General features: G+C 43.4%; 5 protein-coding genes across 7 annotated transcripts; 4 read left to right on the top strand and 1 right to left on the bottom strand.

The window, feature by feature from the left end:
• The first annotated feature begins 12,409 nt into the window (after positions 1–12,409).
• Positions 12,410–25,723, top strand: nr1d4a (nuclear receptor subfamily 1, group D, member 4a). Its single transcript, XM_012841727.3, has 8 exons — positions 12,410–13,087; positions 18,467–18,769; positions 19,009–19,097; positions 19,274–19,418; positions 22,019–22,602; positions 22,721–22,906; positions 23,059–23,269; positions 23,466–25,723. Exons 1-8 carry the CDS (start codon positions 13,072–13,074, stop codon positions 23,660–23,662), a joined length of 1,731 nt encoding a protein of 576 aa, XP_012697181.2. The 5' UTR covers positions 12,410–13,071; the 3' UTR covers positions 23,663–25,723.
• Positions 25,724–28,021: 2,298 nt separating this feature from the next.
• mfsd5 (major facilitator superfamily domain containing 5) lies at positions 28,022–30,362 on the top strand. The gene is made up of 2 exons (XM_012841735.3): positions 28,022–28,199; positions 28,653–30,362. Exon 2 carries the CDS (start codon positions 28,770–28,772, stop codon positions 30,234–30,236), a length of 1,467 nt encoding a protein of 488 aa, XP_012697189.2. The 5' UTR covers positions 28,022–28,199; positions 28,653–28,769; the 3' UTR covers positions 30,237–30,362.
• Positions 30,363–31,887: 1,525 nt separating this feature from the next.
• On the top strand, positions 31,888–38,279 carry LOC105912688 (protein lifeguard 2). Of its 2 annotated transcripts, none has more exons than XM_031565811.2 (12): positions 31,888–32,197; positions 33,678–33,762; positions 34,141–34,241; positions 34,403–34,467; positions 34,666–34,719; positions 34,805–34,855; positions 34,976–35,015; positions 35,336–35,373; positions 35,589–35,676; positions 35,897–35,992; positions 36,098–36,151; positions 36,652–38,279. In XM_031565811.2, the coding sequence occupies exons 1-12, from the start codon at positions 32,183–32,185 to the stop codon at positions 36,799–36,801; spliced, it is 837 nt and encodes a 278-aa protein (XP_031421671.1). In that variant the 5' UTR covers positions 31,888–32,182; the 3' UTR covers positions 36,802–38,279. The 2 variants fall into 2 exon arrangements, with proteins under 2 accessions (XP_031421671.1, XP_012697126.1); XM_012841672.3 differs by lacking the exon at positions 35,336–35,373 and adding an exon at positions 35,207–35,244 and having other exon boundaries at positions 31,891–32,197.
• Positions 38,280–38,524: 245 nt separating this feature from the next.
• Positions 38,525–46,135, top strand: senp1 (SUMO specific peptidase 1). Its single transcript, XM_012841726.3, has 18 exons — positions 38,525–39,215; positions 40,050–40,105; positions 40,198–40,376; positions 40,509–40,587; positions 40,941–41,136; positions 41,274–41,418; positions 41,546–41,664; positions 41,911–42,173; positions 42,347–42,410; positions 42,497–42,535; positions 42,668–42,752; positions 42,862–43,005; positions 43,243–43,374; positions 43,882–44,085; positions 44,883–44,962; positions 45,113–45,197; positions 45,319–45,414; positions 45,534–46,135. Exons 1-18 carry the CDS (start codon positions 39,082–39,084, stop codon positions 45,594–45,596), a joined length of 2,163 nt encoding a protein of 720 aa, XP_012697180.2. The 5' UTR covers positions 38,525–39,081; the 3' UTR covers positions 45,597–46,135.
• Positions 46,136–48,032: 1,897 nt separating this feature from the next.
• LOC105912697 (RNA-binding motif, single-stranded-interacting protein 2-like) lies at positions 48,033–68,791 on the bottom strand. Of its 2 annotated transcripts, XM_012841682.3 has the most exons (14): positions 68,635–68,786; positions 61,803–61,987; positions 56,716–56,774; positions 56,145–56,236; positions 52,937–53,094; positions 52,313–52,392; positions 52,099–52,208; positions 51,616–51,662; positions 51,401–51,494; positions 50,992–51,042; positions 50,547–50,654; positions 49,709–49,789; positions 49,534–49,621; positions 48,033–49,263 (listed from the first exon to the last, which is right to left on the bottom strand). In XM_012841682.3, the coding sequence occupies exons 1-13, from the start codon at positions 68,704–68,706 to the stop codon at positions 49,541–49,543; spliced, it is 1,218 nt and encodes a 405-aa protein (XP_012697136.2). In that variant the 5' UTR covers positions 68,707–68,786; the 3' UTR covers positions 48,033–49,263; positions 49,534–49,540. The 2 variants fall into 2 exon arrangements, with proteins under 2 accessions (XP_012697136.2, XP_031421670.1); XM_031565810.2 differs by having other exon boundaries at positions 49,534–49,789; positions 68,635–68,791.
• Positions 68,792–70,598: the final 1,807 nt, after the last annotated feature.

The raw sequence follows: 70,598 nt of genomic DNA, 5'->3' as shown, positions 1-70,598 counted from the left end.
ATGCTTCCATCTACATGTCCACATAGATCCCTATCACTATTCTAACCCACACCCTATAACCCCATCATTCACAGCCACAGGCAAGGAACATTGTGCAACCATGAAACATTAATGCAATCAGGAAGTATTCTATGACATGTCATTTACACAGTTCAAGTCAAATGCCATTCTACCTGTCCTATATCAGAAAGTAGCGGTGAATTTAATGTCTGTTTTATCATTTATAAATATGGAATATCTTGAGAACAACATTCAGAAATCACACAAAGGAGGTAGAATTATGACATGTAAATGTCATCAGAGTCTGATTTGTAAAGCAGCAGTAAGGAGTTTTGGTCAAAACCTAACAATTTAACTACCAAAAAACCTTACAAACACCAGGAACAGCACAGTTTGCTCTGGCTTGTTAGCAAGCTCATTCTTATAGTTGCCAACGTGGACAACAGAACTGCATATTGCTGGATAGGCCAGTAGTTAGAACGAGAGGTGTTTTTGATCTGTCCTTGACCATATACCATGAACATGTATATGAAGATCATACCAGTACTATTTGCTAATAACAAACATGCTTCAAAAAGTGGCAAGTTGTTGAATACTGTCTCTTTAAGGTACTATAAGATTCCAGGCAAACAAAGACATAACTGCCAGTACAGGGCTGGCATCCACTAGGTGCTACTATTTTGTCAACAGGAAGTGGTTTTCAAACCAACAATTCAGTTGTGGCGAGTTTATCTTTTCAAAGCCCAATGTGCATGTACAAGGTAAAACATTGTTTTCTTACAACAGGGCTATTCAGCTCTTAAATGCAGTGATTTACATACAAAACAACACAAAAGAAACTTTAGTCATTTACAGTTAAAATTTGCAACTAAAAATAGTTTTGCCCAAATATGGAAATGGTTATATATCTTTGGACTTGATGCCTTATTGGCCAAACTTGGTTAGAATTTCTCCATTAAGACAGAGGGCCATAATTTCATTGACTGGCAATGAGCAAAGCAACAAGTAAAGTCTTTCGCGTGTGAACTAAAGCTATCGTGTGACGTGTGGGAGCATTGCGCTGACCCACAAATGTTTGTGCTTAGGATCTTGCTCATGGTATTAAATTAGCTTTAGTTCATGCGCAGTGGACTTTTCTCGTTGCCCATTGCTTTGCTTGTTGACAGTCGCCTGTCAATGAAATTAGAGCCCAGACACACTATGTGTGGATGGGGATATGAGTGTGAAAAGTGTCTGTGTCTGTGCCTGTGTGTCTGTGTCTGTGTCTGTGTCTGTGTCTGTGTGTGTGTCTGTGCCTGTGCGTCTGTGTCTGTGCCTGTGTGTCTGTGTCTGTGTGTGTGTCTGTGTCTGTGTCTGTGTCTGTGTCTGTGTCTGTGTCTGTGTCTGTGTGTATGTGTGTGTGTGTGTGTCTGTGTGTGTGTCCGTGTCTGTGTCTGTGTCTGTGTCTGTGTCCGTGTCCGTGTCCGTGTCCGTGTCCGTGTCCGTGTCTGTGCAGTGCCTAAGAGTGTGGATCTGTCTGAGACATCAGCTGACTCTGGTCCAGACCTATTCCTCATTCAGCTGCTCTCTAATGTATGTGTGTGTGTGTGTGTGTGTGTGTGTGTGTGTGTGTGTGTGTGTGTGTGTGTGTGTGTGTGTGTGTGTCTGTGTCTGTGTGTCTGTGTGTGTGTGTGTGTGTCTGTGTGTGTGTGTGTGTGTGTGTGTGTGTGTGTGCCAGTAGCAGCAGGAAGGTCAAAGGTTACCTGTGTTTGTCTTTCTGTGTCAGTGGAGTGTGCTGAGGGCTGAGATTTATGAAGTTTGTGTCTGTGCAACTGCAGAGTGCCGGATAATGAAGATAGAGCAGAGTGCTATCTCCCTGACCATTTCTCTCTCTTTTATTCTTTCTCTCTCTCTCTCTCTCTCTCTCTCCATTTCCCCTCTCTCTACCCTCTCTCCTTACCCCTCCCCTTCCCCTCTCTCTACTATGTATCATTAGAATAATTTTTTCAGTGGCAGTGACATCAGGGTTGCCTTTAAGGCCGTATATGACATCCATCACCTCTCTGTTTTGGTTAAAGGGTCCTATTCAGAAGCACTGGCTGGCTGCTCATCTGGATCTTTCCACTGGGCTCAATGTGCAGAATTATCCTTGAATAAATTAGTTCAATTTAAAAATTAGTACAGAGAAAGGAAAGAATTTTTTTTTTTTCCCCCATAAAGTAGTTATATTTATTTGCTTCAGAGGAATTAAAAGCTGGACAGGGCCTGAGTGGAAAAGGAAGAAAATCCGGAGACAGGGAGAGGGAGGGAGGGAGGGAGGGAGGGAGGGAGGGAGGGAGGAGGAGAGGGAGGGAGGGAGGGAGGGAGGGAGGGGAAGAGCAGTGGCCGCGGCAGGTTTTAATCAGGAACAAGATGCCTGTAATGAGATCACTATTTCCCTGCCTTCAGATTGATGTCATGTGAAGTTTTGTGCCGCACTGAGACATGCAGAGGATGCAGGGCAGGCACACACGTGCACACACTTTCTCTCTCTCTCACACACACACACACACACACACACACACACACACACACACACACACACACACACACACACACACACACACACACGTGCACACACTTTCTCTCTCACACACACAGAAACAAGAACACTCAGATGCAGAAGCCTGGCTTTTCCATGAAAAATACACACACACACACACACACACACGCACACACACACACACACGCACACACGCACGCACACACACACACACACACACACACACTCTCTCACACACACACACACACACACACCTACACACACACACGCACACACACACACACACACACACACACACACACACACACACACACACACACACACACACACACACACACACACACACACACACACACGCACACACACACTTTTTACAGAGTGTCAGTTTTCGGTTACAAAGTGCAATGCACATCCTGAGCTATGAAGGGGCTCATTCATTCTGCTTGGCAAAATGTACACATTTTAATTCCAGCTGCCATGAAGTAAAAACATACACAGAGGAATACAACACAGAGGTAGAGGGAGAGCAAAAGGCCCCAGTGTTGGTGCGTGCCACACTCGCAGAGCCTCACAGCCGTCTGCAATCCAACAAAAAGCCCATTTGTAGTTTAGCATCTGTCTCTGCGCCTACACCACCACATGTGTGCGCCTGCTTGCGCATACGCCCCTGTGTTTTCATGTGAATCAGAAAGAGAAAGAGAAAGAGGGAGAAAGAGAGAGAGAGGAGAGAGAGAGAGAGAGAGAGAGAGAGAGAGAGAGCATAGTCTGGAATGAGCCTGTCCACAAATTTATCAGAGTGCCAGTATACTTTTGAAAATGAACACATTGCCTGTTCCAAAACATGTGTGTCCAATGAAAGGTGAATGGCTCTCCTGTCTATACTTTCCTCAAAAATCAGCCATGATGTCACTATGAACCCTCTCTGAACCCACCTCTGTCAAAAAACATTTTGCTCGCGCTCCTTCACTCTCTCGCTCCTTCTCTCTCTCTCGCTCCTTCACTCTCTCGCTCCTTCTCTCTCTCGCTCCTTTACTCTCTTGCTCCTTCATTCTCTTGCTCCTCCACTCTCTTGCTCCTTCACTCTCTCGCTCCTTCATTCTCTTGCTCCTTCACTCTCTCGCTCCTTCTCTCTCTCTCGCTCCTTTACTCTCTTGCTCCTTCACACTCTTGCTCCTTTACTCTCTCGCTTCTTCACTCTTTCGCTCCTTCTCTCTCTCGCTCCTTCATTCTCTTGCTCCTCCACTCTCTTGCTCCTTCACTCTCTCGCTTCTTCACTCTCACGCTCCTTCTCTCTCTCTCGCTCCTTCACTCTCTCGCTCCTTCTCTCTTTCGCTCCTTCTTTCTTTCCCCCGCCTCATTTTCTTTTCCACTTCTCCCTCTTCCACGCAGCCTCCCTCTTCCCTGAATTCTTTCGGTAAAACCACATTCTTTCGCTTCTTTTCATTTGCTTCTTTTTCTCCCTCTTACCCCCACCTCTCTCTCTCTTTTTCTCTCTCTCTCTCTCCTTCTCTCTCTGGCTTTCAATCTAATTGAATCACCACAAGTACAGGCCACTGCCAAATGTGCCAGGATGTTCTGATTAAGATAGACTTTGTTTAAGCAGTGGCTTTTAAAAATTGCTTGCAGTGCTGAAGATGGTGAGGGCAGGGGAGGGGAAAAAAAGAACAAACAAGTCATGAAGAGCAAACAGCTAAAAGAAGTAGAAAAAGGAGAAAGGAAAGAACGCTAGCAGAGAGGAGATGGTGGGTGCAGCAAGAGAAAGCATCTAAATTCACATGTGGAAGTGATTCCATAATTACGGCAAATCTGTGAGCTCAAGAGGGGAAACGTTCCCTTCTCCATGCCTCGTCTTTAGCAAGAAGAATGGCCCTTCTCTGAAGGCCTGGGTAGGGTACTTTCATGAAACCCAATCGAGCTACATTGCGCACTCATCATAAAAATGTATTTACAGAGCTTTACTTTCGTTGACGTGCTGGCAGCTAGTTTTACAAGAGAACTTTGAAACAACTGTGCAGATCTTAGTCATTACACAATTGGTTTAAAGAATAGGGTTGTGCGACATTTCCCTCAAATGTAGCCTCAGCTACCTGCAAGTTGTGACACATTTGTTGCCTCTCCATGCTTTTTGCACAACCTTTACTGGATGACTCTTGTACTTAATTTCCTCTATGATCTGGCAAACCTATCTAAACAAATCGAGAGGCCTGGCCTGGTATAAACTTGTTAAGATTGCTCATCACCTACAGCAAAACTGGCATCACTTCATATAAAGTGCTCTTTCAACAAAAGAGCATGTGAGCGTGTGCGTGAATAAGTTTGGAGGGTGCGAGACATGGGAGGGATGACAGACAGTGATGGCTGTCTTACTAGCCTCAGGCAGAAGGTGTTTTTTGCAGGTGTGTCTGTTGGCAGCAACTTCTGTTCAGTTCCCAAACACTGTGCGCACTCTGTAATTATCAGCATGCTTTGCCATAACATGTTTGCCAAAGCTTGAGTCGCCCAGAGTTATAGACCCATAGCTGAACGAATCTTAAATTTAACACACCCAATTAACCCTGGCAACTGCCAAAACACTACGCCAGCATTTATGTAAGCCGTTTCATATGGAATGGCCACTAAAGGCAACGTGTTGAAGCAGAGGTTTGGTCTACTCAACAACAACAAGAATGTTGCATCCAAGGCGCCTGTAGTATTTGCTTGGCAAGGTAGTCTATAATGTAATCTAAAGCGTGTGGCAAAGTTTCGCGCTCTGTGCATTTTGTTCTGTTTAATTTGATAGATGACGTTTAGAGGAAAAACGTGAACCCGTTTTTGTTGTTTTAATTTACGTTTGGTTTAGCCTACATTTCCTTGCCTACTAGCGTAATTTAACTACAGCTCATAGTTCTGAGCCACTGCTATTAACGAGGAAAAGAGAGGTTGTTACACAATAGCGCAATATAAACACTGCTACCGGAGATTTGTATGACACTACTGTAGCCTAGGCACCCCCCAAAAGAACGTTTTGCACATCACCTCAGCAATCAGATTGTTGAACCTAAAACTTGAGACCATTTTCATCAGATGGTTTGAACCTGGAAGGTAAAGAAAAGCCATTTTTGACGTTATGCTAACCTCTAGCGACGGACTTAAGAAATGTTTTCAAACACCTTACAGCCCTTAGCGCGTTTACTCAGCTTTGTATCTAACAGGGTTGACATAATCAGAACGTTTATCCAAACATGCCAATACAAATGCTCACTTTCTCAATTGGTAGTTATTAGTTTCAAAAGATCGACTTGGCCTGGCATAGCCTAGTTCTTGTGGAGATGATCATAACCAGAGGGTTCTTAACCAAATAAAGAAACACGTTATGGGACTGAAAGACTGACAGACATTTAGTGAATACATATTATTATTATTATTATTATTATTATTATTGTTGTTGTTGTTGATGATCATGTTCTTGTTGTTGTTACTAGTATTATTATCATTGTCCGAGAACACTAATGAGCACCATGTTTTGTATAATGATGCAACTTCACACTGTCTAGCTGAAAATGCATGGAATGCCAGGTTCTAGTGGATGTTTATGAGTCCATCAACAAGGTTACATGGGTAAATAAGAAATACAACTGTTTTAAAACCATATAAAGAATTTAAGATCATTTGAATGGCCCATCTCCGGTGTTTAGCTCTCTTACTATACCCTGTAAGACCCCTTGTTGTAATATTACAACGTCACTTTTATCTCTCCAAAAAAACACATTTGCAAAAACGTTTTTTGGGGAAAGACTACATTTACATCAATGGGTCCTATTGTCTTGCCTTGCAATGCCATTGGATTGTAAATGTGTATAGGTCTGGCCATAAGGCCATGAACTCACTCTACCTGCAAACTTTCCTGGAAGCGCATCTCCTTGTTTCATTCAACTGGGTTACTGGATATATCAACATTGAAGTAAGTAAATTCCATGAAATATTTTTTGGGGTGATTGTTAGAATATGTAGTTCATGTAAATACTAAGTTATTGTGGAATTAATGCATCACATTAGATTTTCACCAGTGATTAGAGTGATGAGGAGGTGGTTCAAAATCTGGAGGAAGTGGAAAAAGATAATAAGTGACCCACTGATTGTCCAACTGAGGATGATGACAATAAGGACATCGAGCGAACCAACACAAGCCAACCAACTATACTGACTATGCGCCGGGACCGGTATCGCTGGCTGAAAAAGGATTTCATCAGTCCTGATACTGAATTATCTGGCTGAAAAAGGATTTCATCAGTCTTAATACTGAATTCTCTGGCTGAAAAAGGATTTCATCAGTCCTAAAACTGAATTCTCTGGCTGAAAAAGGATTTCATCAGTCCTAATACTGAATTCTCTGGCTGAAAAAGGATTTCATCAGTCCTAATACTGAATTCTCTGGCTGAAAAAGGATTTCATCAGTCCTAATACTGAATTCTCTGGTCCGGATGTAACCAGTGGTGATGTTTTCCTCCACACACCACTGGAGTACTTCCAGATGTTTGTGTCCGAAGACATGATTCACACCACTGGAGGACTTCCAGATGTTTGTGTCCGAAGACATGATTCAGGCTCTGACAGAACACACTAATCAGTACAGCTTTCAAAAGACTGGAACAACTATAAACACAAACACCAAGGAAACTGACCAGATGATTGGCATGTACCTGAAGATGGGCCTGGTAATATTTTACAAAAGAAAGGCACATTATAATTATGCTTATAAATGTCTAGCCAGGTCAAAGCCAGCTTTGTCTTTTTAAGTAGGATGTGATAACAGATATTTGGGGGATGATTCATTTTAGTGTTTGAGCCGAGTTGTACAAGACACTGAGCATCAGTATGGCTCTAACTAGCAAAGATGTGGGAATCGCATGTTACAGTTTTTCTTGATTGCTTACACAAATTTAGCGAATCATGGGTTAACTTAATCTAATGCTCACACCTTCTTTGCACAGCAAGAGTCTTCTCTGGCGAATGGGTTAACTATTTCTCATATTTTTTGTTGTTGTTGTATTGTTTTGTCTGTCTTTGCCCTTTGTAAAGCGTCTTTGGGGATCTAGAAAAGCGCTATATAAAAATAAAGTATTATTATTATTATTATAGCTTTCACAACATTTTCTTTTCAAAACAGTTACAGTTTTTCTCAATTGTTTTCACTCATTTAGCGAATCATGGGTCAACCTAATCTAATGTTCACATCTTCTTTGCACAGCAAGAGTCTTCTCTGGCGAATGGGTTAACTATTTCTCATTGCTTTCACACAAATTTCTTTGAGTTTTAACACACTTTTCAAAACAGTTAACACACTTCTCAGAGAAAGACACAAAACTTTATTGAATAACCATGTCAACACATTGCAGACACTTAGTAGCAGCCTACTGAAACTGCTCTCTATATTCTAAATATCGTCAGCACCTGTGTGAACTCTCTGTGCACAACTAATCAAGTAGTTCTCAACCTCTAAAAGAGGTCAATAGATTGATTTTGATACCAAGCATGGATCGAGGAGGCTGCCACCAGAAATAGTGCAATAGGCTGTAAATACTGTAAATATACAGTAATCAGAATTCTACCGTATATGTTGTAAATTACTTTAGTGAAACTACAGTACTACATTGTATTGTGGCAACACACTTTACAAAAGTATAGAAATGGTTGTTGCCACAAGAGTGCAAATACAATGAAACACAGTACAGTAAATTGACTGTAAAGGCCAGCAAAGTGTCATTGTCATTGCCGAACGTACAAACAATTGATGTGACAGTATGACGGCTCAGCCTCTCTCATGGAGAGGTCATGATTGACTACGTGATCAATGACTGTTGCCCTAATTTCATTAGAGCATCTTACATGAATGCCACACAGGGGCCCCTCTATTTCTACTATGGCTGAGGTACACACTGGCCCACACTGGTGGCAGGGGGAGACTGTTCACTGCAGAACAGATTTACCTTTTTACTGTATCTTGAAACCTGTCATTTTGACTTCTTACAGTATCCAATCTAATGTGGAAAAATTACTGCAATAAATATTTTTGTGTCAGAATCTTTGCCATTCTGTACACAGTAGAACAAATGTAAAATCAATGGTGTTGACAGGTCCTTGTTTAGAATATCTTTTACAGTATTTAGCAATACAAAAAACAGAACTACAATATTTTATGTATACAAATTACTGTATCAGATTTCCAATACTTTCTGACAGTATATTGTCAAGAGTGCTCAGTACAAAACCCAAATTGTAGTATGTTGTCAGTGGTAAAATAGTCAATGCTGTGAGGGTGTTGCACAAAAGTTGAAGTGATTGATTCAGAGGTTGATATTGATAGCTGTAGTTTGAATTTTGTTATCCATTGTTAAATAAATGAGAAAACGTACATTTTCAATTGAGCACAAATTGTAGGTTTTAATGGAAATGTTTGGTTTTGATGGGTGTGTGATAAGTTTTGAGAAGGTGGTGTCATTCTGCAAACATCAAATAGTGTTTTGGTTATTTCATCTTCTGTTATGGGCTGTGTGTGAGCTGTTTTGAAAAAGTAAACAGTGATTGGAAAAATGTGCCAAAGCAATCGAGAAAAACTGTAACACAGAGAGACACGAAACCTAATTGAATACTGTAACCATGTCAACACATTGCAGCCACTTAGTAGCAGCCTACTGAAACTGCTCTCTATATTCTAAATATCGTCAGCACCTGTGTGAACTCTCTGTGTACAATTAATCAAGTAGTTCTCAACCTCTGAAAGAGGTCAATAGATTGAAGTTGATACCAAGCATGGATCGAGGAGGCCCCCACCAACAACAACCTCAGCAAGGACTAGGATGAGGACGAGGAAGAGGCCGTGGTAGAGGAAGAGGGGCCCCTGTCAGGGGAAGTGACGTTCATGTAAGATGCTCTAATGAAATTAGGGCAACAGTCATTGATCACGTAGTCAATCATGACCTCTCCATGAGAGAGGCTGGCCAAAGGGTTCAGCCAAACCTGAGCCGTCATACTGTGGCATCAATTGTTCGTACATTCCGCAGTGACAATGACACTTTGCTGGCCTTTACAGTCAATTTACTGTACTGTGTTTCACTGTATTTGCACTCTTGGCAACAACCATTTCTATACTTTTGTAAAGTGTGTTGCCGCAATACAATGCAGTACTGTAGTTTCACTAAAGTAATTTACAAAATATACAGTATAGTAGAATTCTGATTACTGTATATTTACAGTATTTACAGCCTATTGCACTATTTGTAAAGAATCAACACACTGGTCCACACTGGTGGCAGGGGGAGAATGTTCACTGCAGAACAGATTTGACCTTTTTACTGTATATTGAAACCTGTCATTTTGACTTCTTACAGTATATACATGTAATGTGGAAAAATTACTGCAATAAATATTTTTGTGTCAGAATCTTTGCCATTTTGTACACAGTAGAACAAATGTAAATCAATGGTGTTGACAGGTCCTTGTTTAGAATATATTTTACAGTATTTAGCAATACAAAAACAGAACTACAATATTTCACTGTATACAACTTTTCAGATTTCAAATACTTTCTGACAGTATATTCCCTAAGTTAGAATGCTCAGTTGTCAGTGGTAAAACAGTCAATACTGTGGGGGTGCTGCACAAAAGTTGAAGTGATGGTTGCAGAGGTTGATATTGATAGCTGTAGTTGGAATTTTGTTATCCATTGTTAAATAAATGAGAAAACATACATTTTCAATTGAGCACAAATTGTAGGTTTTGATGGAATTTTTTGGTTTTGATGGGTGTGTGATAAGTTTTGAGATGGTGGTGTCATTCTGCAAACATCATATAGTGTTTTGGTCATTTCGTCTTCTGTTGAGGGCTGTGTGTGAGCTGTTTTGAAAAAGTTCCAAAGCAATCGAGAAAAACTGTAATCTTTCCCCTCTTTCCCCTCTCTCTCTTGCTGCCCTGCCGGCTTTGAATTTCACTTGTGAAATATCTATTGTAATTACCATTACTTTAATTTTGTTTTCCTCATACATGTCATAAACCTGATGGCTCAGTGTGTGTTTGGACAATTTGAGCTGTTGTCAATCATTTGATTTATAAACACTCAAGTAACAATTTAATTTTAATTTAACAATTTCCTAATATGCACCCTAGTCTAACTGTGAACTAACACATATGTCTCCTACATAAACACTTCTTATCTTTATCTTATCATTCTGCTTCATGCATTACTCTAGCATCTTGTACTTACATTAATGAAAATATGATTCTCCTCATCTCATCCGTCTGATGTGGTGATTATTGTGTGAGGCACTTTTGATTAAAACAAAGGCCATTCTCTCTCCCTCTCAAGCACAGGTATACACACATGTGCAAACACACACACGATTTCAATATGAAAACACCATTTTGGGTTCTGCTGCAGATGTTATTGTAGCATATTCCCACATAAAGGAGTTGAACAGTAAATCAGACAACATTTGCAACAACTAGGCATTTTAAAGGCATAACTATTTTTAGAAGGATACCTTTTAGTGATAAGCTACTTAGCTAGAGGTTAAACGTGTGTTATATTTGTATACAGTTATACCTTTATAGGCAGTGTTAGATATAAACATCTATATAAAAGTGTAACTGCCCCCTTAAATGTGCTTTCTGAGCTGTGAACTAAATGATATGACTGCACTGTGATAAACCACATCAATGCTGGTGTTCATATTGACTAAATTCATGGGTTTTATGGGTTGAAACTGGCTCAACACGCCATCTACTGTTCAAAATCATCCTGAACCTTGCATGGCCAATGCTTACATAAAGTCATCCATGAAAAATGTATATGGAATTTGCCTTGGTATAGCGTACATTTCACAGAAAGCAATGACAAGAAAAATAGTTGCTTTGGATAAAACCATCTGCCAAATGTATTGTGATGAGGCCTAAATCATATACATTAAAATCACTCTGTTCTAAAAGTGAAGATTTCTTTTTTGGGGCAGAATAATTTGCAATAATCTGCAAACAGGTGCTCTTCAGGATTGAGAAATGCCTTCATTATCAATATCTGAACAGATGAACTAATGGAAAGGTTTTTTTAAACATAGAGTTCATTAGGACTATGCCCATCAGTGGGATTTGAAGACCTGAGACTTGAACTGAAAATATTTCCCCAAGGAGTTCACCACGCGTTTCTCTTTAATAATTGTAATAATTCAGTTTAATAACTCACAATAGGCCAATTTTAACGTTTTCATTATTTTGTCTTTTCTTACGTAATATTAACCACCTTTACAGATTTCACGCCAAACAGTACAAAATGCAACCACAGAGGGGCGACGTTTCATTCTTAATGATAAATCTCTTCAATGAACTGGACATTTGCTTTAAAAGGTTAACATGGGGTTAAATTGGACTGACACTGGGGCCATTTTGATATGAGTAAATTATAACGATTACAGTGCATAGTTATCCAATTTCAATCAAATAACGATCATTATCACTTATCATAATTTAATTAAATGGATCAGTAGGCCATCATAGCTATATATTTAAAAGTATTGATAAAGTTATCATATTACAATGACACAAATATTTGACTATAGCCTACTTCCCACTTAGGGGTTTCCATTTGACATTTTCAAGACGTCTACGCACAGGTGCAGCACAGAGAAAAAGGTAGGATATAACTTATATCACACATGTTCATATATTGGATGATACAGCCCTCGAGCCAGACTGAGTGAGAGCCCTTGAGCTCTTTAGAGCTTTTAAAACTCAGCGGTTGTGTGAGACAGTCACGGTGAGCTCCGCCTACAATACATGTGCTTCGCGTACCCTCCCCAGCCCCTTGCTTATCACACGCGCCTTATTTTGCATAAAATGTGTGTCAGTAGGGCAGCGCTCTCCCTGGCACATGCAGAGAGCACATGCAGTAGGGCTTTACTGAACTCACACCACGGTCGAATAAGCGCGTCCGGCTCACCGTGCCATTACATACCCACCAATGAGAATGCACGAAAGAATGAAGGCGGGAGACAGGCAGGGGAGTTCATGGGATACCTAAAGTGAATGCGTCAACCCGCTGTCAAAGAGATAACAGAACTTGAAGGGGTACTGAAGCCAGTCCCATTTCAGTCACCTGCAAAACAGTGGTCAGTGAGTGTGGTGTTGCTCCTCTGTGTGTAGTTTGACACTTCAGCCTCCGAAGACCGGGTTCTTTCGACATAGAACATCACCTCAACTCAAACCCTCCAGAATTTCAGAGTTGACAAAGATCTGACGCGGCACAGGTGGCTTCCGCGGTGTAGCGTTGCTGCACACCTGAGACAGCACTTGGACCTCACCGTTTCAGCGATTCAGGAAGACGTTTTTTTTTTTATCCGGCGCGCCTAACTCATGCACTGTGCTCAAAGCTGTTTCATTCTTTTTGGAAAGGCGTTTCATGCAGTGCCATTTAATGACACTCATCTGTTTCAAGTAAACTTCATTGTATGCCTTTTGCGACAAATAGACTTTTATTCTGAAATCAGCAACTGTCTAAAGAACATTACATCCCAGACATAAACATGGATAACAGCCCTGGTAAGTAAAATTGCTATTATTCTTGATAATGATCTTGTTTTTAGTAGTTACCTATATCATGTTAGTTAATAATGAGCGTGTGGATCCCTGTCAGTTTGTCTTCCGACGAGACTTTTTAGATTATATCTGTTTTATTGTTGTTGTAGCTATAGGATGGCATAAGATGTGTGATGTATCAGTACAAATAAGACTGTTGGATTCATAACCTATTGGAGCTATGTCGTGTCCAAAATCAGCATTTCGGGACTCGGGATTAAGTTTGTGTTGTGAGCAAGGAAGTGACTTAGTGGTTTACACATTACATGGTATAGCCTTTATGTATGTAATCATCAGCTGTCAAATCCTCCTTGGCTCCAGTCTGAATTGTAAAATAGGCTACCGCTCCCGGTCAGCACGCTTGGATTATCTAGCCTACTTCCTGACTCTACATGAAAACAAACTCACGTGTTGCCCAGACAGGTCATACACGCGTGCAGATATATAACAGATATAATCATCTGCCTGCTCTAAGGTTGTAGGGCCTGTTAAAACATTTATTTTGATAGGGAACCTCTATGATATGTAAAACATTGACATTAGTTGACGTTAACCTTCAGGCATCGGGAACTTGATTTTGAAACTGTTTAATGTTGACTTTCCCTTTTCCTGGGAAGCTGACAAAGTCACGACAGCCATGTAGGTTAATGTGGCTTACTTGACGCAAGCTGTTCATGTCGGCAAGCACCACTTTTAAGCAGCTTACGTGATAGGTTTCCCATGGGAAGCAGTCCAAGGGTGCCGACGTGTTTTCCACCTACTGCTCTCCTACTTTAATTGACTGGTGATTCATTTACAAGAGCTACAGTCACGTTCCTGCGCAGGTGATGGAAACATTGCCCCACGATGAACCGGGCACTCTCTTTAAACTCAGATAGCCTGACCGCAAGCCAGCACCGGACATGTGATTCCAATGCCTTCGCTAGAATGCTCTACCCAATAAAGTAGATCCTACCCAGTAAATAAACTATTGTGTAAAACAAAGTGTAAATATTACAACATATTACGATGATCATATTATATTAAAGCATGCTTACTGGACTGTTATCAAGTGTGCAAAAAAGTATTCTTCACTAGGCTTCTATTGAGTACACATAATGTGAATGTTTTGGGCACAGCTGTTGTGTGGACAAAATCTTGTATGCGCACGATATCTTTATCTTGTGCACCAGATCTGGTAAATTAAGATCTTCTTTTGTGGTGGAAAATATTGGGGTAGACGGATATAGTTTAGGCATTTATACATTCTAATTAAAGGTGCGAAACGCTGTTTCTGTTGCCAAAAGTATGACCCACAATCATGACGTAGGCAAATTCTTGCGGCATGATCACTGTGATGTCAGTTATCCGATATTGCTCCAGGCAGCTCCTAGAAAATGTACAAGAAAACAGTCGCATTGAAAATATATAAGATATTGTCTCAAGATTCAGAGACCTCAGGGATAATGGGACATGATATCTTTTCATTCTCTCTTCAGGGTAACGTAATGATTGCAGTTGAAGAAGCGTTTGATTTCATTCCTAACAAACTCTAGTCAACATACGCCTTTAACCTCCCAATTCATTTATAATTACTAGTGCATTACATCTTTTAACTGTAGAGAAGGACATCCATTATGGAGACAAACGGTCCCGTGTAAGTGTAATTTTATACAGGCTACAGTGCAGCCTACATCTGTGTATGGGGGGTAGGGGAAATGACTGAGTAGGATACCAGTGCAAGCTTCAAGTCCAACTTCCTCTATAATGTCTACCATCCTGCCCTGTTCATTTCCTCTATTTTACAACTGGACAGCAGCTTTTTTTATGTGTGCTTGTGGACCATGAATGCTGGGAGATAAGAGTAATATCTTCCCACAGACTGTCTCTAGCATTCAGATTCGCCCTCACGTGGATGCACTTGTTCTGCCGCGTGCGGCGCGTGATATCCGGCCCCTCCTCCCATCGGTTCACGCACACTTGTGTTTTCATGCCGCCCGCGGTGATGCGAGCGGAGGAGGTTGGTCAGTGGGTCAGCGATTTCATGCATTATATGATGCTCTAGATCACGTTTTCCCGCCACATGTCTGACTTTTTGTTTTGATTTGAAAACAGATGAACACGTTTGCTTCATCCCGCCGACATAGATTATTACTTCCCTCCCTTCCGTGCGTCTGAAGCACATGTGTCGATTGGCTGGGATAGTTTATGGCTCGGCCCGAGCCACTGCCTTTTTTCACAATTACGGAGCCAGGACTTTGTAAGAACACCGTAGTGTTTTTGAACGCCAACAGCTTTAGGACTTTGAGGAGCAATTCGCTGAATCTGAGAAAAAATACTGTATGGGATTAGAATTGTGGACTGATCTTTAAGGTCTCCCCAGACTGTTATATAAAGGCTGCTAATTTTCAAAGAATGTACAGACGTTGAATTTAACCTCCAATGGCCCATAGATTACTGATTTTCTCAAACTAGAATACTTTATCAGCTGACTGGTTTTAGTGACCTGAACAGGCATAACAGGGAGAGAACATGTTTCCAATGCTTTATTGCTCTTCCAATGCTCTAGCTGTTATCCAAATTTAAAAGTTGATTCGATTTTTACAGATAATTATATTGTCGTGTTTTTGTTGCTGTATTTTACTCTTTTTCAAAGTATTTTACTTTTTTAAGTATTTGTCCCCACTCGTTGGCCTAAGTCTGACTGGGGTAGCAGTTATTCATATGAATGTACAAACTGTCATAGGTCATCCAGTCATCACAGGTTGCTGTTGAGCCTCTAAATATTTTGCAATGTTATGTGACTGGGCAAGAACCAGCAACCTTGAGACGAGGGTTAAAGTCTGGTTGGGGCATGGGAAGCGTGCAGTAGAGGAAAGGGTAGTGACACGGGGGTGGAGAGAGGGGGATTACTGCGCCCGTGGAGCCCTCACGTTTCTCTGCCTGCCTCTATTCTCTGCAGATTAGAGACAGCATGGGTAGACTAAGCTGCTGAGATGTGCTGATTCCTCAATTAACACTAGTTGTTTGGACTGACCCCAGTGCAATTGTGTGCCGGCTTGTGCATGGATATTCTGACACTCTGCTTAGCCTAGCAGATGTTGCACAAGGCACTCAAACCACGCATGTCTTCCCAGTAGGAATGGTCAGATGTTCACCATTTCCTCCACCTGACAACATTCCACGTTCCCTGTAGACATACATGTATTGACAGCTGAAGGTCCCATTAAATGTTATTTATTTATAGACAAAGAGCCTCTAGTAAACACTCTGTGTAGTGGCAAGTCCAATATTAACCCCATAATAAAATGGCTTCTGTTCTACTATCATTCATTAACTACAGTTCCATGGCCACTCTTTTTTTTTACTGCCTGTTATTGTCGTAGAATCTCTTGAAAGCACATCACATGGACTTTCGCAGTTGCACGAGACAGTGTGTGTGGTTGTGTATTTAGGTAAGGCCACAGGTTTTGGCAAAGCGGACTAGTTGGTATCAGACTCAGATATGCCCCTGTTGTGAAGTTGAGCTCTTCAGTGTGTCAATAATAAATCCACCAACACGTGCTGGTTGAAGGATTAGACAAACCCTTCAGCAAAACAAATGCCGTGTGCTGCACGAGGAAAGCCTGGGGAGGAGGGGTTGGACAGTTTCTGGGATGCTGTGAGTTTTCACTGTAAAAGCAATGTTTTAAAATGATGCCATATAATGCCTGTTTGGAGCTGCATGTGCACATTTCCCCACATTTAGGCTACTGAAGAGCACGTGACTTGTAGTCCAAATGTTTATTTCTGTAATGAGGAAATTGTCTTTGTATTGTCACATGTATTTTTCTTCTTCATGTATTATTCTTCTTTTATATGTTAATAGCCTGGTGGGCTCTGGATGAATATATCACTTTTTTAGTCAATTATAGGCTTTTAACTATAATATAAAAATTGGAGATAGTATGAAATGTTAAAAGTATTAGTGTGGGAAAGGATGAAAGTTCTTGGCTGTGTCCATTGGGTCTACGCTCTTTCCTGGCATAGATTTAACCAACTTGCCTTGTTTTTGCTCCAAAAGTCAAAGCAGTGGAGCACATTCCCACAAAACGTGACTCCAGTCTATTTTTCAGTCAGGCAATGTAAAAGATGAATACTGTAACTCGCCTCAATAACACAGCATCCTTGGGCGTGTCGCTGGCTTATGGCAGTAATCACAATTGATTGTTGTAGAAGTCTACACGAGACTGCGGATTTTCGTAAAGCAGAAACCGTGTCAGGAGTACATGTGAAGCAGCGGTCAGGTGTTATGTAGTTCGCTGGCGCTGGGCAGTATGCCAGGGGAGCTATTTTTGGAGCGAAGGGAGGCAGCAGACCTCGCAGACACGTGAGGCAATGTCTCAGCCCATCCACAACGCATGAGCAGAGCAGTGATGCGAAGTATATGCGGCGGCGGAGCGAAAAACCTGCGGAAGACATTAACAAGCAGCCGGTTGTTTGACGGCAACATGTGAATAGCGAAACCCGGCTTTTCACCAAATAAAAATAAAGATTACTTGAGACGTGCCTGTCGTTGGTTGGCGTGTGCACGCGCGCGCTCTGTTGCTGGGCTTCCAACATTATTTTTAGCGACTGCGTGTCGTTCTGCAACAACGAGCAGTGCGTGTTACATAGATCATGAGGCAATGATGCTGAAAGCTCTTAGCATTTGCTCCCCTACCAGTCAGTGGTTGTGCAAAACTACATTACAGACAAGGCGAAGTCTGCGATTCTATTCCAATAAAAACTCCGGTGCTTGTAGCTACAGAGTCCTGGCTCTGTAAACGGGAAAAAAAAGATATAGCGTCCTACAGGAGGGGTGTAATTTGATTGGCTGTTGAGCTCAATCAACAACCTTTCGCGAAACAAAAACCAGATTGCGGGTTGCTCTTTAAATCTAAACCTAAATAACCCACCATTGCCAAGTGTATACTTTTAGTCTATTTACACAGATAGAGTCTGTAAAAGAATCTAATACAACACACATATTTTGAGGTCTTTCAGAAAGGAAACTAATCCTGTAAAGTTACTTAATCCTGTAAAGTCAGATATTGTCATTGGAAGGTTGAATCAGAGTCTGTTACAATTTCTGTAAAAGCCAGTGTGCATTTAAGAAAATGATCAAAGCCAGGGGACACAAAATAATGAAGTTATTGTTTTTAAGTTGATACTGTATCAATGCTTCTGCGATGCTCAGGGCACTGATTGTGATCATGCCATCCCTGAGCTGATATTGATTATTGTCATTATAAGTCAACAGTCTTTCTATACAGGCTTTGCCATTGGTGATGTTTTTTTTTTTGAGTTGGTGACTTAGTGGTGTCCTCCTTTTTGTGTCTGCAGGAAGTGTTATCCTTTACGCTGGCTCCTCTGGCAGTGCCAGCCCCAGCCCTGGCAGCCCCTCCAGCGGGTACCAGAGCCAGTCCCCCCTGTCCCACTCCCAGCCCTCGTCCCCAGAGGAGGTCACCTTCACTGAGATCGGGGCCTTAAAGCGGGGGATGACTGGAGGCCGTCCACTCTCTCCCAAGTTGGTCTTCCAGTTCCCAGATATCTACAGCAGTGCTCCCACCTCTGCCCCTGCTCAGCACACCTACTCCCACCCCATCGCGAGCAAGAGGCAATGCACCTTCACCGGGACTTTCACCAGTAAGTTATGCCTCATGTTGATCTCAGTCATGGTCCTGTCCTCGTTTTTTTTTTTACCCACCATTATAACGAGCCTCACCAGACATACCACTACTCGTCCTGCTCCTGCTGCTTTCTTCAAACCGCACACTGTGACTACCTTGTCTCTTCTGTGTTCTGTGTGCACAATTGTATTTTTCTGCATGGTTGGCTTATGGCATTCTCCTCCTCTAACGGTGCATTTTTCTGGGTTTGTGCAGAGGCCGGAGGAATGGTGCTGCTCTGTAAAGTGTGCGGTGACATCGCCTCAGGGTTCCACTATGGAGTGCACGCCTGCGAGGGCTGCAAGGTAAGACAGAATGACGCCCTCACATAGACTTCAAGAGGCAGTGCATTTGCTCTCATTGTGGTCTCATGCGTCTCGTTATCTTTCACTATCTTGTTGTCTGATCTTATGATGTTGTGTCCATGTTTCTCATCTCTCGTTCTCTCTCGCTCTCTCTCTCTCTATCTCTCTCTTGGCAGGGTTTTTTCCGTCGCAGCATTCAGCAGAACATTAACTACAAGATGTGCGTGAAGAACGAGAGCTGCCTGATCATGCGTATGAACCGTAACCGGTGTCAGCACTGCCGCTTCAAGAAATGCCTGGGAGTCGGCATGTCTCGAGATGGTGAGAGCTATTGAATGGAGGATGCTAATATTCCCCCTTGCCCTAGTAACCACTGTTAGCCATCATTAGTTATTCTCAGAGGGGGGAAGGGTTGCAGCATTCAGATGTCTTCCTCTACCTTTCCTCTCAAACCCACTTTCAACACTCAGTTGTTAACACAGTTTAGTAAGTTCTTTTGCCTAATTTGGGCTCATCACTTGTCTTTCTTTTGCCCTCTGCAGTCTCTTCTTCTTCTTCTTCTTCTTCTTCTTCCCCTCTCTCTCTCTCTCTCTCTCTCTCTCTACCTCCGCCTCTCCGTCTCTGTATCAGCTGTTTTATCCTCCCTCTCTCCCTGATCCCCAAGCTCTTTCCATCGTGCCTTTTCCGAGACAATGATATATGAAGTAAGGGGGCAGGCAGTCCCTGAAGCTATCTGTCATCTGGAAAACTGCAGCAAACACAGGAATTATTTTGGGAAACTGGAGCATGTAGCAGCTTGATTACCCCAATTGCCCTTATAGCATCTCGAGCAATTAATGGCAACAATTAAGCAAGAGATGCAGAAAGATTAAAACATCCACCCAGTTTCCTTGCCTCATGTGGGAGAAAATGCCTCCTTCCTGTATTTTTATCATTTCGATTGTGGCACTACACACAAAAATACAATAAATCATCCCCTACTGCTAATGAATGTAGCAAAAAAATGAGATGACCTAAAAAACAAAATGACACCAGTATACTTTGCACATTGTGACCTACTTTGTGTGGTTTGGTTTCCCCGCCCGTTCTCGTCAGCACGGTCTGCAGTGGGCAAGACACTTCACATAACATTGATGTAGACACAGTGATGCATTCGGTGGACTGGAGGGGGAGGCAAACCAGATCGGCTGTTAAGGGAGGCATGCATTTATTTCGCCCCTCTGATATTGCGAGAAGAATGTCAAGAAGCCGCAGCCTAGAAACCCCTTTTTTGGCGTACACTCATTGCAAAAACAGGAAATCCTCATGCAGCTACCAGCAGCCCACAAGAAAGTATACGCCCTGATTTCAAGTTTGAGATTTGGGCTGTTTGTGGCAGAGGCCAGTGACGGTTGACATGATGGCACAGTTTCACTTCCATGGGCAACATTCTAGTGAAGTCACGGAGACGCTTGTTTAACACGATTGACTCCTCACCGATTGTAACACTACCAGCTAGACTGAACAGGGCTGGACTACTTGTCCATGGTTACAGATGACTATCAGGGCATAGAGAGAGGCCATTTGCCTTTCAGCCTGGTCTTAGCACATATCACAGCCAAACCACTTATGAGCTTGCTATCTGCGGAACACAGGGTCATGATCTAACTAACCTGTTGGGAGGCACATGTGTATCTGTATTGAAGGGGGGAAAACCCTTGAAACCAGTATGGTCGGTTCGTTCAGGCAGGCTAACCGCTAACCACACTTGCACTCCTTAGCTCGTAGCAAGAGCTTGCCACTACCCTTGTTCCCACAGAGTTTATATAATAAACTTTCCTTTGTAAACATGTCAGGTCATTGTAACACTTTTTTTATGAGGTGAGATATAATCAATGCTTACATGCCTGTTGGAGCATACACATATGACTTACAAAAAATACATAATCATAAATAATAAAAAGAACAATAACAAATAATTATTATTAGTAGTAGTAGTAGTGGTAGTAATAACAGTGTTATTCCATGGGGAATATATATGAATACAAAAAAGTCAAGTCTTTTTAGACAGAGGCCTCTGTCAAATGTGGACATCATAGAGGGGTTGTAGAAAGCAGGTTGTAGTTCTCCCTTGCAAAATACAAGAGCTCTATCTCAGAGTACTATTCCAACACCTGTCGTCTTGCTGTGCCTCTCTCTTTCTGTCCGGTGTGCTCGCCGTGTCTCATCTGCCAGCTTAAGTTTCTCTGTCCAACTTGGCTCTCCACCCTTGGCTGCATGACCCTCTGCTCTGAGTCCCTGCTTATGAAAGGCCCATTACTCTTAACTCCTCATCACGGTGTTCAGACCTGACCCACTGCCCTACTTTCTGGACAGGACAGGACAGGACAGGGTGCACTAGGAGGAGAGAGAGAGAGAGAGAGAGAGAGGAGATAGCGATAGCGATATGGATAGTCGGGGCTGTGGCATATGGATGAAGGAGGTTACTATTTTTATCCAGGCCAGCTGACAGATATTCTTAGAGGGGGGGATGGGCAAGCGAGGGGCGGGGGGGGGGGGGGGGGGGGGGGTAATGGGAATGAGTATGCTGTCCAGCATCAGACTTGCACAATCCAGTTAATAACACAGACATGCATGCAATGGACCTAATAATATGCATATTTATGTGCTCAGTGGTTGTACTTCCTGTTAAATACCACCATCTCAGAGCATTTACTTTATGAAGGAGGGAGATGTCAGTTACATACATTATGAGGTTCTCCTCGGATCTATAATTCCCAGTGAATAACATGGAAACAACATTTAACAATGTATTTATTTGTTTGCTATTTGGAGGTATCTAAAACTAACAACAGAAATGTCTGAAGAATTTCTGTCTGCACAGTGTTGCTAATGCTGACTAAATCTCTAAACCTAAATCTCCTTTTTGTGTTTCCACACAGCTGTTCGTTTTGGGCGCATCCCAAAGAGAGAGAAGCAGAGGCTGTTGGACGAGATGCAGAGCTACATGAACAGCCTGAATGAGTCGGCCTCCCTGGAGGTGGAGCCCCCTTCAGCGCAGGAGGTGCCACTGAGCCCCGTGGAGACCGACTCCAAGGAGGCCATAGGAGCCATCTCCCGCGCCTACCAGGACATCTTCGTAAGCACGCAGGACCGGTTGAACAAGCGAGTGAAACTGGACCCCGACTCCCCGTCCTACTTCCAGAACAACCCACAACCTCAGGATGCCAACCACCACGGCCATGCCAACATGCCAACATTCCACTCCACTGCCTCAGTAGGCTACGCGGTCCCGGCTGCCCGCTGTCCGGTGGCTTCAAGTGACAAAAACTGCCCTGTCTCCTCCATGGACAACAGTCGTTACAGCTACCCAGCTCTATCCAGTCAGAATCACTGTACATCCACTGTGGACCCACACAAACACGCCAGTCCAGCCAATCCTCACCATTATAACCACTCCACGGCACAGTCCCAAGGGCAGGGTAACACTTGCCCGTGGAAGTTACCCGCTGGCTCTAAAGTGCTGGTAAGTAAATCAAAGAGTATAAGTTTGCTATATGTGGCTTTTAAGCTTATTCTGTTCCATATATATATTTATTCATATATACATACTTATCACCTCTCACTTCTCATTGTTTCCTTAGGCCTGTCCTCTGAACGCATGCCCAGTGTCCGCTCCAGGCACGTCTAGTCAAGAGGTGTGGGAGTCCTTCTCACAGTGCTTCACTCCAGCGGTACGTGAGGTGGTGGAGTTCGCCAAGGGGATCCCGGGCTTCCAGGACCTCTGTCAACACGACCAGGTCATGCTGCTCAAGGCAGGCACCTTCCAGGTAAGGTCCACTCTCACGTCTTCTCAGTTATCTTCTGTATGATAACATTAAATATCCATGATTGTATACCTATATCCATGGAGCGTTATGTATATTGGTATGGAATTGTTTCTCCTTCAGATACCTCACACATTCTTTGTCCTTCCTTGTAGGTGCTTATGGTGAGGTTCTGCTCCCTGTTCAACCCTAAGGACAGGACCGTGACCTTCCTGAATGGGAAGACATACTCGTTGGCCACGGTGCGGGCACTTGGCATGGGCCCCCTTCTTGACACCATGTTCGATTTCAGCGAGAAGCTGGGAGCTCTGGGCCTCGAGGCAGATGAGATGGCTCTCTTCATGGCTGTGGTGCTAGTCTCAGCAGGTGAGAAACTAAAGAGCGGTGGGAAAACTCTGCGAGCTTCAGAGTCATCCAGTTCTACTTCAATTAAATGATTGAAATGTGCAGATGTGCAGGACGTTTGTGTGCATAATTCGTGCACAAAAATGAGCAGATCTAATAGATGTACAGAACATATGAATGATACCTCTTTTTCTCTGCTGTTGTTCTTTTTTGGCAGACCGTACAGGCATCCAGGACGTCAGTGCTCTGGAGCAGCTTCAGGAGGGTCTCATTCGGGCGCTGCGGACCCTGGTGACACGCCGTCGCCCTGACGATAGCGCAGTCTTCCCCAAGCTGCTGTTGCGCCTGCCCGACCTGCGCACTCTCAATAACCTGCACTCCGACAAACTGCTGGCCTTCCGCATAGACCCATGAACCTTCTCAGGGGCAGAGAACAAGCTGTTTTGGGCAGCTTAGCACTTCTCCAGGGGCTGGTCCTCCCTGGTGCAAATGGAGAACTTGTTATTGTTTTCCTTGAAGATGGGGCAGCAAGACTGTTTGTGTACCTCTAACCACATGTCTGAGAAATAAGGTGATCCATGTCAACAAAGACGGAAGAAACGAAAAACAATGACTGTATTGTTGTCTCAGCTGGTTGAAGACACACGTGTAGTTCACACAAAGAGACATCTTAACCCTTGGAGGCATTGCCCTTATTCAAACAGACTCAAACAAACAAATCACCTCAAGCTCTTTAAGGGGTTGGTGTTGTAAAAAAAAAAAAAAAAGGATGGATGGATGGATGAACATTTCCCTTCCGCTTATTGCTATCACTCCTCAGATCTCAGAAGTCTTCTCGAATCCTCTACTGACAATTTGGAGAGGGTACCATACTCTCTCCAAGAGACTGTTCAAAGACCAAAAAGGTGAACGCGGTCATCATCCTTTCCAGCGTATTCCTAATACCACATGTCCACCAAATGCACCTGCTAACACTTTCTGTAGGAAAAGAGCACTTTCATGAAACTGTTTTAGGGACCATTTATGATGCGTGTGTGTTTGTGCTGATATTTTAAGAGAAAGGGAACCTTGTACATAAGAGACATAAAAAGTTATAAGATACACTATGATCACATTACACCCAGTACCATTCTCCTGTGTCATACATTATCACCTCTGTGTAAATGAAAGAAATGTCACACTTTCACAAAGACTGAAGAACACAAATGGAAAATGTTTTAGAGCTGGTGATGCTGGGGATGAAGTGTGGCAAAGTGTTTCATGTGTTCACCTGAGACTCGGTTCATAATACATATATTTCTCCTTACCACTCCTGTAAATGCATCTGGCCCTTTAAAGAGCAAACCAGCAAACATTTTATCTGTCTTGTGCATGTTAAATTTTAGAGAATATTTTTTGGTGAGGAAAAATATCATTTAACTTTAGGTGTTTCAACCTTTTAAATCTAAACAAATGACATGTTCCTTTCGGAGTAATGGTTGTGGGCGAGGCAGAGATTGGAACATAAGTTTATTTGTCATATTTAATAAACAAAAGTTTCGAGCACACCTGCTTTAAACCAAAGTTCTTCATGATTATCTATGCTTTATACAGTACCTTATTCTTTGTAAATATTAATATTTTAGTACGATATGCAGTATTTACACACTGTTTATAAACACATAATCAACACTATGTTGTATCCCATTTTTAATGGAAAGTCTTAATGAAATGGTGGGATGATTGTTGATCTTCACATACAATTCATATCACGACTTTAACTGACTGAACCATTTCCATTTTCTTTAAAGTTAAATAGAAATGCAGATCACTCCTTATTATGTGGTTATAGTCAAACATTGGTAACTCTTCTATTATCTTGTAGGTCTTCCTTAAGTGAATAGGTCAATATTCTTTACTTACAACTTATTTTTAGTCAGCAATTGCGTTGACATTAGAGATTGTTTTAACAATCCAAACATAATATGTTCACACTTACCATCTTGACACTCCAAATACTGAACTATGCAAACATTTTCTTTTTTTTTTCTAGTGAACATGAAAAATGTGGTAGCACACAGACTAAGAAACGAAAGGGTTACCAAAGGTGCTTTTACACAGATGTATAGAGTATAAGGCATAGAAAACCATGAAAAACATGTTGTCAAGCAGAGTGCTCAAGCTTTTTGTCCAATAGGCTGTTGAATGTGCAATGATTCTTCTTGTGAGAAGGAAACCTTTCACATCATCAGATGACAAGGTTCACCACCTTCAGAACACACAGGAACACCAGCACTTTCTTTGCCCCCCTCTGTGATACTGAACTATATGAAATAAAGTGGGGGACTGTAAAGAAGGAGAGAGAATGATCAAATCGAACCTGATCCGTCGTGACCAGCTTTCTCGCTGTTTTGATTATTGTTATGTGATCCTATTGTACATTTTGTAAATTGTTGACCTTCCATAGAAACCATATAAAGATGAAATTCTATCTTCTATCCTTTGCATCTTTGTTTTTTCCTAAGTGGCATCGATATAAGTATTTCAGATGATGTGGTTGAAGGATGTGAAAAAAGGAATTGAAGTTAGCAGTCAGGCACATTTGACAACTTGAGGAAGAGGACACCTTGCTGTATACACAATTGTCCACTATGATAGTGGCAGCATCGTCAAATATCAGGAAAGTGTCTCTGTTATACGATCCCTGTTGTTCATTTATTTTGGTGGACGAGCAGCAGGGTAGGGACAGGAAGTGATAGATGCACACGTACGTGTTGGAAGGTCACCAACCTCCATTCCCAAGGCCATTTCCGAGAAAAATGGGACACTAACAGACACTTACTGTCCATATTTATTTTGAGAATACAGGTCTGTTTAAACTGGTAGAGGCAGGAGATAGGTCAAATGCTGAAAAAACAAGAGGTCATCTGATAGTGCTGGCTGGTAGTAAGGTATTTTCTGCCAAGCCTACAATAGCCCAGTTTGACTGACCTTTCAGACATGTGAGATAGATATGACACCAGAAGTTATGCACTCATACAGCCTTATAGAACACAGACCATAAGTGATTCGTGCAAACTGCAAAGGTCAATTACCTCAAAGTTTAATGGAAAATGACTATAAAATATAATATTATAATACAATTACAATACTATAAAGATAAATATACTGTTTGTCTCATAATACATGAAGTATGTGTTGTAAAAGGTAGGTGAATACCAGAGTGCTTCCTCTTTATGTTTGGGATTTACATAAACTTCACACGATATGTCCATACTTGTCAACCCAGTTCACAGATACAGGCACATACACACAGACAAACACACACACACACACACACACACACACACACACACACACACACACGCACACACACACACACACACACAGATACAGGCACATACACACAGACAAACACAGTATTCAGAAGCCGAGGCACTAAGGGATTTATGGAACCAAACAAACATTTGAGCACAATATTAGCTTTTGATTCTGGTTCCTCTTTTTCTTTAAAGGCATAGAGGAGTGGCAGAGCAAGCTGCCATTACAATGAGTATGATACCGGGCGAAGACAGACGAAGCTCAAACAGCTCAAATTCATATGGTATTTGAACAAACCAAACCCTTTTAAAAGTCTTTGAGTCTAGTAAAAAAAAAAAAAAAAAAATTCTGCAGCTACAACTTCAGCCATTAAGGGAAACTAATTTTCATTGTAACAGAACTGGTTGTTTGTTACAAACGTTTGAACAAATTAAGCCAATTTTTGTTAACAATTATGGAGGTAGTTGAAGTCAAATGGGAGCAGAAGAGCTTCAAGCTGCCAGGTCCTTCCTTGCTAATAGCACAGACAGGATCAGAGAAATCTGTCGGAACCAGGCCACTGAACAAAGTGTGTTGGAGAGAGATATAAGATTGAAGAGAAATATGAAATTAGGACTGAATGCCAAACTATTGAGACTTAAAAAAAAAAAAAAACTTGACTATAGCTCCCCTGGACAAAATTGAGAGAACTATAGGCAAGAGACATATGTTATGGGTATGTTGTGTGTTCTCTACAATAAACTAGACCTTTGGAGTTTGGGTATAGTACATAAAAGGGATGCAAAACCCTTGCACAAAACCAGTAACAGCCAATCTGATAAAAGTATTCTAACTGGTGGTGCCTTCGGTGATATAGTTGTCAATGTCACATTGTGAGCGTTTTATTTACATTTTTGCAGGTGGTGTCATCCTGGACCAGAGACCTATGTGGTGCATAATCTGGACAGCTAGTGGGAATGAAAGATTAGTTTATCTTTACATGACCATATACCATCAACAAGAAATTTGAAGATTATACCAAAACTAGATGCCCATGAACTTACCTCAAAGTTAGCAAATTGCTGCATAAAGGATTAAAAACAAAGGGCAGATATATGAAATATATAATACAACCTATAGCTAGAGACACTATAAGGACTGGTATTACACTTGATAGGCAACGGGCAGCCAGAATGAGAACCAGTGGCCCAACGATGTTATGATGCCACCCTGTGGTGAAATGTAGACATAGCCGTAAATAAATGTGTTCTATTTGTAAATTATGCCACCCTGTGGTGAAATGTAGACATAGCCGTAAATAAATGTGTTCTATTTGTTAATTATTCCTTTCTGGTGAATTGTTTCATAATGCACCTGTAACAAAACAAGAATAAACATAAATACATATGGGGAAAAGAATAATACCCAATAGTAATAGTAATAGTAAACTACCGATATTTGATTCACGTATGCTTTACCATACGTCATCACGCATGGTTGACTTGCTCCAGGATGTTAGCGTTGACTTCCCGGATGCTATGTGTACACAACTGCAATTAGATGTTAACTCTTCATTGTTTTTGCTCTAGTCGTTCGTTCTTGATTAGAGGTTTTAATAGCAAGAATTTCGGGTCAGCTCTCCGCCAAAATGCTGCTCGCGATAAATCCACTGGTAAGGCGCACTTTCATCCCACGTATCAGAATAGTAAGTGACCTGTATGCCAACCACACAAGGATCACACCACGTAACTTAGCTGTAATGTAATGTAACGTTACTGTATTGGGGTAGCAACAAACGTTTTTCGTTTCATGTAGTTAGTTTTAATGTACCTGAGCTCGTGTTATGGTATTCAGTCAGTTGAAATGAACAGCCCATGTAATGTATACTCATAACTAGTGGTTAGCAAACTTGCTAGCCAAAGGGCATGGAAAGTAACATTACCGTTAGGTTGTCAGCCAGAGTGCGATGCTGTTCACCAGTTGTAGTTACCTCCTAATGTAAATTGTCTGATCCACATCAATTTTACATATTCATAGCAGATCACGTGATAGAATTATCTGGAAAGATTCGTGTGCTTTAACAGTATCACTCGTCTCTGAAAAGTGTTTTGTCGTTCTTCCACAGTTCTCAATGGAGCCCCATAGGACGAGACTGAGACAATGAGAAGAGTAACACAGACAACAACTCACTGACGGTCTGAGGAATTCCTTTTTCTTTGATTTAGTGACACTGACTGACAGTATGTTTGTGACCGCTTATTTGGCCCTTGTGGTATTGGCTGGCCTCTGCATTGCCCTGGAGCTTGCTTCCCGTCGACTGTCACCTCAGCAAACAGCCACAACCACTGTCGCCAACCCTGCGTTCTGTCGCTTTCAGAGACTCTTCCTGCGGGGCTACCTCCTGGCCCTGTGGGCAGACTGGCTCCAGGGGCCCTACCTGTACAAGCTCTACCGCCACTACAGCTTCCTGGAGTCTCAAATAGCCATACTGTATGTGTGTGGGCTTGCGTCCTGCGTGCTTTTTGCTCCTGTGGCCGGCTGGCTCCCACAAGCCCTTGGCCGTAGACGTACCTGCCTACTTTTTTGCCTGGCTTACTCAGCCTGCTGTATTACCAAACTGTCACGGGACTACTTTGTGCTCATCTTAGGACGCGTCCTGGGTGGCCTGTCCACCTCCCTGCTGACCACCTCCTTCGAGGCTTGGTATCTACACCGGCACGTGCATGTTCATGACTTCCCCAAGGAGTGGATCCCAGCCACCTTCGGCAAGGCAGCTAACTGGAACCACGGCCTTGCCGTCTGTGCCGGTCTGGTGGCCAACTTGTTTGCGGAGTGGCTGGGCCTGGGTCCTGTGGCACCCTTTCTGCTGGCCATCCCAGCTCTGGCAGCATGCGGCTGGGTGGTGCTGACGGACTGGGGCCAGGAGGAGAGGTTGGAGGGTGCTGAGGGCAAAGACAAGAACGGGCCCCTACTGGGAGGCTCCAACACTGGATCATCATCATCCTCCGCAGTTGGACGCTCGTCAGCACAGACACGCTTCTGGCGCAGCTGCCTGGAGGGCCTGCGATGCCTGCTGTCGGACCGGCGTGTGCTGCTGCTGGGCGGTGTGCAGGCGCTCTTTGAAGGTGTGCTCTACATTTTCGTGTTCCTATGGACACCTGTGCTGGACCCACATGGGCCACCGCTGGGCATCGTCTTCTCTTGTCTGATGGCAGCCGGCTTGGCGGGCTCCATCCTCTACCGTCTAGCCACGTCGGCCCGCTACCGGCTGCAGCCTGCTCATCTGCTGTGCCTGGCCGTGCTGCTGGCGTTCTTCTCCTTCTTCATGCTCACCTTCTCCACGGCCCCTGGGCAGCCGCGGCCCCGAGAGTCCCTGCTGGCTTTTCTCCTGCTGGAGCTGGCGTGCGGACTCTACTTCCCGGCTGTCAGCTTCCTGCAGGGCCGCGTGGTCCCCGTGGAGCTGAGGGCTGGGGTGCTAGCCTGGTTCCGGCTGCCTCTGCATCTCCTGGCTTGCCTGGGGCTCCTGGCACTGCATGGGGAGGTTTCGGGTACTGGTGGGGGGGAGTCGGGCGGGGGCACCAGGCATATGTTTGCAGGTTGCGCTGCCATGATGCTAGCTGCCCTGCTGGCCGTGGTAAGCCTCTTTACTCTAGGGAGGAACGATGCCGATCTTCGCCTGGAGGGAACTCGTGGAGAGGGGGAGGGCTGATTAGGATGTGAAGGAACTGCCGGGGACCAGATGATGAGGACCATGAACTTTCAGCTTTACAAATGTTTTGCGTCTGTGTTGCCATCGGTTTGCCACTGAGACATTAAAGATTTTTCTTTATCGTTATCTTAAATGTAAATGTACACACACTTAGTGTTATGCCTTTGGGTTTTCTGGAAAATAGGATGATGTCCATTTATATTTTCAGCCATTCAGATTATGTTAGTGACAGTAGACCCTTTATCAAGCTGAGCCATCTCAAACACATAATGTGATTTTGATAACTTAGGTAATGGCTAGACGTACAGAAAATAAAAAAAAAATTCAGATTGTTATTGGAATCCTGTCATGCTTCTGTCTTCTTCAGAAAGACTCACTTAAAGAAGCAGTAAAGAGTTTTGGTCAAATACTAGCAATATTTTGATCTAAAGCTACCATCAAAATTAGTTTTAAGATGAAACCTTGAAAATTCACCCTATTTACCTCAGGACTCCAGAGCTGCATATAAGTATATTTATTAGACAAACAACAATCTGGCTCACCCCCAGCACAAGGCTGAAAGTGAAGCCATGATAAACACATCGCACAAGGTTTATATAGACAGAAGTTTAGCGTTCAGCAGGGAAAACCACGTGGTGGATTTCTGCCGTCCGAGGAAAGGATGGAAGTTTTGCAAGGTCGGAAGAAGCACATTTCGACCCTTCTTATCACCTCTGGTCTAAACATGCTCTTGTACATATGCAGACTAAGTGGCACCTAATAATCTAAGTTACACACACACGCAGAAACACAGAAAAGCCATGTTCCTGCTTACATAAATACATGATTCATATAAGGTAATTAATAATACAATGCACTTGATTATTATATTCTTACGTCATTAACAGTGTTTGGAAATTATCTCCATCAAAACCAGTACTAGTTGCCCATAAAAACAAATTTAAAATTGTTGTGTATTGTCTCTTTAAGACTACCTACGAATATATATTATCATTTACCATTACCATTTACAGTTTTAAATAATTTTAGAAAAGATTCTCACTGTGACTGGAGGGGTAACAGGAGAGGGCTTAGTGCCTCTGAAGCCAAAGAGGTGCCATTCCTCCAGTGAATGGAAAACAACTCTCAGTGGGTATAGACCATTTGGCTTGGGGTCACGTCTGGAGGAGAGGGGTCAAAGGCCATCTTGTCTAAGGATTTAAGGGGATCTAAGATCACCCATTTATGGACACCATGTCCTTTGGCCATCTGGAAAGAAAAGCACTGAAATACGATTCAGGGGATATATCATATTTCTTTTGTTAAAAGATGTTAGTTTAAAAGAGACAATTGTATTGGTTTGGCGCTATATAAATAAAATGTAATTTAATTTTGCCTAGTTTAGTTTAGTCTACCCAGTAAGAATATCATTTTATGTAATGTTCACAAACAGGTCAAAAAGACAAGATTACAGGAATTTCACAAAATTATAAGAGTTCCCGCACCATCTTCAGTCTTGCTGCAGAGCAATAATTCCAGATCTCTCTCGACTGAGTGTTACGTCACTGATTCACAGACCATTGCACATTATAAATAAATAAACCATCACCCCTATGTGGCAGCCAACTTGGTACATCCCAAACCTATCTCAATGTGCCCGCTTATCCTGGATGTTGCTAGAATGTGCCGTTTTGGGGGAGGGAGGGGTCCCTGTGTGTAGAAAAGTCAAAAAAGAGGGGGCTGTGCTGTTTGAGGATTAGTCGACTGCGATCAGTAGAGGGGTTTTCATCGGAGCTGCGCAAAGAGGAACAACTGCATTTTCCCAGGCACAGAGAGAGCCATCTTAACAGCATCAAAACAGATAACTATAGTGAAAATATACAGGTGAGGGGGGCAGAGTGTCAATATTCTGAATTCATCCTAAAGTGAAGAAGGAGTCTACGCACTCCAAGGACAACTAATTCAACATGACTCAGGGCAAGGTAAGGACACACTGGATCCTCTTCTGTCACACACACATCTCTTCTACAGATTTTCACTACTGAATTGGCAAAATTGGTTGAAAATCCCTTCCCAAACACATCCTGCTGTGTTTGTTATGTAATAGCCAGTCGGCTTATGCATCTTCCTAGTTGTCTGCTTACAGAAGGCCAATGTGCTTTCACAGTCAAATGAAGTGCGTATCAGCTAACAGACCACAGACACACTCAGGTGATGTTTTGTTTCCAATGCTGCTGGATTGATCCAAGATTCCTATGGTCATGGTGTGGTTGTTTACATCCTAGTTTGTGTTCTTTCTATATTTGGGTTTACTGTAATTGAAGACCTATGTTACTTATATATATATTGATGTTTGCATATATAATAAATCGACAGGAGTCATAATGAAGACCGGTTACCTGATATAAGACAAAATATGTGAACTGAAGATAACAATTTTGTTGCGCATATTTCATACAGAATGAATCTCTAGCTGTTCAGTGGTGTTTTGAAATGTTTATAGTGAATGGAATAGATTTTTCATTCACAACGCTTTCTCTACACGGAGCACTAACAACAAGGATTGATATTTTGCAGCATTAGGCCTATCAATCTTGTTCCGAGTAGAACGTTCCAGAACTAAATGAAACCTGTTAAATTGACCAGTGAAATGTTGGTGAAAGTACGTAGTAGAGTGCTTTTGCTGTCCCCTTGATCGTGGGATTAACAGGAAAGCAGTGTCTCTCTTTCCATGGCCTGTATTAAATTAATCAGCCAGTAGTTTAGCTTTTTTTTTTAGAAAACCATGCGTAACGTCATTTGTCTGCATAAATAACTAGTCCAATACTCACTCTCCGGTGACAGTGGTAATTATTAATGCTTCAGATCAATTACATTTAGTCACCCCATTCACTCAGACCGCAGCGCACACGCAGCATGACACACTGTGCACATCATTAATCAATGACGATGGTTACTCAGAAGAAGGTTGTAGACGTCACATGGAAGGTCTGACGCCCTGGCTTGTAGTGTTGGTGGAAAAATGTTGTCATCCTGCTGGGGTCATACACTCAGCTGGTCTACCTCAGCACTCTCTATTTAACATTATTAGTCATCACCTTTTCCCCAGCACTTTTGATGTGCGCTCAGTAGCTTTGAATTTCACGAGTAAAACAGATGAGTTTAGATGCGAGAGTAGTTTAAGGCCAGATTAGCCATATTGTCAGGCTATGCCGTTGCGCAACAGCCCAGTTACACAGAGAGCTGCATCTGACTGACAGGCTGCAGAGATGGGCAGTGTGGCTGCTCTGATCGGAGCGCTCAGCATCAGTGGGTTGACATGAATATGCCGATGGGGGTGCGTGTCATTTTGGGCCAAACCACTGCCCCTCTACTCGGGGAGAAACCCAGTCACAAATATGATCAATAAAGAAACCTGCGATTGCACATTTATTCAGTGATGGTTTGGTGGTCTACTTGCAGCTGTCGGTGACAAACAAATCAAACCATGGCTCTACTGCAGAAACAACTCCCCCATCTCCTCCCACCTATGAGGAGGCCACTGCAGGTAAGATACAGTAAAGTTGTAAAGTACAGTAAAATTATTTAGTGCAGGTAAATAAAATGGGTAACCACCTTTTGACTATAGAAATACTTTCACATTCTACTTAATGATATTTACATATTATATATATAACTACAATATAATACTTTTGTTACCAAAGTGTCCTCTTATCACCAATCTCATCTATGCCGTTGCTGAAACAAGCATCACTCATTCTTCATGAAATCATTCTTATTCTTCTCTATCGATATCCATAAACTAATTTGGTTTACGTGTGGAAATGCGCCATTAGTGTTCCTATGGTCCTGTTTGTTTACAAAGTTCTACTGAAACAAATGAAGGCTGTCTGAGATTCCAGACTTTCTTCCTGTTCATCTCTAGGTGGCAGCCCCAGCTGCAGTGGGGCCTACCAGGGCGATGGGGAGATGCTCACTGATTTTAGTTGGGATGACAAGAACATCAGAAGGGTGTTCATTCGCAAGGTACCATACCCAACTTGGATAATAATAATAATATAAGTTGCTCTTTATCAGAGGTTTGATAGTTTATGCCACAAATCCATCATTTGCTTACATTGTTCCTTTAAATATTGTGAGTGGTTACATCGATTTTTCCCAAAATGTTTTTTTTTTTCTGTCTTTAGGTGTACGCAATTTTGATGATTCAGCTCATGGTAACACTGGCCATTGTGGCTCTGTTCACCTTCTGGTAAGTCCTTGAAGAGAGAGAGAGAAGATGGTCAAATGCTTGTGCGTGCGTGCGTGTGTGTGTGTGTGTGTGTGTGTGTGTGTGTGTGTGTGTGTGTGTGTGTGTGTGTGTGTGTGTGTGTGTGTGTGTGTGTGTGTGAGAGAGAGAGAGAGAGAGAGACACTTATCTTACGTATTCATGGTGTTTTGTCTTTTTCAGTGATCCATTAAAGGACTACATTCAGTCTCACCCTGGGTGGTATTGGGCCTCTTAGTAAGTACCCATTAAAGTGTACATCATTACTCACCAAGATTTTGTCTCAGGAGTGGCAGTTTTTAACCTGGTTTTATCTCAACAGTGGCGTGTTCATTGTGACGTACCTGACCCTGTCCTGCTGCTCTGGGCCAAGGTGTGTTTTGATATTATTATTTAATACATTCCTTTAAGCACATGGACTGAAACAAACCACACAAGCCAAACAAGTCGGCTGTCGTAATTTGTGGTGATGCTCTCCTTTTGTCTTTTTAAGGAGGCAGTTTCCTTGGAATCTCATCCTGCTAGCAATCTTTGTAAGTATAAAAAAGGTTTACCGGCGCAAGTTTGAGTAAAATATGAATAGGAATTTTTAACAGATTTACAGCAAGCTCAGAGGCTCTTATTTTTCAGTGGCAGAAAACATTAGGTGATGCCCTCAATTCTGACTAATCTTTGTTTACTTCTGCCAATTAAAATGTGTCGAATCAAATCTCTCCTCTTTCAGACTCTGTCTCTCTCCTATATGACAGGAATGTTGTCCAGGTATAGTGTCTGGATTGTCTGCTTGTGTGTACTTGATGTTTTTTTTTTTTTTTGCATTTGTCTGCCAATTTTGCATGCTCACTCAACTCAGACACTGAGTATGGCTTTCTTGATGGCTTTCACATCTAGGTAAACAAGTTCAGTTTTTGCTGTATAGACCATTTGCCACGAACCTTCCTATTTTCTCTTAATTCACATCAGCCTCAACACTGACTTGATTTGCAAACATTAACCGATTTAATGCAATCACTTAGTGTAAAGCATGGACAAATGCATTGCTATTTGTTTTTTTTTTGGTTTAACACATACTTTAGTATAATGTATTCATGCTGTCTCACCTAAAGTTTTTACAACACCAAGTCGGTCGTGCTGTGCCTGGGCATCACAGTCCTGGTTTGCCTCTCCGTGACACTCTTCAGTTTCCAAACCAAGGTGAGAGAATGTTGGTGAATGTTAATGTCTGCATGCAGTTCAACCGTTGTGTGAGAGTGACCCTTCTGCAAATTCTCCAACACATTCCAATTTCTTATATTGTGGTAGTTATTGGTACGTAAAAATATGATTAGTAAAGCCAAGATATATGGATACACTGCAGTAAGACTAAATTAGTACTCATTGTATTTTTATATTTCTGCTTTGTTCTTCTCTATAGTTTGATATAACTTCATGTCAAGGTGTGCTGTCCATATTCTGCATAACCTTGTTGATCTGTGGAATTGTCCTGGCCTTCGTCCTGCCCATGGGCTACGTAAGTACTTTAGGCCTAAAGAAAAACAAACAAATGAAAATTAGATTCATTTCTTTAGCCTTGGTCAAAACCATAAATAATTTCTACTTTGTTGTTTCCCCCCAGGTTCCATGGTTACATTCTGTCTATGCAGTTTTAGGCGCTATCCTGTTTACCATGGTGAGTACAATGCAGTTTTAAGCCCTACTAGCCTGGTATAACCAGACCCAAATTCACTTATTGAATAGATAGGGTCTGGCCATGGTTCATCGGGGATTGACCAGCCTTTAACCAATCGGCATTGACCACTGTGGGATTGCTATAGCCACTAATGGTGCATGCGTGTATTAGCCTCCCAAAATCTTGTTGGTGGTAAATAAACAATGTCTTTGACCTTGATGAATACATTTACACATTCTTATAGCTTCAATTCTTGTATGTTTGCTAGCGTTGCTACAACTGTTTGTATCGTTCTGTCTAGCTCTAGTACTGCTGCCATTGTTGTAACTACATTTCAAACAAACGCTTCACCTCACCGTTGCACTTAACCACCCCTACTGGTCACTGATGGAGGCCACTCAAAATGGCCCAGGACTCCATCCATACTATAATCAATTCCACCACTTCTACCACCGGCTCTTTCTGAAACACTCCCTCACTGCTTCTTCTCTTTGCTCCAGTTCCTTGCATTCGACACCCAGCTGTTGATGGGCAACAAGCGCTACACCATTAGTCCAGAGGAGTACGTCTTTGCCACCCTCAACATCTACCTGGATATCGTTTACATCTTCACCTTCTTCCTCCAGGTGTTTGGCACAGAGCGGGACTGAGACATCTTGTTGTGGCGTCCAGCTGTACACCCTGTAATGCACTTTTCCTGTTGTCCACAAACCCTTAACCCTTACTGTCACCATCAACGATACAGTGATCCTGTCCTCTCCAGCATGATATAGCTCTCTAGTACACTGTGTTTAGGTTTCATGCTGACATCCTTCCTGACCTACCATGAAGCTCCCATTTAAGGGTGGCTGGGTTACATTAGCTAATGGGTTTTAAAGAGGAACCTAAACATGTAGCCACTCTCTCATCAGTGGACTAGCATGTAACTCTGGGGTTACCAATGGTTGATGTGTGAAAACAGAGTAGTTCTAGAACACCTGCTTGGAGTGTATCTTCATCTAGATAGGATTCCATTATCTCGTGCAACTGCATTCCTGGAATCATTTTTAACCTTGATGTCGCTATGAGAATTATCATGGCAATCATGACTCTGCATGCATCCGTGGGTACCTCTGTGCAATAGCTTACACACAAAAGACAAGAGTTACAGAAGTAAACAACATCATGAAATTGTAGCTTTGTCTCCAGCCTAACATCAACACTGTTGTGTAGAACCTTTACTCTAAGTGCATGTAGACTTGAGTGGATGTGTAAAGAGATTCATCAGATATGAGATGGTTGACAACAGTCCCTCTATGGCTGCTTTTGGTTTAACTACCAAACTACATTTGCTGATCTGCACTTTAACTGCTAGTGTTATGTTCTGAGTGCCTTCCCTGCCCCTCAGTCTGAACCCCTATTCCCCTAATATGAAGTTTTAGTAGAACTTCTGTGATGTGCATTTCTTTATTACATGAGTCAAGCCTACTACAAATGTAGGTTTACAGAAGCTGATTGGCCAGTGCCTCTAAATGGAGGATGCTTTTGCCTCTCCTGTCTAAAAATGTGAAAATGGTCTTTATCTTTATTGCTGTGTAATAAGTCTTTCTGGCGAAGATAGATTGGCAATATGACTAAATTAAGTCAATGATTTATTCAACTATTTAACAATATTCTTTTTCATATAAACCAAAAGATTTGTATATATTCTTTGTCATGTTGATGTAAAAGCCATTATCACTTTCGCAAAATACTTTTATTTACTATTCCTATTTACTCATTCTTATTTATTTTGAAAGTCTGTGGAAATGCACTTGATGATTCAGGTTAAACTGTATTTGAAACATAGCATGTAATTTGTGAGCCCCAGACTTAAAAGTGCCAATGCTTTTCATTTGGTCTGCATTTCAAAGTAGTTTGATGATGTTTCAGTACTGCAGCAGTTAGCCAACATTCAAAAAGCTCTGTCTTTTCTGGTAAATTTAAGGAGTGAATCCTATTACCAAACGTTTCCACTTGTTTTACCACAATCATTGTTTTCTTGTCATTGAAAAGACAACATTAATTTGTTGGCTTTTATTTAAAGATGTGATTGTAAATGTACATTGATTTTTCACAATGGTTGAAATAAATAAATGAGATGGACATAGCCTATAGACGTGGTGTTATTTTAAGAAAATGTTGGTCCCTCACTAATGGCACACAGTAGAAATACATATGTGACTTTCCATAGCTTTACATGCTCCGAGACAGATATTAGAAAAAGTGTAAATATTTTCCGACATAGTAGAGCCACAATCACACTAGTAGTGTCAAAAGTGTAGCTCTAGAAGTGCGATTTCCCTCGTTTACGTATGAAGTCAAACTAAATGACGTCAAGTCTACGTATGGTATTGATCCAGCCATTCCCTGTTGAAAATACTTTGAACTCTTGATGTACATGTTTCTCAGTCAACCAATGAAAGTGTTTGTAGGACAGACATAAATTTCGGCCATGTTGTGGTTTTAAATGAGGAAGAAGCGGGAGAGGTTATCGTCTTAGCAAGTTTATTCATAACATTTACTCATTTGGAGTAGCGTCTATTTGATTGAAAAGTCATTGTATCGTGGTTGGAGGTAATATTTAGATGAGTAAAAGAGTCTTTTGAAAACATTAACGCGTCGACGGAGCTAACGTGAGCGATACTCACTGTGTTAGCCTTCTTAGCTAGCTAGCTAACTAGCCAGCTAGTTTTACTAGCTGCTAGGATAGCATGCTGGCTAACTAAAGAGCTGGTTCTTGGCGAGGATAAAGATAATACCAACAAAGCTAGTTAGCAATTAAAGCTAGTGGTTACTTGCAGTGGCGTGCGAATGACGGAAACAGCTATTGTGAGTTTGCGACTGCCTTGGCAGGCTAATTTGAAGCGGCACTAAGTTCTTTCAAGCCACGACTCGGACTACAGTTAAACATGTTCAATAAATTCTACGAATGGATTGGAACAGGAATAGCTAGTCTCCGTAACGGAGCGCCTGCCAATGAAATACCCGGCACCGCTGGAGTTTCTGAAGACAGTCCTCTCAGGAGAAAAAGGCCAAATGACTGGTAAGTAACGTTATGTGAGTTAGCTAGCTAGTTTCCGAAGAAAACATGGATTTTCTATACTGTACTTGTGCAGTTGAGATACACACGACTCTCTGTGAACACACTCACCAGCGTTGCAGCGTCCTAAGACATCAACTGTTCTAAAAGGTATTTACCGTTAGTGTAGCCTATAATTAGCGAAGCAAGCGCGAAAACTATTGCTTTGGCCAGGACGCCAAGTTAAAACCCAACATTGCAACATGAGACTGAGTTGGTCGGCGTTGTGGTAGTAAGGGCGGCAAACCCAATTCACTCCTTCACCATGCCAAGCAGAAGGATTCGAATGAGTTTGTCACATTGTCCGTTTAAAACAATCAGAAGGCAGTTTCCTTCATGAACAGTAGCACTTGATGGAGTGTCTGTCTGCAGCCTTGTGTTTACAGAGTTCACAGCTTGTAGTATATGAGTGGTATTTTAGATATCTGGGGGGTATTTCAAGTACGTGGTTTAGTGACAAACCTGGGTAAGTTTTCTCAGTGGTTAACTCTTCTTTAATAAGGTTTACCCCTCACTCTGCGTTAACTTACTCAGGTTTGTCACTAAGCCATGTACTTGGAACACCCCCTTCATGGCAACAGTCAGCTACAACATACCATGTATATATATATACATACATACATACATACATACATACATACATACATATACATAAGTAGAAAATTGGGTACTGCAGAATCATAGTAGTGTTCTCTGAATGTCTAGTGCTTTTCTGCCTCCGTGCAGAAATACCTAAATTTAGGCTTTTCCTTCAATGTGCTGTCTCATGAGTAAGGTGATTGTGTTTGTTTTGGACAGTATGGAGGATGGAGGAGCAGATGAAGAAAACAGGGCTGTTAAGAAGTTCCGTATGGGTAAGTTGTGTCTGCTGTCCCCATTACAAATTAGACGTTGGAGAAAAGTTAGCCAGCCATGACTCAGTTTCTCACTTGAAGTCTTTGTGCAGGAAACCTTGTCGACTCTGTCAAGAGCGCCGCAGAAGGGGTGAAGACCCATGGCTCCAGTGTGGCATCGTGGGTACGGAACAGCGTGAGCCCGTCCCTGAGGACTATGTTACCACCATCCCCACCACCCACCATCCATTCTGCAGAACCCACAGCCCCTGCCTCTCCGCCTGAAAGCACGGTTGGAACCAGATACTTGTTTTTGTTACTGCGGTTTGGAGAAGTGCCTTGCTGTACAGATAATTGTTCTTATACAGAAGTTTGCTTTGGTTTGGTGTATGTGAGCACATTCTTTTTTTTTCTCCTTCTTTAGGAAACAAGTCCATGTTCCCCCAGTGAGACCTTTGGCGATAGTAATACTCTGACGGAATGGAAAGTCACCTCCAATACAGGTAAGGTCATGTAGTTTACTGCAAAATCATTTAAACTTTCCGCAATTTCTAGTTCTTACAGTCATAGTGTAGTCAGTAAATTATGTTTGTTCTTTTTGAATATACTAATAGATTGAGAGAGCTATTCAAGTGATTTTTAATGTCGTGTTTTTTTTTTTTAGGTGTATTTGTGTGCAAAGAATACATTTCTCTGTTTGATGAACTAATGCTCAATCCTACAAGTCACTCAAATTACCCCTTTTTGACAGTTGGACTGTGTTATGTTATTGGTCGTCATAGTGATTTACTTTTTGCATGATGCCCTACGTGTGCATGCTTTATAATGCCATTCCTTACTGAATTTGAACATTTAGACTCTTTAAGGATAGAGAAGTCCGTCACAATCTCTAAAGTGTGCAGGCGTCAGGCCTGCATGGTTCTGCCGACCCGTGAAGCACCCAAAACCAACGGGCACTCCCTATCGCTACCTCCCCCCGCCAGCATCCCCAAACCGTGCCCCTCCCCTCGCCTGGGCAGGCCCCTCAACCTGAGGCTGCACAGATCCCCCAGGTGTGTTACCACTGCAAACACACACAGACACACACACACACACACACACACACACATCTGCTTTCCCGTGTCTGTGATCACACTCTGTGCAATCACTGACGGTTTCGTATGCATTTTTATTTCTTGTGCGTCTGCAGTGTGTCCACCAGCCCTGCGTCCAGCAGAGGAAACGCCTCCTACACCAGCATGTATGAAAAGACCTTCCCCATCCACACAGGGAGCCCCTCTTGCGGCAGCCCCCGTCAACCCGTCCCTGCTCGCCCACGCTGCACAGCGCAAGAGGTCAGAGGTCACCTCACGGCTGTCAGATGCTGTACCTTACTTACTCCTGTGTTTTGGACTTGTGGATGTTGAAAGTCTTATGCGATAACTGACGTGCCTTTCTATGCCACTGCCTGTGTGTTATCAGTCAGTTCGTGAGGAGGAGAAGGAGGTGTACAGACAGCTTCTGACCATGGTGTCGGGAGGACAGTCGTCCCTCTTCCACAATGGCAGCTCACACGGTGGTCTTCGCTCTCAAAGGGACTTGTGAGTGAACTTTACTTCCCACGCCTAATCGCAGTACCAATCGCAGCTTTTGATTTGTTAATTTGATCTGCAAGTGTGCAGTTCTGTGTGAATTTGTTAAGCGGCAGTATAGCCCGATTGTTTTTTTTTTTCCAGTCGGTTGGCATATTTTCTTCCTTAAATTCTGAAAGTATTTTATTTGTTCTACCATATTTTTCCTGTGCAACTGGTCTGTGTGTAGTTTGTAACTTCCACCCCCTCTCCCAGCACCAGCTTCCTGATGTGCCGGCGGCGGCTGCTGCAGCGTGGGTCGTCGGCAGGCTCCGAGTCTCTGGAGCCCTACAGCGTCAGCGCCCCGCCCAGCCCGCGCCCCGCCTCCAGCCAGGCCTCCAGCCCCGGGGCGGTAGACGGCAAGGCCTGGTCACCAGAGCCAGAGCTGCCGCCCACCGCCAAGGGTCCGGCGGCTCTGCAGTCTGCCCCTTCGCCCGCGGCCCTGCAGGACACCTCCTCTCAGGACACACAGTCATCAGGTCTGTACCACACGGCTGTATACATGCATCACAGATGTGTGGCTATTTGGTTAAAAAAAAAAAAAAACGTTCTCATGATAAAATGCTTGTGAGGTACCTCAGGTCAGCTTAGTGGGGTCCTCTTACATCAGGGCAAAATGGCCTAATGCGTTTCCTCTATTGCTTCTGTGCAGTTCATGATGGAGACTCAGTGATTTTTGTGAAGGTGAAGCAGGGCAAGAGACCCGAAAACTCCAGGTGAGCACCGCTCCTAGTGACCTTACCCTGTTTCTCTCGCCATCACTCCTGACTCAGTCATAACCACAGTGCCCCCTTCTTTGCAGTGTACCCTGTTTCAAGGCTGAGCTCTGGATTAAAGAACTGTAAGTAATCTTCTCACAGAATTGTTATTTGTCCCTCTGCTGAAAATCATTCCACCATTTTATCCAAGCATAGATGTTTAGGATCGGGTGATTTGCAGGTGCCCTTGCTAAAGCGTGAGCGTGTCTTTGCAGGACTAGCCTGTATGATTCTCGTGCCCGGGAGAGACGGAGGCTGATTGACGAACAGGAAGCTCTGGCCTCCCAGCTGTTACGACAGGTGAGCTGCCTTCAGGTTGTTTCTGAAACGCGTTCCGTCTCTCCTGTTCCCTTCCCGCTCTCCTTTCCTCACCTTTCATCTAACATGGCTGCTCCCCTGTGCGCTTTAGCGGCTGTCAGAGGAGGGTCAGACAGGTGTGACCACGTTTGAGCTGCAGGTGCGGGTTCCCCTGGAGAAGGAGGTGCCACTGGCTCCCATCATCACAGAGCCCACTCCGGCAGTTGTGGAGTCTGAGTTTCCAGTGCTAACTGAGGTGTGTGTGTGTGTGTGTGTGTGAGAGAGAGAAGGACAAGGAGAGTGTGTGTGTGTGTGTGTGCGTGCGTGACACTTGAAGTCTGTCAAAAGGGGGTGCACAGGGCACTTTATTTTTTGGTCTCTCTCGACTTAATTGAATCCCTTGCTCTGTGTCCTCGTGTGTGTGTGTGTGTGTGTGTCCGTCTGTGTGTGTGTGTGTCCGTGTGTCCGTGTGTGTGTGTGTGTGTGTTTGTAGGAGATGGAGGGGGATGTGAGCAGAGCTCTGAGAGGGGGAAATCAGGACGAGGTTCTGAGCGAAGGCTTCCGTCTCACCATCACCCGCAAGGACCTGCAGACACTCAGCCACCTCAACTGGCTCAACGACGAGGTGAGAGGATCGGAGGCTCCCTCCCACTGCTGTCTGTCACACAGGACCAGTAGCCACTTACCTGGGCTCACTAAGAACTCAGAAACACCTCTGACGTCTTGTGTCTCAAATTCAGGAGGGAAAAGTTGCATCGTAGTGTAGAAAGCCGCTCTCTGAGTGCTTATTTGTCCAGTGCAGTGTACTTTTCGTGTTGCTGATGTAGGCCTCCCTTTGTCATCTTTTGCTGTGTATTTATGAATGTGTAATAGGCAGTCATTCTCTAATACCTCTTTCATGTTATTTTCTTTGTTTTGCTGTTACGTTGAAAATGTTCCCCAAAAACCAGATCATGAGTTGTGTGTGTGTGCACAGGTTTAACAAATGGATTGGAAATATTAGAATGCTTTACTTCACTTGGTGCTATCAGACTGCTCAATCTTGAGTGATTTTTTTTATATATATATTTTTTTTTAAGTGTAAAAAGTAACAAAAGTCATTTGAAGTGACCCGTTTTGACTTCCCCTGCAGGTGATTAACTTCTACATGAACCTGCTGGTGGAGCGCAGCAAGCGGCCGGATCTGCCCTCTGCCTACACCTTCAACACCTTCTTCTTCCCCAAGCTGCGCAGCGCCGGTTTCTCGGCCGTTCGCCGCTGGACCAAGAAGGTGGACCTGTTCTCCCACGACATCCTGCTGGTGCCCGTCCACCTGGGGGTGCACTGGTGCCTCTCGGTGAGTAGCGGTCCTTCTTCCGATCCCGAGATGCAGGGAGCGACCTCGGTGTCGTCTGGCCCGCCTGCGCGGCAGACATGCCTCAGGGAACACAACAGAGTGACACACTCATGCTGCCTAGTTGGGTCGGGTGCGTGCAGAGCGGTGGGTCAAGGGTCGCGGCATCTGTTGCTGAGGCCTCTGATCTTGTGCTTATATGCTTTATTCCTAAGTTAAGTTTTTTTTTTTTTTTTTTTTAATAAATCTTTTACGATTTTCAGTCATTCCCAGTATTTGCATTGCTGTAAGGGAATTTGTCATGGTGTACCCCTGCAAGCTGTCTTTAATACATCCTGGTGGATATTTTTCTGGAACAAAATGAGAGAATGCCAGGGATTCTTAATGTGCATGGTTTTACTTCATCATCATAATAATATTATTATAATTGAGTTAAGTGCATACCTGGCTAGTAACATATTTTGGCTAGATTGGGCCAGATGAGTTAGTGGGGTCCAGACTCCATCAGACAAGTACAGTATATGATCATTGGAGTCTTCTACTGATTTATAACTTATAACTTATGACATTAACTATGGCCTGAATGTTCTGAAATGCTTTCCAACATTGCACCTGTAGAGCATAATGTCAGTGAGTAGAGCATGAAGTTGTCAGTTGGGGCCAGTTTTGAGTTGGAAACCTGCTGAACGCTCATCAGAATAACATGAAGTTCATAACGCAGAAGGAGGAGCAAAGCCTTACACCGCAACATCTATTTGCAAAGCGTATTCATTCTCTTTGTGTGTGTGTACTCCGCGCAGGTGGTAGATTTCCGGAAAAGGGTCGTCTTGTATTTTGATTCCATGGGTGGAAACGACGACGAAGCATGCCGAATATTGCTGTGAGTTACCCTGGCGTTCTCTCCTCCACTTCCCCTGTCAACTGCGATACCATTTAGAATTTAGACTTTTATTAAAAATAATACTGAATAAATGACTCGTTTTGAATAGCAAGTTTAGCATCAGTCTGATGATCATGCTGTCCTCCATAGGAAATACCTGAAGCAAGAGAGTGAAGACAAAAGGGGGCGGCATCTGGACACTTCGGACTGGACCCTGCACAGTAAAAAAACAAACGTGAGCGTTGAGGCACAGACACACACACACACACACACACACCGTTCCTCATGAAACAGCGTTGGTTTGTCCTGCAGAGGTCGTCCTGTCTCTATGTCTGATCCAGGGTTTGGTTTTGCAGGAGATTCCGCAGCAAATGAATGGGAGTGACTGTGGGATGTTCACGTGTAAATACGCCGAGTACATCACCAAAGACAGGCCCATCACATTCACACAGGTAAGCATGCACTGTTGAGCCCAGTGGTGCTATTTAGTGCATGCAGTACGAGTTGGAATTCTGTTATAATTCAATGAACTGAAACGCCTTTTCTGTTTTTGTTGTTTCCTGCCCTACAGAAACACATGCCCTACTTCAGGAGAAGAATGGTTTGGGAGATTTTGAACAGGAAACTGTTATAAAAAAAAACTGACACTAGGTGATTTCATGGCACCTGTGCTCCTGTTCCTCCTGTTCCTGACACCTGTTAAACTGCAGGCTTCAGTTTGGCCAGAGACAGCCGACACAATATGACCAGCACCCATCCCTGCCCCTAGACGGGTCCGTTTGGACCCGGCACAAGCTTTTTTTTCTAGCTTCAGCGCACCACAACAGGGGACACTGATTGGGACGGAACATTTTATCCCTCGGTGGCAAATGTTTATTCACTTGTCAAGTGTTGTGCTCACCTTTTGTACGTCGTCTCCTAATCTAGAAGTGAGATGGCAGCTTTGAAGAATTTGGCAAGGGCCGAAAGCTGTTGACTCATTCTCTCCTGTATATATATATCCCTGCTATGATACAGGGAAAACACTTTGTATCTTACCAGCCAGAATTCCAGGAGAAGAAATTGTGACAGTTTTGTCACGTTATTTTCATGAATTTTCGTATTTTCTTTCGCATTATTGTATGTTTATCTTGTTGAAAATGAGCAATTGAAATAAAAAGAGATGTTTAAAAATGTCTTTAATAAAAAATAAACACCAAGTTCAGATTCAGAAGGCTGAGCCAAAAGAAGAGTCTTAAGTTTTAAGCTCCTCTCGAAATGGAAAACAATGTTCCTGTGGCCCCAACAGACAACCACAACGTCACAAAACACTGGACAGTGTAAAAGCCTTATGATGTGCTAAAAGGGATAGATCAGCAGAATATTATGGTGACATTTAGAGGAAGGGAGCAGGGTTTAACAAGATTGGGATGACATAACAATTCAGTTTGAGAGGCTTATATCAGACATCATTGCCCCAACGTTCAGCAGTGAGAATGGAATTAAACGCATATTAAGACCATTTCCTCTTCTGTATTTGCCATTTTAGAATATGAATTCTGTGTCATTTGTCATGGGTAGCAGCCAGGGAACTTCAACAAAGCACTAACGGAGGGAAACTACCGGAAGAAAACCAAGTCCCAAGTGGTCTGGAAAAAATCTTAACTCATGAAACGTTGACGAGAAGTTACGGTGGCTCCTACAATCAATTCGAAAATCTATCCAAACATCAAGGGAGTCTCCAGATTGACATCTGACCGAAAGTTCATCTGAAAATACGAGCAGCAATTTAGGAGGCGATTTTCACCAAATACTAAACAGCAAACCGTTAAATGGCAGCTCTACAAAACATCAGTTGAAATGATTGCTTAATAGTCATTAAAGATAAGATCCCAAGCACATGTTTAGCTGGCAACACACATCCAGATGTGTCCTCTGCTAGCAGACTGCTGTGTGCATGCATACTCCTGTGCATCTCCAGCAACTGGTTTTAAGTTCATACCTCACTATTTCCTCATTGAGCTCATTACAGACCGGGGAGTTTGTCAGAGATGAATGTTGTGTATTTCACCAAAAACGAGCACAGTGAGGCCCTCTACATGAAGTTGTCCTCTGTCCCCACTCAATATCTTTGAAATGCAACCAGAGGTAAAAAAAAAAAAAAAATGACAATCATGTTTGGCCATGGAAACGTTGCTGTGAGAATTGACCACTTCAGGATTTCAGCGTCACCTTAGAAACAAGTTATGAGCAATCTGTCACTCCCTTGTGTTTTTTTCCCCCCCCTTCACTCAAATCCTCTACACTGTTAACATGAAGGAAGGTCAGACATCCTTGCTAGAGAAAAAGGTGCTATACACCTGTACAAGCTTATTCACTTATACGATCTCAAACTGCTTATCGGTCACTTTCTGTGGAATTTGAAAAGCAATGGAAGTTATATGACAAGCCTGTTAAAAATTATTCCCTTAAACTTTTCCCTCCAAATGTAGATTAATTTCCGTCTCACTAAATGGAATGAAATATGTGTAGGGCTTTGGGGCTTAATGGACACAGAATGATAATCCGACACTTAAAATAACAGTTTTACCAGCTGCAGTGTAGATATGAGTGATTAAGTATAATTTCGCCTGACTGAGTGGTAACCCAGGATTCAGGAGCCCTCCAGCTCTGAGGTCAAGTACAGGTTTAGGTCATGTAAAGTTTGTGATTGTTGAGTTTTAAATAATCTGCATGCCATACTAAAACGAAACACACAAAGATGCAATACAAGGACCACTGTTGTAAGTGAACTGAACGTTTATACCGCTACTTCTGCAAATGGGGGGAAAAACAGATATCCTGTTCCTTATGGAAAATAGAACAGAAATCCCTGGTAATGAGCCCTAATGGAAGACAAAGACAAGATAGAACTAAATTTACTTAAATATCACAGATTGCAAAATGAACGGATGAAAATTTCAGCCATGTCTTAGAGGAACAGCAGCTTAAGGGCAGGAGAAGCCCGGTTGTAGGAGATCCTCTCTTCCTCATCGTCTAACCAAAGGCAGCTGGATTCAAGATGGGATAACTGGACAAAACGACTGAGAAGTGAGGTATTGGACAGTTTATTCCTAAACCATCCATCAGAACTGCTTAAAGCTACTTTGCATGGGAGGGGTGTTTATCGAATGACATGGACTCTCAGAGTATGGAGGTGAAGACAGGGGGCAGACTTGTCCCACCAGAAAAAATAGCACCACCAGAGAATATGCAGGCATTACATGTAGTTTTCTGGCCTCCAACAGAAATTTAATTTTCGTTTTTTCAGTCAGATGATATAAAATGCCTAAAATCCTCAGACAAGTTTCTTGAGCATTTAACTTCTGATTTAAGTTAATCCCGATTTGGCTATGTGTGCTGCTGAAACTTTACAGACCAGCGAAATATATTTTGTACCTATGGTAGGCTTAATCACTGCCTGAATTACCTATGTTCACAATTCTTTGAGAACTTAACAATTTTGAGAAAACACCGCTTTGATGTCATCAGAACAAGGTAGCTTTAAGCAGTTTGTTCATCTTTTCACATAAAACCTTTTAATTAGTTAAAAAATAAAGCCACATCATTGCAAAAAAAGGACATATTCATTGCTGGATGACCTATTGACCTGTACAAAAATGCTTTCACTGTAGCTAACAGCTTAAGAATTCAAAATGACACTTCAAAAAGAGAAGAACAAATAAATCATACTAAATTTCTAAAACGACACGTGGTGTTGTAGCCTCAATTTTCTCATTTAACTCTGGACTAAAAAAAGAATTTGTTGTGTTACGTGCAGAAAAATAACTTTTCTCTATGTGTTTGTGTTGCCTTCGTGTCAGTGTGTGTTTGGGGGTCAGTTTCCATCAGTCCCTGTCTATGCTTGTTTGTGAGTCTGATAGTAAGTGTGTACGCGTGTGTTGACTTTGATATTTTCTTAGCCAGTTTCGTTCATTTCTTTAGCTTTCGAGTCTCTTCTTAAATGCAGCAGTTTCGACACTCTGTGCAAGCAGTCCTCCACACAGGGCTATCCTGCTGCCCAGAGGGAACAAAAAAAGATGTTTGGAAAATGTCTCTCCTTTTTGGTGTTTTTTTTTTTTTTTTTTTTTGTGGTTGTTGTTCTTTTTTTTTTGGTCTTTCGTCTTCTTTTTTTTAGAAAAAAAACCTCAGTTCTTGTCTTCAACATCTGTGTTTGTCCGTGTAGGATTGAGAGCCTTTCAGCACTTAGCTTCAGGTAGCCCATGTCCTTGTCCCAGAGAGAAACACTCGCCTGCACCCGGTGGACCTCCGCAGGATTCACACTGGAAAATACAGAAGTCATATCACATAAGTACAAACACACACACACACACACACACACACACACACAGACACACACACACACACACACACACACCACAGACACACAGAGAGAGAGAGAGAGAGAGAGAGAGAGAGAGAGAGAAAACACACTTGCATTCCCCTCTATAGTTCTGACACATTCACATTTCTCACCTGCTAACTAAGGAAACAGCTCTAGTATTACAGCACAGAGGGTTTCCCCCTACACAGTGTATCAGCGACCGACTCACCTCCTCCTCATTTGCTGTGCTGGTAGGAGTAGGTGGTGTGTTCTGTCGGGGTCTCTATGGCGACCTGCTGTTGTGGAACGTTGTTTTCCTGCGGGAGAAAGAAGCACGTGTCACCCCAGGAATAAGCATCTGCTCCCCAACACTCTCCCCACTGTTTCTTTCCGTCGTTTCTCACCTCTACTGAGACGCTGGAGGGAGGCACTTGAGTGTACTGGGGGATGTAGGTCCCTTGCATAGCTGTGTTGGCAGACATATACTGGAAGAGGGAGAGAGAGAGAGAGGGAGGGAGAGAGAGAGAGGGAGAGAGAGAGAGAGGGAGGGAAGGAGGGAGGGAGAGAGAGAGAGAGAGAGAGAAGGAGAGAGAGGGAGAGAGAGGGAGGGAGAGAGGGAGGGAGGGAAGGAGGGAGGGAGGGAGGGAGAGATCCAAGAGGGAACAGGTTACAAAACTGGACCGACTGCACATGGGATTTCATTAGCGTTCTCGCCACGAAAACCTCCGCTCAGACTGGAGACATAACATATGCCTGGTGTGTCTGATGAGAAACAGACGGCGCGTTGCTGCCAGCTCTGCTGTGAGCTGGAGGTATCTGCTGCTTCTACTCGGCCTCTCCTGGCTGGGGCGTCAGGCTTATATGGAACTGATAGGAAGCAACAAAGGCCACTAAAAGGAGCATTATGACACTCAGCTCCGTGTCCTCTTTCGTGTCAAGCAGATAAGTCTGATCCCTCTCCTGGAGAAGACTACTACACCACTCAGTTGGGTGTACAGCCCAATTCTTATCTCAGCTCACCAAGCCAAAAAAGGGTAGCGTGGTAAATTTACAGGCAGAGGGTTAGATGAATTTATAGCTAAATATTACAAGAAAATAGAACTGTTGGTATCCCTACATCTGCATTATCTTGAGGGACTCCTGTGTTAGAAAAACTTCACAACTACTACATGAACAATGAGACCGTGGGCCCGCCAGAGCTGAGGTCTCTGCTGTGCCCCGTCCTGCGCAGGGCTGACTTACCGTGCCAGCGTTGCCCATAGATAGGTGGCTGAGCTGCTGCGCGAGGGGGCCCATCATGGAGGTAGGCTGGATGGACATGGGGTGCTCCATGGTAGGTGTCAGGTGTCCCTATACACACACACACACACACACACACACGCACAGATAGATAATGATCAGACAAATACTTACAGACATGTTCTTTCTGTGTCCCTGTCACTCGCACTCAGATAGATAGTAACTTCTCTTTTGCTATCTCTCTCTTTTGCTATCTCTCTCTCTCTCTCTCTCTCTCTCTCTCTCTATATATATATATATATATCTCACACACACACAGACACACATACAGACAAACCCACTCATGCTCCCTCTCCCTCTCTCTCTGTCTCGTTCCCTTGCTCGTTCTGTGTCTCACTAGACACAAACAGACCCCTAGCGCCTCTCTAGCAGATGGCTGAGTGCTTACATTGGGCTGCATGAGGTATGACTGAGGATGGATCCAGGATGGACTGTGTACCTGAAGCAGAGAGGGAAACGGTTACACACACACGACAAACAGTCTGAAGCTTTTCCCGTTTCAAGCACAGGCAGTGTGTGCTGAACAGAAAATGTTTTGAGTGTCAACAAAATACATTGAAAATCTGAAAATAATGATCTTCACGTACTAAAATACTGTATGGTCATTCACCTCAAAATGGGAAGATTAAAATGGGAACATTAAATAATTACAGAGCAATACTTGGTCCAGGGTCTCTGGTAAATTACATTGTTTGACAGCCAGGTTACAGTTATACTAAACAGAACATACAGTGCCTCTGTGCCTGTGAGAGAAAAAGGTCTTTGGAGGCTTGAGCTCCAGTAAAAGCTGCAGTCACCTGATAGGTGGATAGAGGAGAATGCATGTATGGTGAGATGGAGGTCTGCGCGATCATTCGGTTGGGCGCCATGCTGTAGGGAGATGTGTAGAACCTACAACCCAATATAAGGTAGATGTCATTACATCACTCACCCCTCCAAATAAACCACAAGGTCAGGATGCCATTTCATTTGGAAGAGTTAACACAACTTTCACTTGCGAGGTGAAACATACCCATTCTGTAAGGCTGGGGTGGGGTCATAGGTCAACGTCATTCCTCCCTGTGACAGGAAGAAAACATAATGTTTACTTTACACAGTCCTCTCCCCTCTGACACTTAGCTCATTTAGATCTGTGACATTTTCATCATCTGACCTCTTACAAAGGTCACGACTTGCTCATGTGAATAACACCGTACACACCTGCAATCAGATGGCAATCAGGAGCTAAACAATTCACACAAGGCGAAAGTCGCGCAGTGCTGGTAACGAAATTCTGGAGCAAACTTCAGTTCTATTGTATTCTTAAGGTCAATTCTGTCAGTTGAAACTTTGTGCGTGTGTGTGTGTGTCTGTGTTTGTGTGTCTGTGTCTGTGTGTGTGTGTGTGTGTGTGTGTGTGTCTGTGTGTGTGTGTCTGTGTCTGTGTGTGTGTGTGTGTGTGAGTGTGTGTGTGTGTGTTTGTGTTTGTGCACTTGGTGTGAGAAACCCAAACTCACCGTCTCCCCTTCCCTCGTCCAGGGGCGTCCATTCTGCTGGTACCTCCCCTGACTCTGTCGCTTCTTCTGTCCTCCGTCCGCAAACTTACACAGCAGGGGCTCCGTGGGCACTGGGGATGGTGGGGGAAGGAGCATAGGGCCGATGTGAATGTCAGTAAGAGGGGAGGGGGGCTCTCTCATAAAGGCATTCAAAAAAGAAAAAAACATGATGTACCTGGTACGCCAGGAGGAGTCTTTATATATTTGCCATTAAAATGTTGAATGATGGTCTCACATTTCTCTGTTGACTCCATCCTATTAAGCAGACCATAAAATGCACAGTAAAATGAGGCACAGTAATGGCATACTGATTATTTGTGTCGTAAAAAGTTTTGTCTCACCAAGGCCTGATCATTTTACGTTGTGGCTGTGATAATAGATGTATGCATTAATAGGACAAGAGTATGAAAATAAAATATACTCTCAAAAGTGAATAAGAAGGAGGTTTCAATAAAGAGCAGTCACCATTAAAGGGGATCAATTATCTGCAGTTACTAAGCTCTGTATAGCATACTAATTTCAACTAGATGTGCAAGATCAGAATTTGTAATAACATCAGGTATTTTGCTACAAAGACACCATTGACTCCAGAAATTACATGAATATTATGTGTAATCATCTCAAGATATCTGATATCTGTGTGTGCTTAGATCAGGATTCAGGAGCACATTCCGCTCCTGCTTGAAGGTAGTGTGAGGGAGATGTGCAGCGATGACCATGCTGTTCTGTGATCTATGCAGTGCAGGTGTTATGTGCTGTGGCTGCCACCAGGGGGCCGAGGGGGGGCTCTGCGAATTACCTGGCAAAGCCAACGCCACGGCTGGTGCCACTGGCATCTCGGAGGATGCGGGTGGAGATGACCTGGCTGAAGGGCTTCAGCATGCTCTCCAGCTCCTGCTCATCCATAGACATTGGCAGGTTGGAGATGTACAGGTTGGTGGGATCCTGCTCCTGTTGCTGAAGATGGAAAGACCCTTTAGAAGGCTGTCATGAGTGGAAGCCTGTTTTTGAAACTACAGCTGCACTCTATTGGAAGATTTAAATTGTGAGGCATTTGAGACTATTTCTGAGTTGGAAATACTATTAGGAAAGAGAGGACTCCTAGTGTGTCAGGGCACTCTGGCAATCCAACAGGACTTTTGTTCCCTCCGTGGGCTATAGGGTGTACTTGCCTGAGGATGTATGCTAGACATTTAAAAAAATCAAACGTTTGCTTCCATAAACTTGAGTGCGAGATGTTTTTCCCCAGATCTACAGTTTGACAAAGAGTCAAGCAGAATTCCAGCGAACAGGGCGCAGGGTGTTGAGCTGAAAACGCTGCTTGAGTTATTCGAGTCTGGAGATACGAAAGCCATAAAAGAAGAACATTCCGGAAAGTCTGGAAAGAGATTACAGTCAGCCCCTCTCCATATGGAGCTGTACAAACTATAGAATGTCGGGGCCAGTGCGCAGCGGTGGGGGTGTCCTCAGACAAAAATATGAGCTATTGAAAGGGCTGCAGTCAAAACAGTGGTGTAGAGATGGCATCGGGAACAGTGCGGTTTGAACGAGGTTGATAGAAAGTCAGACAGGACAAGAGAGAAGGGAGGGAGGAAGAGAGAGAGGGAGGGAGGGAGGGAGGGAGGGAGCGGGGGAGAGAACAAGGAAGAGGGGGGAGGAGACTGAAATAAGAGTTGAGTTTTAGGAAAGGAGGAAGGGAGGGGGGGGGGATCAGCTGAGCCAAAGAAAAAGGGAGAGAGGGGGCGAGAGACTGACTGCGGATGGAGAGGGTGTGGGGGTGGGGGCGGGGGGCGGGAAGGAGGAATGCACTGGAGATGTAGGCAGAGATAGGCTGGCTGTACTCAGCCTGAACCCTCTCTCCGGGGAGCCCCGTCCTCTTTCTCCCAAAAAATGGTGGTGGGAGCCGGGGGGGGTGGAGGGGAAGGACTATTACACAAGCCCCTTGACTCGGAGAGAAGACAGGGCCTTTGTGTGAGGCTGTGTGTGTATGAGGATCGAGGAGGCTGAATGGAGCAAGGCTCCTACGCCAAAGGACATGATAGCAGCACACCACTCCCAGCTTCCATAAAGCCCTGCTACTAATCGCTTCCTTGCTTTTCTTCTTAAGAAGTTTCACTTTGCGCCGTCATTCGAAACTTTGCCTACTGACATTTGAACTAAAAGTTCTCAGTCAGACTTGTGCGTTCCTGTTGTTGTAAAGTCAAGTTGTTGAATTGCTTTCAAACTATGTCTTGAGTTATAGATTATTTTTTATAGTGTTTGAACTGGGCTGGTAATAAGTGCTTCTTTTCAGTTCACAGCGCATACAGTATAGCGTGTATACACACCAACTGCACACATACATACATTCATGCACACGTACACATGCACTCCTGTGCCCACACACACACATACAGGAGACCACAAGACATATTTGCACCCTTTTCCATGACCTCAATTTCACACGCCGAGACGAGACCAGCGCTACCTTACAGTGGAATCCTTCTGGAAGATTACATGATTTACATAGGAATTAAAACGGAGGTGGCTCATCCTCTTCTCGTCCCTGCAATTATTAGACACACTGATTCAATTCGGCTGCTTATCGTCTGAGTGAGCACTTGAGCCATTTCTGTGTGTCACTCGCATAAACAAATTAGCAAGCGGTGGCAGAGATAGCCGAGAGTTAGCGAACCCCGCGATTCGTCCCGCTGCTGCTTTGCATATTCATGACTTCGGTGTGCAGATGAGATTAAAAAGCTGTAAATGTATTACAAACTCATCTCCATCTCATGAATTATTCACGAGCCCTACTGTGGTGACCTGCCCCGTGAAGTTGATGATTTTCACACATCTCATCACTCCCCTCACAACGACTTGCTCCCACTTGAGATGGAGGGAAGGGGGGGGGAGGAGTGGAGAGGAGAGGAGAGAAAAAAAGAAAAAGGAACTTCTCTGGAAAACTGACTCATTTCGAGCGGGTTAGGAGTGGCGACACTGCTGGTAAATGCCGCCGTGAGCCCGGCTCCTAAAATAATAGGGCGACATGACGTGTTCACAAGTCCAGGACGAGCCGACCGGCCACGGCAACAGCAACAGGAGCAAGCAGCAAGTCTGCCCCTGCCCCACCACCCCCTGCTCCTCGGGCCCGGCAGCTTTCAGCGACTATAAACTCCTGTTTAGTTAGCGTGAGTGATGGGGCAGGGGCGGTGTGGTTGCCCAGTGCGGTTTGACTGCTTGCCTAACGGGCCACTGGCTCTGTGGTGGGCCCAGGCGGCTGGGTTGCTTCAGTGCTGCTCAGACAGTGACTCAGCCAGGGCAGAGACGGGAGCAGAGAGGGGGGGGGGGGGGGGGGGGGGGGTGGGTATGGGGGCGGCGAGGACGAGGAGGAGGGAGGTGTGGAGGGAGAGGAGGACAGACTGGCTCTTTGTGCTGCGAGACGGCTGCTGCCAGGGCAGACCCAGGGCCTGGTGGTGGAGGGGGCCCACTGCAGAAAGCAGAGGGCCACTTGTCCCTCACCCCCGCATGCTGCCCCTATGTCTGCTGAGGGCAGGCTTCTGGAGCGGGTGGCACTCACACGCCACGGATGAGTTTAATGGGGCTGACAGGCGTCTCTTTCACAGGCAACACAAAAGAATCCCGTTGACAAATAACAACAACACAACAACAAACTTAATGACTGCCGGGCTGGTGGTCCATAGAGTATGAATTTGTGGGGGAGCGTGTTCATGTTTGTGTGTGTGGGTGAGAGAGAGTAGAGAGAGAGAGAGAGAGAGAGAGAGAACTCGTCCCTTTGAAGTTGTGTCACTGGATGACTACAACAGAACGGCATCTGTCTTTTCCAGTGTTACGCAATACCATAAAACGACCAGGTGTGCACACCAGATATATATATATGTGTGTGTGTGTGTGTGTGTGTGTGTATGTGTGTGTGTGTGTGTGTGTGTGTGTGTGTGTGTGTGTGTGTGTGTGTGTGTGTGCATGTGTGTGTGCGTGTGTGTTTGTGTGTGCGGATGACCTCCTCTTACCTTGGCCATCTGAGCCTGGACCCCACTAGCTTTCAGTGCAGTCACCGCTTTCTGTGCCGATGCTGGACTGTCAAAATCCACAAAGCCATAACCTGCACACAGTCAGACACACACACACACACAGATGGCACTGTGAATAACCTGCACACAGTCAGACACACACACACACACACACAGATGGCACTGTGAATAACCTGCACACAGACCCACGGCTTAGCTAGGGCTTGATGCACGGCCACAACTCACTCCCCCTTACACTGTAACATAAGGCAGGAGCTTTTTTTTTGTTGAGGAACCCAGAGAACAAAGTGGTGCGTGCGGACCTCAGAGACAACACCCATGAGACTGGGGCTGTTCAGGGGAGCACATTAAGGCAACAAGAAGCCATGCTGTTTCCGACAGACGTGGAGTTACGCAAGGGGCCAGCGGTTACATCACATACAAACCTGCTGGAGATAAACACATGTCTGTCCCCGGGTGTGTGTCCCCGGGTGTGGGAGGGAGCGGATGAGGAGGCAGGATGAAGAGGCTACCTGCACAAAGAGCTCCAAACCACATGAAGGACTCTCACCTTTACACTTGTTGGTGGTCTTGTCCATAATGGCCTTTGTTGACACAATCTTGCCATACCTTCAAAAAAAAAAAAAACAGAAAAGATTTAATTTCTCCAATTTGTATACAATTTTTACAATTCTTTCTGATACATTAATAAAAGCATATATACTGTCTACAAATGTATTATATATGGCTAATATGGCAACTGTTCTATGTAGTATAAGTTCAAGTTAATGTAACAGTTACACAGCGTATAGTAAAAGGCTTGTTTCCTGAAAGAGAGTACATATCACTATGCAAGATTAACAGCTCCCTCTAACTGCTAATTCCCTTTGAGTGATTTTTGTGAAGTAATCCCTTTGAATCAAAGTGAGGTAATAGCAAGGGTACTGTTTCATGACTAACTACATGACACGCTATCTAGAACACATCATTGATGACTAGATATAACTGGTAGAGCTATCTGGGCCACTCTCTACCACCATCGCCATCACCCCACCCCAAACACACACACACACACATACACACACACACACACATACGCATGTGCGCACGCACGCACACACACACACACACATACACTGAACACTCTGATGATAACACATGACAAGAAAAAAAATCCTAGTGAAAAACCCCTAGTGAAAACCCCTAGTGAAAACCCCTAGTGATAGAACCACAACCTCCTGCACTGTTAGTATCTGTTAGGGGTCACTAAGGGGTCACTGAGATAAGGACACGCTAGGGGTAAAGTGTATTTTTAATAACAGATGTTCCTCTGTGTTTTCCAGCCGCACTCACACAACTGAATGGGGCGCAGTGCAATGATGAGAGACGCATTAACATGCCAGGGTGAATATTTTTAGGCATGCTATGAATCATCCACACTATATGGATCTGTGCTTGAGATCTATAGTGCCTGTAAGTAGACGATGGGTTGACTCAAAAAACGATCCGCATACGAATGTAATTCTAGAATGTTGATTGGTTAAGATTAGTTACCAGGCAGGAACGGAAAAAAACATTCAATTCGGCTAACAAAACAGTTGAGTATTAAAACGTATAACTTAACTTAACGTATAAAAATAAAACGATCGTTTAAAAGTCAGGCAAACGACGTTGCAGCTCAGCGAAAAAATAGAGGTCCTGCTATTAGCCAGTTCCTGCCTGGTAACTAATCTTAACCAATCAACATTCTAGAATTACATCCGTATGCGGATCGTTTTTGAGTCAACCCATCGTCTACTTACAGTGCCTACTCGCCCTCTCTCATGCACACACACTCTCTGCATGCATTTACAATGTATCATTCTCCTCTCCTGCCCTGTGCAGTGTTGGCTGGGAGCCACACTGCTAACAGCCAGATTTTTTTTCTTTTTTCTAACCGGGTTTCATCTGGGTCCTACTGCCCCCATCTCTCTACAGCCCACACATCAACACTGGCCGCTACCATAAACACAACATGAGCTGGCGTGAATGCTATGCTAACACGCTGCAGAGCAGAGGCAGCCTCTCACAGGTAATTCGGGGGCCCTAGTTATTTCCACTGAATCTTTTGCGTGTGTGTGTGTGTGTGTGTGTGTGTGTGTGTGTGAGTGTATGTGTGCGTGAGTGTGTGTATGTGTGTGAGTGTATGTGTGCGTGAGTGTGTGTGTGTGTGTGCGTGTGTGTGTGTGTGCGTGTGTGTTCTCACGTGCAACACCCACTGATTGTAATAATAGGTGAGAGGTGTCTATGACAGAGCCAGACAACAGAGAGTATCGCACCTGACAAACAAATGCAAACAACTGCCAAGCAGCTCCTCCACTGCGATGCCAAAGTCCCAGGAACGCCCTCTGCATAGCCATTACTCAGTGCTGCTCTCTAATCAAGCATTCCCCTCAGTGCAACAGCCACAGAGCAACACATTCAAAACACGCCGCTCTCCGGGCCTTAATTAAATTCTGAATTATAACAAGAAATTAATAGAACTTAATGACCTGACAAGAACCGCTATATTGAATTGGATGTTATTCATCAGACACAAATGAGAAAATGTGCAATTAGGTGTGTGGGGAAGGCGAACGGCATAGTTGAAATTGGAATAGATGCAGATGATTAATCCTTCTGTTTGGAAGTCTATACAAGAGTTCTGGGACTAAACTCACTTTTTAGTAGTAAAAACCAACATGCTGCCATTACTAATGAGCCCTCATTGTTACACACTTGTCTGTAAGAATTAGTACACTAATCTGTGCAATGAAAGCATGATAAGGAGCTAGTTTAAAATCTGAACAGTGTTGAATGATGGTCATGTTTAAGGACAAACATCCACTATGTGTACATTTAACACTGAAAGACGTCATTTCATTACATACGAAACCTATACTGTGTAAATAAATGAATTCATCTCTTCATGAGGCCCAGCAATATAGAGAACAAGAGCCTTGTAGCACTAGCACTGTGGTAAATACAGGCTTGGTCCAGTGCGTTTTGCTCAGAGATATGTTAGCTGGTGGTGATGTGCAGCCTTTCTTTACGCTGCACTAGGGGGCCAGGATAGAGGCAGCCATGTGTGAACAAAGTGTCATGGTCAACCAACCACCCAGGGAGAGGCCGGGGGGCCAGAACGTGGAAATACCCTGACCTTTGTGCCTGTGTGGAGTAACTGGCAGCCACAGTGGTGGGCGGCAGCGAGAGAAGGGGAGGGGAGGGAGGAGGGGAGGGGAGGGGAGGGGAGAGAGGAGGGGAGGGGAGAGAGGGAGGAGGGAGGGAGGGGAGGGGAGCGAAGGGAAGGGGAGGGAGGGAAGGAGGGGGCGGGTTAGGAGTACCACAGCCATCTGACAAGCGTTTTTTCAGTGTTGGGTTTTACTCATGATTCATACTACTAGACTGTAAAAATATCTGGTGTCTCCTAAAATAAACATCTCAACTTTCTCACATCTGGCCATCCTGGTTTTAGCACGTGTGTGTTTTTAGAAACACCACACACAATCACCCCCATTTGCCGTGATTGGTGCTCTGTTGTGCAATAAAACTAGTTGTAATTGCCTGGGTAAGTAACCCCACAACGTCTCGATGTATGAGACACCTGATGTAATGGCTTGCCTACGTCTCCATTTCCCGCCCACTCTCCATCCCGTTGCCTTTGTTTGTCTTTCCCTTTCCCCCTTGGGTTTGTAGTTTCCTGTAGGGCTGGGCTGACTCATGTGAGCCATGTCTTCCAGACAGCTGTGAAAGAGAAGGCCCCTTTCTTTTTCTCCACCTCTTTTTGCCCTTTGCCTTTCTTGCACCTCTCTCTTTTAGATTGAAACTACTTGGAGCCCGGTCTATGTTCTACTTGGAGCTGAGCCTATGTTCCACTTGGAGCTGAGTCTATGTTCCATTGTTAGGTTCAAAGATTAGAGAGTACTGGGAAGCAGTGCAAGACGGTCATTGCAGGGCAATTGTCTAAAACTAGTGAGCTAATTAGCTAACAGCCAAGACATCTTGGAAACCTTGGAAATCCCAACAACACAGTTAGCACTGATAAAACTTAGCCAACGATGATAAATAATGTATTTTGGTGACACATTTGGCAACAGATTTAGCAATTAGCAATAGCTAAAAATAGATTTTTCACAGACTTCTTTGACCTGGAGCACAAAACCTCACACAGTGAATGGTCTGGCAAATACCGGGAACACTATGTTTGTTTATCTCTGCTTCACATGGCCATATACCACCAAAATGAATGATGATGTTGAAAAAACTAGCTACTTACTAACTGAAACTGACCACGGAACTACACAGCCAGGGCAGCTCGTGGGAATGGCAGATGTGTTTATCTGTCATTCACTTGACCACATACCATCAAAATGAATTCAAGATTATACCAAAACTAGTTGCCCATAAAAACATACCTTAAAACGTGGCAAATGTTTTTGCTTTAATTTAAAAAATGTTAACCCTTAGGAAAATATTCCTCCGGAGGAATATTTTGGTCTTGTTGTCAATATGCCTTTAACTTGTTGTCAATATGCCTTTAACTTGTTGTCAATATGCCTTTATTAGGCAATATGCCAAATAACCTGATTGAGCAGCAAAAACAATGTAATCTGTTTTTGTGTGAAAATTCTGACAGTTGCTGAGTGTGTAAAGCATTCTTGTCTTTCTTCATAAACTCATTTTAATAATCTCACTCAAGAGTAAAAGAAGCTACAGTCATACTATTGGTGAAATGTCTGCAAACACAAACAAATGGAGCCAATGATTAAATCCGACAGAATTCTAAGGCCTGCCTGAATGACCTCGTTGGTTGCGCGCGTAGTTCATGGGCAGCACATGTGAGCTCAGACTCATCCTGATAGGTCAAGGATTAGTTTCACGTTTTCAACCCCCACTGAAATAGTGATTTCCTATAGTAATTCTGCCTCCATATAAAGTCACAACTGTATCCCAAGCTTTAGTAGTGAGAAGGTAACCCCTCTGTTTTAACTTCTCATTGGGAGTGATTGAACAGGGCTATTCAAATTCACTGCCAAATCTGCCATTGGTTTACAAAAATGACCACTGCTCAACTTCACACAGTACTTCACCTATCTGCATGCAGTGACAGCTAAGTGAACCATCTTGAACAGCTTTGTTCAGGTATGCATATCGTTTTTTTTCCTTTTCTCAGCCTGTCCCAAAATAATACACAGCCTCACAGAACTTTGACGTTATACACTGGACTGGGCCAGAGTGATTGTCATGCCTCGACATTACTGGAAAGTCTGGCCTGTGAAAAGCCAACCTGAGAGATCTTTGTCAGTCTCTCTCTCCTGTAGTCTCTTACTTAAAGCTAACAATGAATGACACACACTGTGCATAAATGCAGTGCTTATACCATCTGCTGGAGGTCTAGAACATGTTGTGACCACACAAGACAGCATTCAACAACAACAGCCCACGCTTTTTGTACAGGATGCGTTTGCAGGATTGCTTCAGGCAGTCTGTTCAGACAGCAGCACAAGTCTTTTTTACCATCATGCATTGGTAAGGTCACCTGAGGTTCCTCCCACTCTATAATATCCTTCAGTGCTGGCTTGATTTGAGCCGTTTATCCCTCCTAGCGAGAAGTGATGCGGCTAAGCTAATGAGACTCACGGTTGACAGAGTTTGACGAGATCCTGGTCTGTGGTCCCAGGGTGAAGGCCGCGGATGTAGAGGTTGGTTTTGCTCAGCTGGTCAGCGAAGCTGCTGCACCCATTACTGCTGCTACTGCTGGTGGTGGTGGCGGTGGTGCTGGGACTGGGTGGCGCCATCTGTTGATTGGAGGACACATACGTCGGCTGCAAAAAAACAAAAACAAAAACAAAGAGGTGAAACACTTAAAGGTGCAATCCTTGGGAATGTCAGACCATTGCAGCACTATTTGCTTGTGCTATACATATATTTCAGTTTGTTCCAATTTAGCCGACAAATTTTGCGTGTTGTGCTGAAGAACAACATGAAACACGATGCACTGTAAACAAAAGGAACGTATCCGTCCTCATCAACATCGGACTTGCTCATCGTCATCAGCGTTTCTTTTCCGAGAAAATCTGGCTAAAGTGTTCCTTTAAGATTCCAAGGTCCACATGCTCACTTCCACCCACTGTCACAGAGGATGCACATGTCAGATAAATTACATCATCCCAGAGAATAATCGACCACTGAAAAGATGGGTTGTACAACTACTGACCTCTTCCTGGAGCATTGGAGGTTACATGCTAAGTTACTAGATATGTATTTGTTTGTTCTTGCCTTGCATTGCTTGAGAAAAGGCCAGCAAGGGTAAATGTGTCTGGGTAATATTGAGTAATTATACATAAAAGTAATTATGTAGTCTTACAGCACCAGGTATAAAATGAAATGTGGTTTGATGATGCAAAACAGCCTTTATTGTTAAATGTTTTTAGAATTTGTTTTTAATCTTAAGGCTGAGGGAAGTCTAGCCTATGTCTAACCGACCCACACAGATTTGAATGAAAGTCATTACAATCCAGATAGGACAAGCAGCATTCATTCTGAGAGAGCAGCCAAAATGAACGCACCCCCCACTGCCAAGAAATGAAAAATCACTCTGACTTTTAATGAAAACCCTTTTAATTGTCCACATCTGTGGCACTGACGAGTCTCCAGCAGCTCTCTCTCTCTCTCTCTCTCTCTCTGTCGGTCTCTCACTCTCTTTCTCTCTCTCTCTATCCCTCTCTCTCTGTCAGTCTCTCACTCTCACTCTCTGTCGGTCTCTCACTCTGTCTCTCTCTCTCTCTTTCTCTCTCTCTCTCTCTCTCTCTCTCCGAAGGGTCAGCTTGGTTTTCTAATTAACTCCTCATCAGTCAGAGAAGCAGGGAGGGATGAAGTTTTTCATAAGAGAAGCCCATGAAATCAAACCACAGTCGGTGCCAGTCAGTGGGCCAATTTGATGGGTGCTGCAAGGTCACTGCCGGGCCCTGTGTGACACATTTGTCAAGTTTTGTTATGAAAGGGACTTGTCTGTAATGAGCAATTGTACTTGACTAGGAGACATTACTGACACTTTCGTGATTTCACCTTTTTGTGACTTTCCTATTTATTTTGTATGGCTCTAACTACAGAAGATAACTGCATAGCTCTATTCCCTACAGATTTGAATGGCAGAAAGGAGAAGGGGGCAAAGTGGAGAGAGACGGGATGTAATGGAGAGGGGGGGGGGGGGGGTGGACACGAAAACAGGGCAACTGTTAAGCAGATTGAGAGAGTGGAGGAGAGCTGGACAGGGAGAGGAGACTGCTATCACTAGTCACTGCTAGTCACTGCTATCACTTCTGTAGCAAAGCAGCAATCATTTGTCTTCATGCTGCTTTCACTGCAACATCCCATCAATCAATCTGGTTTCGACATCCTCATTCATGACTATCTCTAGTCGCCAAGCTTTCCAGGAGCAAATCTGAATCGATGTTTGTCACCGTCTACGTCGTCGTAACATCATCATAATACATTCGAGACTCGACATAACCAAGTAATCCCTCTTTTCATCTCTCCCTTTCTAGACTGCTGGACGCGTTCAAGAAGTTTTGTTCTGTTTGTTTTTGCTGAGTCACTGTGTGGCCTCTGTTTTCCCTACTCCCACGGCGAGCCAAGCACCTGCAGCGGTGCTCCTGGAGACGAGCATCTCCTCCGGAGCCCAAGGACTGTCTAATTGGGGCCTGAGCTTGTTAGCAGAAGGCGCTAATCCTTCTCATGTGCTCACCAGTCAGATGGCACCGTCTCATTAAAGCTGCTGTGCTTGGCTTGCTTCGGGAAAATCAAGGCCTGCAGATCCCATCCACCACGCTGACTGCATCCGCCCCAGTGCCCAGTGCTCAACGCTCTGGGTGCCGTTGCACTGTGATTTACGGGGGGGGGGGCATGCTGGGTCCAAGAAATAACAAATCATGAGTTACGCCAAGTATGTTGTGAAGAGGAATCTCTCGGCACAGTTTAGCTGCAGCTCTAAAACACTGTGATTGATTCTCTGACCTCAGACCCCGGACCAGCACAGCGTTCTTCCTCTCGCTGTTGAACATGATCACATTCCTCTCTTTATTTTTCACAGATGCAGCGTCGGGGGGGCAACACGCTGCTCTGCTTTTTGAGATATCATTTGAAGTGTTGTGTCATAAAATGATGGTCAACACAAAGGCATCCTATTTTTCTGCCTGCCCTGGTTCTCTCGGGTTCCTAATGCAGCAGTGGCGGCGGCGGCGGTGGCCACTTGCGCATCTTCAGCCCCTCTGCCCGTGAGAGCACAGAGCTCGCATGTGGACGCATTCCTCACGGCCCTGGACAACACTAACAAAGATTCATGTCAGCGTCCCCGCAGGAGTGAGTGCCGGTATTTCTGGATGCGGACTGTGCGCTTTGCATTCCTGCAAGCTCGTCTGGTTCCTATTTGGGCGCCATTACACGCCGAGCCCGGTCACGCTCTCTATGACCGACCGACCGACCGCAGCACAAAGCTGGGTCAACAAATCAATAGCACACAAAAAAAAAACATAGAGCATCTTCGGGCACGTCATCGGCTATCGCTGACTTCCTGATCAGACTGTTGAGGCTCAGTTCCTGCTGAGTTGTGTTAAATAAATAAATAAATAAATACATAAATATATCCCCATGGAGGGTTCATCCGGTTGGGATTCTCGGATAGACCCGTTTGCTTCTATAGAACTGGGAATGTATGACAGATGCCTCCAGATGCAGTCGTAGTTTACGCTGCTGGTATCCAGCTTAGACAAATTTAGTCTGACACCATGGAGGGGGGAGGTCAATCCTGTGGTCACATTGTATACATCAGAAACAGAGACGAGAGGTGTAACACCCAGATGAGACAGTGTGTGTATATATGTGTGGGTAGATAGATATATAGATAGATAGATAGATAGATAGATAGACAGATAGATAGGTCAATAGATAGGTAGGTAGGTAGGTAGGTAGATAGATAGATAGATAGATAGATAGATAGATAGATAGATAGATAGATAGATAGATAGATCAGTTCAATCAAACTAATGACAGGGATTTAATCCTTATCTACAGGCCCACAGATTACAAGTCCCTGTATATCAGTGAAATTGATCTTTACAACCATCAATCGTGTGTTTAAACAATAACTATCAACAGAGTTTTCATCAACTGGAATGTTCTCACACAGCATTCTATTTCAAGTAAACCTAAGTGGACATAGAGTAAGTAATAAATGACAAAGAAAATGTTTTTACCCAAACATCAATCAACAATCTTGATCACGGGAATGTACACCCTGGACTAGTGCCGGATAAAAACAGAGAGTTTAAATATGGGGGAGGGGAGGGGAGGGTTCTTAATCGAAAGCAGAGGAAAGGGAGAAAAAGGTTTTAATCCTCCTCTGCCCTCCACCCTCTTTTTTGAAAGAGAAAATAAAGCATCAGGATTTAGTCTAGTCACAGTTTATAAGATTTCCTTTGTGTGCCTTCAAGTTTTCCCAGTGTCATAAGGTAAGTTTCCTTGATTAAAAAAGGTTTGCAGAAACTCACACCCCCCTGCTTTTTTCCCTAATGAGCACATTGTTTGAGTCCCGAATTCCAGGAATTTCAGGTCATTAATCTGGGAAATCTGAATCCTTGCCAACTGTGAGAGAGGGAGTGAAGTAATTCAAGGAGTCAGTGTGGGGTGTTTGTAATGTGCCTGTGTAGAATGCTGACATGCTCAAGGCAGACTTCAGTTCTGGAATTCTGATGCCAAATTGCACTGAATGCCTGTGGAATTTGGCAGAGCAATTACCAGATCAAACTTGGTCTCACAGACATCATCAGCACTGGAAACAAGGTTTACTTCTTTTTTAACTCCCATGGAACTCAGGCATACGATATATGCCTTCAGTGTTTAATACAATTTTCCTAGAATGCGAGGCCATAGAACCCAATTGCCTGAGGGTTGCATTTTGTTGACATGCCATTGCCAGTGCCTGCTTTAACCCTTCGCGCTCAAACTCATTTTTATTCTGCATCTTGCCTCTAATCCAACAAAATGGGCACTACTTTGTCCAGTAGGGTCATACATGTACATTAATTGCTGCAAAGAAAATAGATATGATTTACAGCGGATGGAAGTTTGGGTGTACACTTGCATTTATCTGCCATGGGAAGTTCATGTTCTCTCTTTTCCTCCTTTCTCTCTTTCTTTGTTGTTTTATTTAAATTTTAATTTCATGTTAAATTCATTATAAGAGTGCTATGTTGATGTATAAATGATGTAAAAGTATAGAGAGAGTATGGGTGCACTGTCTTTAAAAGAGGTGACCATTTCCATATAAACCAATAAATATCGCATCACTTACAATTGCAGACATTCATTGACGATTTAGTTGCGTTGTGCTTCAGCCCTCATATATGTTATGACTGCTGCCCTGAAGTGACACTGAATCTTGATGGTCAATTTCTCCTGCCTCCGGGGTCATTTGCGGCCTTTGAATGGCCAGAAACAACAAGCTCGGAGGTGGGAATATGCTACTGCAAATAGCCCACAGACAGAAAGATTTACACCCTCTGGTTGACTTAGCCCACAGCCTCTTCCTGTAAACTCTGTCTGGATATTAAAGCTAGGCTATTACGAGTGCTTTTTGTAGTGTTTGATGAAACCGTGTTTACAGCTATCAATCAACTAGAAGCTCTGGGGGAAGAAAAAAAAACCCAGCCTCTGTGTTTGCCTCATGCTTCGTAATAAGAAAATGGAAAGTCTTCCCGGCCCGAATGTAACTAACCAATCAGAGTGCTTCCATAACAGGACTCACTGGCATCACTGTCAATCATTCTGACGTGCCAGTGCCCCTCCTAAGTGTGTGCTGGGAGCTTAAAGCTTCAGATGGAGCCTGAATGAAAATGGACACCACAAGTTCTCACTGTTTTAACTACTATGCTAATTTCTGGCAGACTCTGGCAGTGATGCTTTACATCGGTCTTTCCTGTTGATCGCATAGGTGAAATTCAGCTACATGCATGAGAAGCTGAGGCTAATTTGAAGAGAAGATAGTGGGACCATTTACAATACATCTTATGTACTTAAATGAAGTGAGATCTTTTGGCTCTGAAGGAAATCTTTTGGATCTGAAGGGAATCTGGACACAGCTGCGATAACTGTAACGCACCATAAACATTGCACATGTTCTAGGACAAAGATGTAAGAAAAATGTATTTTCACCCAAAGGATTTCCCATTGTCATGCGCTGAGCACAGGTGAAGCCAGCAATACATATCTAGGATCAGCCTCTGATGATATTTTCATGGATTTTTCATCAGGGTTGTCACATCACTCTGAATCGTCATAGGGCATCATGCAACCCCAAACTAAATATAGGAAAGAGTTTTTAAAAACACTCATCTTATTCTATGTCTGTAAAAACGAATAGTAGGTTTTACAATTGACAGAATTTTTTTTTTTTAGGATTTTATTCATTAATCCTTCATCACCATTGCATCCACCTTATTCAGGACCATCGTGTTTCAGGAGGTGTATGCCAATTTCAGTGATATATTGCCAGTTGATAAATTGTTTACATGGTTTGAACCAATAACATGATCCTTGGGTTTAGAACTTTTTGTTGTAGCAAAGTAGTATATATGTAAACAACCAAGGAATGGAACATTTTCTTTAAAATGTCAACAACAAACAAACTGCTTCCAAATCTGATTCCCTACTTTTATTGAATTAGGTCGATTTCCGAATAGATGGCCTACATATGCATAGTGAAATAGCAGAGGGTCAATAGTTATTTAACCTTTCAAATGGATAGGAAACATTGATCTACGACATTTCCAATGTATGAAAGCGCCCTCACGTTTGAGCATATATATCATGTTTAGACCATCGTGGTTCTTGTAATCTGATTTTATTAAACCTTTCCGTTGAATTATGTTGGCAAGCCACGGTTTCCCGTCATCGTAGTAAGATTTTTAAGGGGTGGGGCAAATGGCTAGGCGTAAAAAACTTCGTTAAAGTTCTTATGTTGACGTTTTTTTTCCGAAAAGGTGAGAACATTTTCGGAGAACAGTAATGAAATTGCTTACTTGACGTATCTGATAAGAAAGAAGAAACCTTTTTCATATCTCAAATTTAAATCAGCCAACTAGCGCTTGCAATAATCCACACACAATTAGCGTCGCAAGTTTAATCCTTTTACATTGACTTTCTCTGTAGCAACGGAGAGGGAAAATCACAAGCTTTAAACCACCATCTGAAACACGCGAAATACACACAATAATGTTCATAACATTTTCGCGCACTCTTCATAGAGTTACCAGCAACGCAAAGCCATAGAGATACAGTTGATTTTTCTACGCTCTCCACTTTCAAGGACACTGCAGCTTATAGTCATACAATCATACAGCTTCAACATGTACGGGAATAAACCTAAATAGCGGTACAAAACGGACAAACAGAATACGTAGCGGTATCGCTTTACCTTTTTACTGGTTCTGCTGGTATAGTCGTTATATGGGTTGATTCCTGTCCTTGGCGGCACAGAGAGCAGCATTTTTACAGCACTATGTCCGGAGCGGCTAGTACAGCCAAGACAGTCAGCTGACGTCAGCTAGGGAAATTCAGCTTGGAATCTGGGGAAGTGGTTTGAGTTGCGCTCTCGTCGCTGTTGTCGTTGCGCGCGTTGGCCGTGTACGGTGTGTTTTTATTCACGACATTTGGAAAACATAGCCTACCTCAACATGCATTTCATTTTGTCAGTGTTTTACATCGTCCTATGTTGACCTTATGTGATAGAAACACATGTTAAGCGATAAGATAATTTATCATTTGAGACTTTCGTGAATCTGTTACCGCAGGCTCTGCATGTAGAGACTGTAAAAGTGAATCAGCATTTTGCCTTATTTGATTTTTTTTTATTATTGTCGAGCTTCTGCTTTGACGTACTCAAACCTATTCCCAAGTGAGGTGAAGTGTTTGACAGTTGACATATCCCCCTGTCTCTTGAGTCAGTGGGGCCAGGAGTGACTACACAAATTAAGCTTTTACTTCTGTTAATCACACACAGACGCAACTATGTTTGTGATTTAAGCATTCTTGTTGCTTGGCAACTTGGACCCATGGTCCCACTCTTCACAGCTTGTAATTCCTTGGTGGTAAGTCCCCAAGTGACAGAAATGGTACATCACAATCCTCTCACAATTAAGCTTTGTTCTGTAGGGAAAGTTCAGTGTCAATGGATTTATATAATTCATGATAAATAAAAATAAATAAGAAAACAGACAGTAAACAACAGCTATAAGCATCCCGAAAGCACCATATGCATGTTACAGTTTAATCAACCCGTCATTCACATTGAAACACGCAAGAATAAAATCATTTATGAGAGACAATATGCCCAGATTTTTGTATTTTTTTTTTTACATTTTGATAATTTCTGCAAATGTGTGTAATTAAATGTGTCCTCCATGAGGCTGCTCTGGAGCATGAAGCACATACAGTCGATAAACTCTTCATCATTATGGACACACTAGAGATCATAATTGGATATACCATAAGTATTAAGGCAGCACTAGATAATGTTTTGAAACAAGTGCTTCAGAAAGCAATTTTCAGACAGGGGCTTACTTTCAGTGTGTGGGTGGATGGAGCTGAAAAGGTATGTAAATTCATAAGAGGAGACACTGAGAAACAGAGATATTACATAAATACGGTGTATAATATTTGCGATTGTGTTTCCCTGTGTAAAAAATGTCCTTATCCATTTATGTGCCTAAACAGCTAGCATAGCAGAAATGGTCAATAAACTCGCAATTGACGAAAGCATGTATGTAAAAGGAAGGAATTGGCACATGCTGTATCTGTCTGAAGGGGATCCAAGGGTGTAGAAGAAAACTTGGAATCCCTTAAGAGTAGCCAGGGGGGGGGTGGGGGAGAGAGGGAGAGGAGGGGGTTGGGTGCGGATCACACTGGGTGGCTGTGAACACTCTTGCTGTTTGTGCATGCCGGGAATTCCTCAGGTGTTGTCAGCATAGCTGCTTCAGTAATTATCTCTCTCCAAAAGCACACAGTGCAGCTCACCTAACCCCACTACCTGTAGCTCAGATGCACGTTCCAAAAAACTGTCTGCAGGACGTTGCCAAAGGCAGTCTAAAAATAGGCAGACAGATATGCAGACACTGACAAGAAACACAGAAAGGTACAAGAAATCAGTAAATCAGTTTAGTCTGTCAAACTTTTTCTTGTGAAGCCACCTTTTTATATAAGTCTGCAAAATGCTGGATTTATAAGCAAGATGGGTTTCATCAGACCGGCCAGGCAGTCTGCGTGCAAAGGCAAACACAGGCCGAGAGCTCTGACAGATGATGAGCAAGGGTTAGGGACTCACAGACGTGATTTATGCAGCCATCCATCTCATTTCAAGGCCGAGGGTTGGTTGGGTAATGT

This window comes from Clupea harengus, chromosome 4, assembly GCF_900700415.2.
Source record: "Clupea harengus chromosome 4, Ch_v2.0.2, whole genome shotgun sequence".
NCBI classification, from domain to species: domain Eukaryota; kingdom Metazoa; phylum Chordata; class Actinopteri; order Clupeiformes; family Clupeidae; genus Clupea; species Clupea harengus.
This window is presented reverse-complemented; position numbering and strand designations above follow the sequence as displayed.

Excerpts from the sequence above, each read along its gene's own strand:
- nr1d4a (XM_012841727.3), top strand. Across the intron at positions 18,770-19,008 it reads CTTCACCGGGACTTTCACCA|AGGCCGGAGGAATGGTGCTG; the intron begins GTAAGTTATGCC and ends GGGTTTGTGCAG. Across the intron at positions 19,098-19,273 it reads ACGCCTGCGAGGGCTGCAAG|GGTTTTTTCCGTCGCAGCAT; the intron begins GTAAGACAGAAT and ends CTCTCTTGGCAG.
- mfsd5 (XM_012841735.3), top strand. The coding sequence starts at position 28,770 with ATGTTTGTGACCGCTTATTTGGCCCTTGTGGTATTGGCTGGCCTCTGC.
- LOC105912688 (XM_031565811.2), top strand. Across the intron at positions 34,720-34,804 it reads GGGTGGTATTGGGCCTCTTA|TGGCGTGTTCATTGTGACGT; the intron begins GTAAGTACCCAT and ends TTATCTCAACAG. Across the intron at positions 35,677-35,896 it reads TCTTCAGTTTCCAAACCAAG|TTTGATATAACTTCATGTCA; the intron begins GTGAGAGAATGT and ends TCTTCTCTATAG.
- senp1 (XM_012841726.3), top strand. The coding sequence starts at position 39,082 with ATGTTCAATAAATTCTACGAATGGATTGGAACAGGAATAGCTAGTCTC. Across the intron at positions 43,375-43,881 it reads TCAACTGGCTCAACGACGAG|GTGATTAACTTCTACATGAA; the intron begins GTGAGAGGATCG and ends CTTCCCCTGCAG. Across the intron at positions 44,963-45,112 it reads GAAGCATGCCGAATATTGCT|GAAATACCTGAAGCAAGAGA; the intron begins GTGAGTTACCCT and ends TGTCCTCCATAG.
- LOC105912697 (XM_031565810.2), bottom strand. The coding sequence starts at position 68,706 with ATGCTGCTCTCTGTGCCGCCAAGGACAGGAATCAACCCATATAACGAC. Across the intron at positions 52,393-52,936 it reads CGTGGCGTTGGCTTTGCCAG|GATGGAGTCAACAGAGAAAT; the intron begins GTAATTCGCAGA and ends TCTGCTTAATAG. Across the intron at positions 51,495-51,615 it reads ACCCCAGCCTTACAGAATGG|GTTCTACACATCTCCCTACA; the intron begins GTATGTTTCACC and ends ATTGGGTTGTAG.